Source organism: Mizuhopecten yessoensis, unplaced genomic scaffold (genome assembly GCF_002113885.1).
Source record: "Mizuhopecten yessoensis strain PY_sf001 unplaced genomic scaffold, ASM211388v2 scaffold4121, whole genome shotgun sequence".
Classification (NCBI taxonomy): domain Eukaryota; kingdom Metazoa; phylum Mollusca; class Bivalvia; order Pectinida; family Pectinidae; genus Mizuhopecten; species Mizuhopecten yessoensis.
Genome location: NW_018405386.1, coordinates 2,345,480 through 2,416,203, shown reverse-complemented (window position 1 = coordinate 2,416,203; position 70,724 = coordinate 2,345,480). Strand labels below are relative to the sequence as shown.

The window sequence follows — 70,724 nt, the reverse complement described above, 5'->3', positions numbered from 1 at the left end:
GCCCGCCCGCCCACCCGCCCGCCCGCCCGCTCACGTGATAACATAATACGTCCCCGTCTTCGACGGGCGTATAAAAACAATGAATATGTTTCATTTCAGCTTATCTTTCTGTACTTACCTTGACATGAATCTGGTTTTTCAAAATCGCAGACCTCAATATAAGAGCCTAAAAAAATATGAAAATGCCACTTTTAAACAATTTATTCAAAGGAAGCTTATAATAGGTACTGATATTCTTTAATAGCAGAAGGTCAATAGTCATTATCATCATCTCCCATTAAGTGACAGATCTCCTTGATGGAGTGCAATTGTCAATACTAGTTGAAATACAAATTTCACAATTTGAAAACAATTTTATTGAACAGAGTAACAGATAGCAGTTAAATCTTTAAATCTGAATCCTTTATTTAAAAAGAACCTTTCTTTAGGTTAAAAACTGCAATATTACCCTTGTTCGCCTTTGGTATTCTTTACCCATGGTGAGCGACTTCTCAAATGTTGTACTTCTTTGATCTGTATCTTTTGCATATAAAATCTGAAAATAATAAAACTATGATAAAATATTTTTTCTGTTATTTCTCTTATCAGATTTCATTTACTTTTTAATAAATGTCTCGGATGTCAGATTCGTGTTTTTTTTTACTTAAAAATGTATACTACAGTATTAGGTAGTTGTAACAGGATTCTAAACATATACTTTACATCAGAACCTGTGAGATTACTGGTTGGTGTCCAATTCTTCAAACAGCACATTATACAATACCCTATGGACTTTTGTGCTGGTAAATATGATGTGATATGAACCTGAAAAAGCGATGTCAATATCATTTTTTCAGGTTCATATCACATCATATTTTCCAGCACAAAAGCCCATAAGAGATAATAGTTAACCTTTACTGGAACAAGCTTTTGTGTAAAATTTAGCCATGGTTGAATCCAACAGTCCAGCATCATAGCTTTCAAAAACATTGTTAAGGTTATTTTCCTTAAGATAAGCATGAAGGACACAATTTGCGTGTTCGTTGGGCTTTTTGTGTTAACAGCATCTTTATCTTTGAGTAGATTTTCAGATTTTCAGAGGTAACGGAGGCGAAGCGTTCGCCAGCAGCCATCATCTGTTCCATCTGCGCATGTGCTATAACAGTTTCCGGGGAATTTCCATACAGGCTATATTTAGAAATCGATATTCACCGGATAACCAGTCTACATGAGTTTTTGAGGACTGGTCAAGTGTATATGATCCGACCAATGTGACTGCGATAAATTTTCAACCATATAATAAATATCTATCTAAAACAGTATACAATTGTTTCATGGCTATTTGGGGAACAGTCAAAACTATCATCCCTCGGTAGGGGGAAGCCCTGGGGAACTGTTTGCCCGAGGCCGCTATTCCCAAAATAACCATGAAACAATTGTTTTATTACCAAATAAATATTAGTATCAATGCTGCATGCAATGTTGCCATTGCTTCAACACTGAGTCGCAGTCACCGAAACGCTTGAATGGGGCTCTCGAGCGGGGATTTCTGCGCATCGAAATCGCGCCGGGTAACAGTTCACTTTGAAAACAGTTTTGACTGTCACCCCTACAGCCGAAATTGGACAAAAGGGCAGAAACAGTCAAAAATGACTAATTATAATTTATATAGAATATTGGGTAATAAAAACACTTATTGGTAAATAATTGTGGTCACAGAGACAAACACAGCTGCCGCAGTTTGTCAATTTTCCGTGATTGTTCCTGTGATACACATGCCTTGTGGGCAATGTTCACCACCAGTAGGTTGTATACACTTGTTAACAAACCATAAGATTCAGGGAAGTTATAAGAATAGTTAAAACATGTATCTACCAGTACTTTGTTGTGAGATTCAGAGAAGTTGTAAGAATAGTCCATATTTACTTTGTTGTCAGAAGCTGTGATAATAGTATATCTACTATGTCGCGAAAAGCTGTATGAATAGTCAATGTTTATTTTGTTGTGGGAAGCTGTGAGAAAAGTCTACATTTACTTTGATGTCGGAAACTGTGAGAAGAGCCTGCATTTACTTCATGGTGAAAAGCTGTGGGAGTTCAGTGGTTGGTTATATCTACTTTGTTGTCAGAGAATGGTATGCCCTATTTTTAGTGGGTAGCTGTGAGAATAGTGATGTCAGAAGCCAGGATAAATCTACACTTCATTTGTAACGGGAAGCCACCTACTTTGTTGTGTGAGTCTATCCTGGCGTTGATTTGACCCTCAAGAATAAGCTGCATGAGCTCATCCTCTAGACCGCCAACTGATGTATTGAAGGCCTCCGCCATTTTTCTCATGTCTGCTGACAGATAGGGGCTGAAGTACTGTAGAAACACAAACAAGGAATAACTGTGATCAAAGCTATAATAACGGAAATATCTACAGTCAATTTTGATATAAACGCAACTCAGAGTATCAGATGACTATCTCTTAACAAATTCTAAGTTGAGAATTTTTGTACTCCATTTTAAGGCCCTTTATTGCCATATAAATTTGAGATACCAGTATTCTGATTCAACACATAATCAAAAGTAAAAGCTGTAAGAATAATTTTACAGCAACCGAAAATTAACAGAATATTTTTCAATGACCAAATTCTGATTTACTGTATGCTGCTGTAGATGATATATATATAGGTATAGTAATCACATTTTCTCCCGTCAGTGTACCAGTCGACTTACCTGACACAGGGCTCTGTTCCGAATTTGTGAGTACAATACATTAACATGGGGAGCTAAATACATATCCAGTAAAAGGTTGTCCTGCAAATACAAAATCAGTTTTAGTAAAGCACATGATGCAGTCCAGATTTAAATAGGAGTCAGACTTTCAGATATAATATTTAGCTGCACATACTGTAGCTCTAAGGCAGTGAGACAAAGTTATAAAATGTAAACTTAATTGATCTTACAACAATTATGAAACAATTTATTACAACTTATATCAATAACTCTTATTGGTCCAAATGCTAGCAATTGAGGGGTCTTAAGTAGGAGGAAACCGGAATACACGGAGAAAACCCACAACCTCGGCCACCTTGGTGAAATGCAGGTGCGTTACCACTGCGCCACCTGACCACTCTTATAATGAAAACGAGAGAGTGAAGCATAATATGTAACTGTAACTGACCTCTAAAAGTGAATACAGTTTGGAATTCAAGGCAAGTTACACATACTGAGAATACAGAACGAATCTATTTAATCAGACCAAACATATCTTGCCTGCAAGATTTGTTGGACTGTTATTGGAAGTGACCGTGTTTTACACCATTCTATACAATTCCAAAACTCCACTTACCTTGATTTCTCCTAGAAGCTTTAAACATGATGCATATTTTGACTCATAAAATTTGTGAAGAATGTCTCGTAACTGTGGTTCCAATTCCAAGAACAATTTAAAAGAACTGAAATGTAAAAAAAGGATGCCTTTAGAATTATCAACCAATTTAAAATGTTCGATTACTCTAAAGACTACCTTGGATAGGTTAAACAATGTGTAGTAACGTATTCAAATTTTTGTTTATACTTAAAACTTCCTTTAAATATGTTTCTCTCTTTATATTGCACAACCTAAATATTCAGTTGTTATTTCTGGATGTACTCTTGCAGGATTGCCGTAAAAAAATATATTTGGACCATATTTCCGACATCTATGCGGCAGAAATGCAACACATGTGAGCTGCTTTGAATTACTGACTCTCTGTATGCTGAGCAACAAGAGAAGAAATAGAGAAGTCTTAATCAAATGCACCCGGATGTTATGTCACACTAACATGGAAATTAAGCTGCTAAATAAAGCTGCATTTGACAGTGCATTTTGCAAGATCTGAGCAGCAAGGCTAGCTTCATAAGACCATAATGATAGTTCGTAACAATACAAACATAGGATCGTATCAAGAATATTTTAATACAAGCATCAATTTTATGATACTTGGGAAATTGAAAGCAAAACTGAATGCCATGTGGTCATGTAACTCGATCGTATCGGGTATCGGAGAAGTCAGTTAGATAGACGGGAAAAATCTCATTGGTTTAAAATTATTTCTAATAAAGGAAGATCATTAAATATGCTTTTTTTGGCACAACGTTTCAATGGCCATCTTTTATGTTACCCCACGTTTACACACAAAAGGCCACATATCTTTTTGGTATAAGGCCAAAATGTCCCCATAATCAGCAAGGCAAGAATAATCACTGGAGATGATGCCAGTCTGCTGCAGATAAATGATGACAATATAGTTTTACTTGACACATACCTGCTAGATATAACATTTTTCTGTAGTTCCTGTCTGTCGAATGAAGCCAAAGCACAAAACACACCGTAGGTGGCCACATTACTGGCTGACAGCAACTGAAATATTGAAAATAGTGGTCAACTTAAAAAAAGAAAAACCTAATAATGCAAAGGCTGACAAATGTTATATATACAAGTGATAAGCCCAGGGAGCCTGTGCATGAAAATATGTCAAAAGTAGGGGGTGGGCTTATTACTGGGCACCCAGCCTTTGCATGGAAATTACGAAAAAGTGGGGCCGAGATTGGCTGATTATTTCTAGGCATGGGCTTATCACCCGTAAAATATGTTATCAACAGCTATAATAATACAGTGTAATAATAAAGTGCATTTGTTTACACAATGGAAACATACCAGGTATGCACACATGCACACATATATATATATGTACGATCATTATGTATGTAGTATTATAAAGGTAAAGTATATTTCATACCTGAAAATGTATGGCCGACTTATTTTTGTCGTTAACAAGAAACAAACTTCATAAATCTATGTTTGCAGAAAAACGACAGCAAAATTTACCTCTGGAAAGTCACAGAAGTCAAAATTGGCTAGCAAGAAGTATTTGGCAGCAGATTTGTATTTCTTTGTGGCAAGATCTGCTAAGCCTGCTGCACATTTCAATTTGGTTAAAACTGCTTGTCCCCCGTCTTTTCCATGCTGAAAGTAAAATCACACAAGGGTTTGGTAAATGAATAGCAATATTTTTTTGATGAAGACAATCTTTTTTTTTTACTATTAAGAAAAAAGGATGATGCATTTCTACACAAATGTCAATTATACCCCAAAAAAGTCTGTTTAGGGTTGCATGGGCAAAAATAATAGGGTAGCCTAGGTACATTGTGATCATTTAGAAAAACCTTTTCGGGTACCATGTGGTCATGTGATTATGAACCCACTATTGTACGTAAAGAATTACATAATGAAGGTGTTTAATCATGACCAATTTTACAGGTTCACCACAATCCTGTGTCCAGTGTTCATCTTTCCAGTTATAAGTCATGCCATTGCCACTACCTGATTGATCAACCTTGATCAACACCAGGCAAAAACAATGTCCCTCACTACTAGTTCATTCAATCATTCAATAAGTAAATCATTTCATTTATCCCTATTTTATACTTTAGCTGGAATATCTTTTTATTTTCATCAGTCTTCAAGCCTGAAAAATGGTGTGAATTGATAGAAAGACTGCTATACTCTACCAGAAAAATTTAGTGAAAAAAAAATTCACAACCTTTGTTTGTTTCATTATTGCTCTAGTGTATCCTACTAAACTTTATTTATGTCAGTTGATTATTTATTCATCATTTGATGGTGAAATGGAGCAAACACATGCAAAAACATGTAAAAGACACCAGTCTACTGTCCTGACAAATGTGCACCTGCTCGAGCACCAAAACTGTGTGTCCTTGGCATCAGGCAAGTAGATTTTCACGACCCTGATAAAAAGGTTTTTGTTGGGGGGTAAAAGGTAAGGTCGGTCAGGAACCCTAAACAGACATATGATTTTTTTAAGCCTTACTTTTGAACCTCGTTATTTTGAAGTCAACAGGATGGAGGAAAAACTTAAAGAGTTATCCAATGTTTTTGTATTAAGTTTGTTATGATGGTCAAATACGACTATGAGACTATCCAAGTAGTTGATTTTACCGACAGTCAATGTCTATAAACTGTCAATTGAAGAAAAAAAACAAATATTAATATCAAATGAAAAATAATTAATTAATTATTATATTCTTTATGTAATGTTACATTAAACACATAATATTATGCAAACAGAAAGTTTGTTACTAATTTCAAACTTACATGCTGTCTCCGACTTTGTGCTTCTAATACGGAAATTAAAGTGTGCAAGTCATTACACAAATCACTCTGTTGGAGCGTACATGTAGTTGATGTCATAAACTAAATCAACACACGAAATCAATTCAGTACACGTCGTGCAAAAATACATCAAGAATTCAACACCAATTTCATAATTGACATCTCCTACATAGGACATACTCAACAATAATTATCATATTGTCCTTATTTCTCAATTGGTTATCAAAGCCATACAAGCTCCTGTAAAAATATGAACCAGCAAACAAGGCCTAGGTTGTGACATTAAATGTGGAGCTCATTTACACATGACAGTGCATTGTGACCCGTTTTTTGGTTTGACAGTGTCGGCAGCCTGGTATAAATAATGTACAATTCAAATTGGTTAACAGGCTTGCAGTGAGTACTGATAACTGTTTATCAACATTGATGAAGTTTGCTTCTTAATAATAATGTGATTTAAGTCATAAATTTAATCGAATATAAATATGACCTGCTTAATAAAAACGATGTTCAGAATTGTGACTTATTGTAGCGTTAAATCTAATATGTAATAAAGATAAATAGATTGACAGGTGAGAATTTCAAAAAATTCCAAATAAGTAACCCTTCGATGAATAATTTATGCTGTTGGAATCAATATTTCACTTCGGGATATTTTTTTTCCTCCTTTTTTTATTTTAGAGTTTGAATTATCAGGTGTTTTTTTTAATTCGAAGATATAGAAGAGCTTTGGCCGGGACTGCACGAAATACTTCAAGTTAAATGGGGTGTTCCGTTTATAATAGATCAAGATAACGAAGTTCGACTGTATTATCTTAAGTTCTTTTTTACACAACCAATAACATTTTCTATGTGACGTTTCGATGACTAGCTGAATCGAGTCATTTCGGTACATATATAACAACTATTGTACAACGCTTACAACGTAGCCGAAATAGACATCAATTTTGTGGACAACTCGTACACATTTTACACCTTTGTGTGCATACGCTTCACTGGTCATTTGTTGGATGAAGGTGACAGTGTACATATCGTACTAGTCGTGGAAATGTCACATAGCAAATTTTATTGGTTGTGTAAAAAAGAACTTTTCATAATCCATACTTACCAACCTGAAGAAAATGTTTAGAAATGTATTATCTAAGGCCTATTCCAGAAATGAAGATATGAATATATTTGGGGAATGTGTTATTTGTTTACATTTATAAAGAGGACTCAAGGGAAAACAAATTTTGGGTCACTAAATAGTAAGCGAATAATAATAAATATATTTTCTAGAATAATACACTGCACTTTACTGTGCATTAGCAAAATACTTAAATCCTAGCCTCCATAAATACTCATAAAAAGAAAGTCTATTTGTCTAACACAAATAAGAAATCTGCTCTATTTACTTAAATAGAATGTCTATCCTTCATCCACACCTACGAAGGAATCAGCTATTCTAACATAGATCTTTGTTTGGTCACACCACTACTCACCTCAGCCATCTCTGGAGTGCTCTCGGCTTTATTTACGTAACTTTGTACATGGGACCAGTTTTGTAGATACACACTAACCTGTAGTGTAACAGAACATGCAACTTTTAATACAGCAACTTTGACTGACTCACACTAGTGTGCAGAAGTATTTTGTATTATTTTGGACATTATCTTTTTATTTTTATTTCACTGTAGGTATTAATCTTCTGTTCAGAACTTTTTTGATACTTAAAATAATAACTATAATACTTTACTTCAATCTCAAAGTAACATTTTGCTGAAAACAGAGGAAAACCCAAAAAGTCATCTTGAAAATGTTGTTCAAAGCCTGGTTACTTTAACAGGTTTTCAATAATTATTTTGAAACTCTAGATTTTAACTTTAATTTTTTCAAAGATATGTCATATAAACGATTTGTGTGGTAGGTCTTATCAGATTCACACAGCTTACCTTGATAACATTTAAACACATATTGACTACATGTTTAGAGATTGTGCAGTAATCTCTAGCCCTGGAATAACACTTAAGTGCGTTGCTTAAATCTCCACAGTCCAAATGGTGATCGCCAAGATCATCGTGACCTCGTCTAAAAAAAGTCAAGGACATGAAAGACATGTTACCTCTGTTTCATCATGACAAATATATGTTATCAAAAATGTTAACAGAAATTTCTATAGTCGTTCTGTTTTCAAAATATATATTGAAAATTTTCACTTGCCCTGACATGAAATTAATTCACTCACCCCTGAAGACACATTTGAACTCTTCCACTTCGAAGGTTGGAATAATTAATTTTGAAATTTTAGGGGTGAATGAGTTAACCAGTCCCAGGCTAGTGGAATTCTCCACCCCCGAGTCAGTGGTTTTTCAAATAGACAGAATATTTTTAAGCGTTTCCTGTCTGAATCTTGTTTTGTTTTTAGGAGAGAGATATAACAAAATATTTTGATAACTAGCTGTGGATATTAAAAACAACATTCCAGCTCTCTACTCACCTTATACTTTCCTTGATCGAATTACTTTTATAGTTTTTCAGATCTGTATCTAGCTTCTCCAACTTGAGCGCCGCTTTCTTTGCCGTTGTTTCTATCCATTGCGTATCTAGTGCAGGCATGTTATGAACTACGCCAGCCACAGCATCAGGTAAACTTGAGGAACTGTCATCAAAATTAACAGTAGATATTACAACTGACTGAATAAAAATCCCTCAGTCCTATAGATGTTCTTTACAATGATTAGAGCTCAATTTACATTTCTGTTCTTGCTGCCTTGAAAGTACAAACCACAGTTCTGAGATACATGTATCATGTTGCGATTCCAACCAAAAATGCATTAACACAGTCATGTTTAATGGTTGAATGCTATCAACAGATATCAAGTTACAAATGTCTTGTTACACTGTACTACTGACTACAAGTGGTATTTCAAAAATATTCCAATAAACTTATTAACCAAAAAATCTATTTTTTCAATCTGAATATCATGAAATAATTGATATACCAGGTAATAACCTTCTTAATATAAAGAGGATATCTATTGTATTGTTTGTGACATCACTATGACGCAGCTATTGATGAGGTCGTGTAACTAACGGTGACTAATAAACATCAGTCCACACGAGGAGGCCAAGAAGGCAGAAAGGTCTTGCGCTCAGTCTTGCATATTTGTTGTTTTATTATATATATATAAATGATACTTCAGTATCAAATCAGAAAATATTGATACTCCAAAGTTTTTTCCAATAAAAGAATAAACATGAAGATTTAAAACTGACAAATAAACTTATCACTGATAAATGGAGAAACTACTTACGAAGCCACAGCTTCCTGAAGTTTTCTGTGGATTTCTTGATACAAGTTTGTGTTGTATGTGGTCATTACATAGGACAGAGCCATTCGTAGTGCCTCCACTCGGAGACTGGGACAATGCTCGGCGATAAACAGCTGTCTCTTTAATCGGGCCAGGCCTGTGTACTGACTTGCATACTGCTCCAAATCCTATAAGTAATGAAATCACTTTAGAGACAGAAAACTTGTTCATATATCATAGTCCCCTCAACTAGGAAATGCTCAAATGTGACTAATTTCCTATAAAGATGGTTCAATATCATAATCTATAAATCCTTATACAACCATCCTCAATATCCAGGGGTTACACTCACTTTTGCTCTCTACATCCCTGAATAGCAAAATTGAAGGCACGAAGACAGCTGTTTGATTGGTCTCAGGTAAAAAAAACTGACCAATCGCTAGGATGATACCTGTTCTTTGAAGATTACAAAGGAGAAACGCCAAACTTCAACGCCTGTCAATTTTTACCGTTACGTGACCGCAAGATTCTTTTGATGTACATCAAAGGATCGAACTAGTCTTCTTGTAACATAAACAAGGTGGCGCTCACTGGGCCTTCAATTTTGCTATTACATAATTAACAGTAGTGCTGCCACCAGTGTTACATTTGTAAATTATCACTACTGCTGGACACTAGTTTTTAGTAATCCACTGACAGTCACCAGTGTTACATTCTCTTTTGTATTACTGATGCTTTCTGTTCTCAATTTCTACTGCCACCAGTTCAAATTAATTGAACAACAAAATGAGTACATTTATATTTACTCTATGTTTACAACACAAGTTCTTTTAATCCGTCATAAAATATACTAGTCTTCGCCATTTAGAACTCAATCTCTCCACTCTAAATTAATCTCCAACTATAAACTGTAAAACTACATAGATCTACAAACTACAGCTAAAACTTCCTAATTCTCACTTTAACTCTAACTTTCTAACTCTCCTCTATATCTCTAGCGTCTCAACACGGTCTACCTAACTCAACCTCTTTCCTCAGACTCCTAAATTCAACTCTTTCCTTTATCGCCCAAGCTAAACTACCTTACTATCTGTCCCTTAGCAAAATCCTGCTACATTAAAAATGTTGAATCATTAAAATTGTTGATGCTGCTATAATCCTGCAAAAATTTGACCCCTAAACAACTAGGTAGGTTAAACTGGCCATGAATCCTGCTAAATTTGACTCCAGCAGTCATCAGCATCAGCTGGAAGCACAAACACTGACATCACAAACTGCCCCCCCCCCCCCCCCCCCNCAACTAGATAACAAATAACAATCAAGAAATTTAGATTTGACAAACCATGGTTTTGTTGTACATTCATGAGGCACTGAGCCAGAGGGGGAAATTCCTTTACTATTAATTTATTACACTTAAAAAACTTTAAATGATTTTCCTTTGATGTACAAGTAATTTTCAATTGTCAGTGAATTTCTGGTCTGTGGCAGTGTTGTACTTACTAAAGATGTGTTTTCTACTTGGTACTGACTATCTTCCACATTGTCATTTTCCTCTGGCTGAGCATCCACCTGCATGGGCTCGACAGCACCCTGTTGATAACAATTCAAATGAAAACATATTTTATCATTTAGATCATAAGGGTTTTACATCTAGTGAAGATATAAAACTGAATTGTGGTAAATATTCATGACTAGGCATCTACACAATTATTGCTTTGCACAATTTATAATGGATATTTCAAAAGTGAGAGAAGAATACCATATCTCTGTTACGAGTGAGGCAAATTACCAATATTTTATTACAATTTTTACTAGTGAGGCATATTATCATTATTTTTACATGTGCAAAGCATGAGTGAAAAATGTAATTGTGCGGGCACAAGTAAAATATATAGAAACCAATACTCTATATATATTGATCTCTCAAAAAAGCCTTTCTTTGACTGTGTGCCATGTGATTGTCTGGTGGGATGTTCATATAATTATATTTTAAGTGTAACAAGCCAATGATCATGGCAACATTGTATAAGTTTTGCTTGACAATGATAGGTACCATACTTTGTTGTTCAAAGAAGTGGACAGTGGACATTTGTTTAATTATATGTTAATCATATTACTTTCTTAAATTACTTCTAATAATTGCCTTCAACAGATGCTGATGAAATATAAAGTATAATTATTTCAAAAGACTCCAGTTTCAACTAAATTGGATCAGACGTCACTTTGACATCTTGCATTGCTTAAGTGAAAAAAGAACAATTTCATCACAATAATATTTCTATATCTGATTCAGATACTGAAAATGTAATATTAAAAGATACATAAACCATTATTGAGTATATGTACCCTGTAAGTAAAATCTTAGCAAAAATTTTGGCTGAGTTTCATTCTTAAAAATGGATTTTTAATTCCATATTTAAATGCAACGTAATCACATATGATTTAATTTTTTTTTACAAAAAGTCACATTTCAGGTCAAACAAAAGAATCATGTTTGTTTTCTGCTAAATGTCTTAAGAGTCTAAAAGCAGGTTGTGAAACTGAAAACAAACATTTCTTATCTGGCCTCAGAAATGTTAATAAAAAATAAAACCCAGAGTATTACAATAGTCCAGCTGCCAAACATTTGAGGGAAAATAAAATGACAAAAAACTAGCTAATAAATTTGCCCAAACATTAAGAAAAACTGCAGAGTGTAATGAGAAAAGCATTATTGATGGTTCGATTCACAGTTATTGAAGAAGTGTAGTTCAGGAGTATGCTGTTTCAGATATACAAGTTTCCAAGTGCACAAAGTGTTAACTCATTCACCCCTGGAGACACATTTGAGAATTCAGGGGTGAATGAGTTGAATTGGTAAATTTGGACTGAAGCTAGTTAGATATCAATGTGCACTGGGGAACTGCACACCAGTGTTTTGGTATGTTGTGCTAACAGCTGTCCTATCATTTCAAATCCAAAGTGAATGTGTCGCCTGCGCAGGAAGCTGGAAGATTGTGCTTAGCACTGCATGAAGTTTGAGTTTGATCGGCCCAAGGAAACTCAAGTTATCGCACGAAAACAGATTTTCTATTTATAGTAAGTGACCTTGACCTTTGACTTTTGGCCCTGAAAAGCAATCCTAAGCAAGCACTTTTGGTAAGGAAGCAATGCATGAAGTTTGAGTTTGATCGGCCCAAGGAAACTTAAGTTATCGCACGAAAACCTCTGTGCGGATGCCGCCGACGCCACTGACATAGCAATACCTGTGTCACCAGCTTTTTGCAGGCGACACAAAAAGTATCTCAAAAATTATGTTTTCTGTTCATTCTAAATCAACAAACCAAATGTAAACCAAAGCTTGCTGTAACAAGACATAGTGACAGGTATCCAGGTAATGATGTACTTGCATTGGACATAGTGTCAAAATTAGCTTTAGCTAAACAGAATTTCCCTTAAACTCAGCGGAGTTAGAGAGTTCACCTAAAAGATCTGGATTGAGGATATATTCCCAAGCAAATGCACATCTTTGCACCACTTTCCTATTACATACTGTAGCCACAGACCCTACCTGTTCAAGGTAGTGGAGAACCCTTTGCAGGGAGCAAAACATTCTTGGTTGTGGTTGTTTTTCGAGAGTGGGGACTTTGAAAAGGGAGAGAAAAGCAAAGGAGGTGCAGTTGACATCTTTCTAAAGTTGACTACACAGCTTTTGCTAGAGGGAATTTCCCTTTAGCTCAGCGGTAGATAGTCCGACTAGACTGTTTGTGATTGCTGGTTTGCTGGGCAACAGTTCTTCATTACATGTGATGCGACTAAGTAAACAAGAGGCCCAAGGGCCTTAGCTGTCACCTGAGTTATATTATAGATACTGGTAGCTCAATTTCATTGCTGAGATGTGATGTGAAAATCAATATGTAAACTAAGTGAAATACAATACTTGTCATGTCATCAAAGGATAAGAATTTTAAAAATGGGGATGGGGTAGGAATCCCAATTTTACTATGCAATACATATACCCTCATCCTCCAAAGATGATTCTGACAAAGTTTGAATAATTTTCTGCTGAAAATGGATAAAATATACCCAACGAAATGTGTCATTTCCTTTTATAAACTATAGTAAACTTTACCCCCTCCCCAAGGGAGAATGGATAGGCCGGAGGTCCTGAAATATACATTTGATTTCCCTTTGGGGCCCCGCCCTGGCCCCTGGAGTTGGGGTAGGAATCCAAATTTTACAATTCAAAAACCATCTTCCTCCATGGATGATTCTCACTAAAGTAAGAATAATTTTCTAAAGAAAATTGTCAAAATATACCCAAAAGTGTTATTTCCCTATATAAACTAAAGTAAACTTTACACCCTCCACAGGGATAGTGATATTTACAATTTAAATAAAGCCCCTGATGATCTTTCCTTCCATGAACAGAAATTGACTGTATTAGATCTTAATCTGGAAAAGAAGATTTTTGAAATATTTGTTAATGTTCCCTTTGGGGCCCCGCCCTGGCCCCTGTGGTTGGGGTAGGAATCCAAATTTTACAATTTGCAATCATCTTCCTCCAAGGACAATTCTCAACAAGTAAGAATAATTTCATAAAGAAAATAGTCAAAATATACCCAAAAGTGTTATTTCCCTATATAAATTATGGTAAACTTTACCCCCTTCCCAAGGGAGTTTACAATTTAAATAAAGCGCCTGGTGATCTTTCCATCCATGCAGAGAAAATCACTGTAGTACCTCGGAGTCTGGAGAAGAAGATTTTTGAAATATTGGATAATGTTCCCTTTGGGGCCCACCCTGGCCCCAGGGGTTTGGTTAGGAATCCCAATTTTACAATTTTGTAGCATCATCTACCAAGGATGATTTTGACCAAGCTTGAAAAAATTCCATCTACTGGTTCTGGAGAAGAAGTTGAAAATGTAAAAAGTTTACGCACGACACACAACGCAAGTCGCACAACGACGGAAGGAAAGCTATCAGAATAGGTCACTTGAGCAAAGCTCAGATGACCTAATAAAACCTTAAAAATGGACAAGATCCAAATAAATTATCATTCAGGTAAGAACTTGTATTATTGATATATCTAATGAACAGCCAGTAAACGTTGCTGAATAGTTTAAGAGGTTTTCAAAGACCTTATTGTGTTTTTAGTTTTAAATAACACGTGCAGAATTTTTCAGAAAATTCAAAAGAAGAGTCCTTTGTCAAAAAATTCACATTAATCTGGCATCATTCTTTTAACATTAGAAAATGTGTCGTCCAACTGGCAAATGACATCGGCTATTTTAGCATATTGTCATCTGTTTTAGAGTACCTGTATGTTAAATACAAAACGAAAAGCAACTCACAGAGTGACCCCACATCTACAATTATTTAATCTCTCATAATTTGACTTAGGTGAATTGTCAGTAAGCTATGTAATCAGTTAACATGCATGCAATATAACCTATCCTTGGAAATGTGACAGTTATGCCACAGCCGTATCTCCGCCATGTTTGTTACTCATGGGTATGAAGCAGCATGTTTGACGCTTCAACAAAGACCAGTGGATAGTGCAAGCTTATTGACCGTCAGGAACCGGAGTCTATAGAGTATCTCGTTACTTGTAAAAGTAATGAAAGGGACAAAATACCTGAAATAAACCTTGGTGAATTGGAAGCGGCATCTTTCCGGAAGCTTCTCTCACATCTTCCGGATATGAAATTGCGCAGGTGCGACGATCTCGGTCGCACAAATGTTTCGTTCAAAATTAATATTTTAAGCGCCAAATATTCAAACATGATTTCGATTTTATTTTTATCAAACCTGAATTTGTTACAAAAATATCATTAAGAAGCTTATAGATCCTCATAACTGTCATGTTATTCTGCTCGATTTTAATTTCACAATACTTGTTTTGAATGCATTTTTAAAGGGGGAGGTGATAGGTCTATCATGATGATCGCAGTTGCCTCCTAGCCGCTTTGCATTAGAAATGTCCCCTTTAGGCCTAGCTCAATCAGTACAGCGGCGGACTGGGGTGTCTATTCTCCCACCCTTCACAGGCGTGTCTCCCGTTTCGACAAGGAAAGATTAATAAAATCTATTACCTGTAACTGAGCGAGATCGGGTTATCTCAGTCGATGGTTAAGATTCTGTAACAAAATCAAATCCGAGGCGTAAGCCGATCTTGCTCAGTTACTGGTATTGATTTTTTTCTCGCACCTTTTAGTACGAAAAAAACAACAACTCAAATTTGCTAAAAACTACAGTTTTCCCGTCTTGGGCTTCAAATGATAATGACCTCTTCACTACTTTAACTACATTTGAATGCTTCCGCGTAAAAATGAAGTCCGTCCTTACATAGATTACAACGTCTTTCACAGTGTAGATTATTTATTTTATCTAAAAACATCAAAACTATACATATAACGACAAAACAGAACATTTATGATGCAAATTGTCAATTTCAAGCACGGATGAATACAGCGCAGTGTAAAAATTCCGCGAAATGTCACGTAAAGGTACAAGACAGATCGGACGAGATAGAGAAATCTAGCATGTGATATGACGTTGGATATCTTTGTCTGAGGTGCAGCTTTCCTTGCATACTTAACCGAGATATCCGCATTTTCGGCGGTGCTGGAAAATTCTATCTGAACCACGGGTCTAGATCGCTTACACGCGCAGACTGGCGGGGGGTATTCTAGTGACCTTTCGGGGTCACGCGTCACGCTATTGTTCATGACGTCATTTTATGACATTTTGGGGTCAGTCAGGGTCATTGACGTCATAAACAAATGAGAAATGCGCGGACAGTTTACAACTTTATTAGAAGAGCAGCTGTTTTTATGGGTTTTAGGTAATAAGCAAGAAATATAATCCATCCCTGGTGTGAGGTAAGGATAAGATAATTCAAACCCTCGGGATAAAATATTGAGCAAAAGATCCTCGGCAAAGCTCAATAAAAAACAGCTGCTGCTCTTCTAGTACAGTTATAAATTATCCGCGCATATGCAGCACGGAAAACAATTGTTAATGACGTCAATGACCCTGACTGTCGAAAATGAGCAGAATATACCCTCAGCAAAGCCTCGGGTCTCCTGCTCAATATTTTATCCCTTGGGTTTGAATAACCTTATCTAATCATCCCCTCAGGGATGGATTCTATTAGTCAATCCCTATAGGGGGAGATAGCCTCGTGCCGATTAGCACTTGTTCAACTATGACGTCATTAAAATGCGTCACTGATAATTGTGACGTCATCAAAAGTGAATGACGATATACACTACTGTCGGTTGAGTTGTGACTGAAATAATAAGATGGGAGAAAAAATTGTTTAGACCTGTTTCTTCGTTTTATCACGGAATTAAATTAGATATTTTTTTACTAAACAAGGAAATATACATTTTTTTATGACAAACATTAAATTTAAGTGCAAAAAATAAACCGAGATGAACAAGTCTATGAGCAATGTATTATTGTGGTGATGACAATAATTAGCATCTTACACTACAGTCACTAGCACTTTCCCAATACAAAAAAACACCTTATAGAAATTTGTAGAAAATAACTAGAAATGTATTGTTACCTGATATGAGGTGGCAAATTGACATGTTACGTTTTATTTTACAAATAGCTAACTGCGATATGATGTAATCTCAGGTTTTAAGACGAATCGTTATTAATTTATTCATGCAGTTATTTTGAGTGAAGGCCTAAAACTTCATAATGGACAAGGGGAGGTAAATCCTCCATGCAACCCTCTGGTACACGATATCACGTGACGTTTTATACAAAATAAAGCGTCATCAAACTTTGGGCACGCACAAGGTAGCGGTTTCAGCGCATCTGTGGACGAATTTGCTACACTCTACGGTAATTTGCATAGTTTTCGCTAAAGTTGATTACTTTATGGATTGCATATATTAATTCAATTGGTATTGCTTCTTTGCACATGTTTTTAAAATAATGTCTGGTGTTGTAAACAGATCTATCCACCGCGCACCGTTTACTGCTATTTTGTAGGGCTCCTTGGGGGTATTAAATTTTTGTTGTCTTTGCAATATATGCTCATAAATTATTGAGCTTTAATTAGAAATGTATATGTGCATTTTAATAATCGTTCCATATTTATTTACGATTTCAGTTGTGGATATAAAAGATGATTTATGTATTTTATATTTCAAAGAAATCAATATGGGAGCCCCTAAACATGATCGAGAGCCCCTAACCTAATTTTCGTCCGTTGAATGTTTGTGATCTGTGCATTTATGATTTTCGAGCACTCAAAGTGCATACTAAGATGGATGATCTTTTCACATTGGCATTTGAATCTCAAATAAATTATACTCAATAAAAAGTGCAATTATTTGCAGGAGTCTGTGTACTTTGAGGCAATATTAGAAATGAGCCGGTTTAATCTGCATCCATTCCCATGTTTACTAAACTTTTACAGTAGTGTTGTATCTACATATCCATCCGTACATATTATGCATATGGCTGTTTTTCAGCAATTACCTCCCAATGCGATGTATCCTGATAGTAATACTCCTAAATTATAAATCAAATGTGGGAAGTTAGGTTGTTAAATACTTCTCACATATGTATTACTTTGTTAAATGTAATTGTTGTTTATGATTTACAGACAGGGATCTGTTACTTTCCGTGTTATTGATCACAACAATATTTAGGGTACTGTAGGGCTTTTCATTCAGTATAGGATTCCTGGCGATCAGCTGCTACGATACCAGTGTTGAAATCTGTGTGTTTACACTTTTGAGATGACCGGAAGTGGATGATAGTAAGACCGGGACTTTATCATGGACTTATAGGTTTCTGCTTCTTACTCACAATGCTTTTAGATGGTGAGACTGGGTTCAAGATTAACAGTTGGTCACTCATCGGCTATTTGGTAGGGGGATCAGTGTCTTGACAGGGTTGATGAGCAGACTCACTTCTCCAGGTGAGGAGAACCTTACTGCCTCATGCACGGTTAACAGTGCAAAACTTGGGCCAAGGTGCTGCTAACAGTACCAATACCATCTATAAGACTATGTGAGGTACATGTATATAGGCATAGTCATGGGACTTTGGGCTTAGGCATCGATACATGGTGGTTTGCTGTAGATCTATATGGAGCTAGGAGCACATGGTCGTAGTCTAATGGTAGTTCTGTTAGGTAGGATAGGCCATTACTCTACATACTTAGGGATTGAGTTTCTTAACATTAGCTGTCATTGTTCGGCACTAATGCTATGCTTTGTATATTCATTCCGTCTTGTAAATAATTAGTTATCTTTTGAAACACCTTGTTGAGTTATTGAATCAATTGCTTGTATTACCACTACAACGGGTGTCCGAACCTGTAGTGAAAACTGGTCTGTAAGACCTGATGAAAGAGGCGAGGTCTAGAGAGAGAACTGCAGGGGAAGTTGTCGACTCGTTACCATTACCAAAAACTATACGATCCCGATATGGATTTAACGGAGTGACAACGGATGCAAACCCTCTCTGGACCTCCCCCTATTAAACAAATAAGTCTTGCATCCAAAACTTCCTTTATTTAAAGAAAGAAATGTGAATACTCTGTATTGCTCATATCTTATAAATTGACCTGGTTCATTTGTGAGACACGAAACCATAGCCTAGTGTAGGACCCTCATTATCTGATTACAGACATCAGGAAGAGTATACAGAGAAGGGCTGTCTTAAAATAGCTATAATACAGTCAGTAGGACAGATTGAGGAATCACGACAATAATCGAATGATCATGCTGTACTACAGTACTAGGTTGGATCGTACCTACACACCAAAAGTGTAGTACTAGGTTGGATCGTACCGACACACCAAAAGTGTAGTACTAGGTTGGATCGTACCTACACACCAAAAGTGTAGTACTAGGTTGGATTGTGCCTACACACCAGAAGTGTTGAGGTGCTTACCATGATTCTACCTCTTTTCATGACGATGTAAGAAATTTCCACTAAAAACTCTTTTGCAGTACGTACTCTACTTACCGGTACATGTATAATTATGAATACAATTCAGTTGAATGCTTTAATAATGGCTCCATGTTGAACAAACCTAACACATTCTAATTTTAATTACAGCATAATAACCTTTCACAATGCCAGCTATCAAGCTAAAGAAGGCGACCCAAGAATATTTGGCAGAAAAAGAGAGGGAGAAAGAGGCTAAGGCTGCGGCCAGTTTAGCTGCTGCAGCACCACCACCACCACCACCAGTTGAGGAGCCACCAGCACCCAAAGCTGTTAAACCAAAGGCCAAGTTCCTTGAGGCAGAGGTCTTGTTTGAGAAGCGCAAACGTACTATCCCACCTGCAGAGCTTAGGGCAGGGACATGGTGGGTTAATAGGCAGTTTCTAGCTTTTCTACAATTTCAACAAAATGACTGGTTCTGTATATATACGTATTTCATTAGGATATTTATATGGTTTAAATAAGCATACATAAAATTTCTTGGTCTATCTTTGGTTAATTTACAAAAACGATGATAAGATTAAGAGAGAGAAAAATTATTATGTATTAAGGACAATATCATCAGTCTTTATGAGATGTAATCAATTTTAAAGTGGAAGACACTTCAAACGAGTTGACCCTATCCCAGAGATTTATGTTATTATTTAAGGACAACAACTGTATAATCATCCATTGTATGTTCTACCAGGCTAGACGACAACCTGGAGGTGAAGGAGGGCATTAATGTTTCACTGGTGGCTCTGTATGACTACTACACAGAAACATGTGTACTGGAGGAGGGCAAGGTGGTGGACGTCCCAGTGTTTAACCGGGTACGTACAGTTTAACAGGGCTAGACAATAAGGGTAGCCTGATAGTCCGAGAATAGTGGAATCTCCAGCTGGACTATTACTTCTAAAAACCGCTAGATGGACTTAGTCAAAATTTCATATTGCCAATCTTGTTGAATGATGTTGGGTTAGTGGAATGTGCACATGGACCTGTAAAAATTGGAAACTATTACACCGATTGGTATTCAAATTAATTTCTAGCCCTGTGTAGTACAAAGCAAACTAGATAGATTGCATCCTCGATACTCCAGGAGTTATGCTCACTTGCACTTTCTTTTGATGTACATCTAAAGATCATACTGATCTTTTTGTCTCATTCACAAGGTGGTGCATACTGAGCCTTCAGTTTTGCTTTGACATATTCCAGGGTTGCAGAGCGTGTACTTGAGCGTAATCCCAGAGGTATAGAGGATGGGTAGATTGATAAAGTGTTACACTGGGCAAAGTGGTTGATATACTAGTGTTGAACTGTAAATAAGTACTGTACTGGGTAAAACTTGTTTGGGACAGCATTTTTTGAGGGGAATGGGAGATACATTTCTCAACTTGGAACTATTTGTCTGGTACTGTCTTTTCACAAACACCAAGACCTGGACTTACAACCAGTAAAAAACCTGACAGTATGGTGTAAAGGACAATCTAATTAAAATACAGCTCCTCATTATTCTATCGTTCTTCTAAACAATAGTATAATGAAGAGCTGTATTTTAATCAGATTGTTGTAAACAAGTTGCTTTAATTTCTTGCTTAAGGTTTAGAAATGTGAAAAAAATTAGATACATTTTCTGTACTGATATCATAGTTTGCATTCTAATGTTAACAATTTTTAATAAATCTGTATGTTTTCAATTTTCAGTTGGTAAAAGATAAATTTGGTAAGGACTATGGCATAAAGGAAGATTCTGCATTAAAAGGACTGGTGAAAGATCGAAAACACTCTGATAAAAAACCAAAGGTGCAAGCTGAATCTCTCAACCTCAAGATGAAGGACATTTTGGAGGAGATAATCAATGAAGCTAAGAACCCAGTATCCTTGTATATTAAACACCATTGTGGAAAAACAATGATTTCTTTTAAAGTAGAAATTTGAGTCCTGTCAGAAGTAACATAACGAGATACACCACTGTGGACCTGGGGTAGTATTTGGTTGATAAAGTCATGCTGAATTGGACAGAGAGCAGTGTACTACAACAGTATAATGGTCTTATTCGAATAGTATGCGTTTATATTATATATTACACTAGTGTAATATCAGGAATTATCCATTTAATAAAAACCTTTATCTTCACCCCTGCAGTGATGATATACAAAAGGTTAAATCTTCACATGTGAAGATATTGTGTTTAGTACTGTCCAATCTTTGTTTGCACTGCATAGGTTTTCAGTTTTAAGTCCAGATGAAGCAACGGCACAATAATTGGCTGTTTTGGTACATATTTGCAACAAACAGTATGGCATTTACATCAAATACACGATTGATATCATTTTTGTTAAGAAATCTTACCAGATAATAGCAGCAATTAAACGGCATAATTGCATTTAGTAACCAATTCAAAAAGGCGCTCTGCCTTGTTGTCAAGTGTGACGTCACTAGAACTTGGCATCAAATATTAAGCTACTTATTCCTGCACTTTTAATTTTATTCAGTGTTGTATGTTGAATGTTAAGGATATAATAGAAGAAATTGCTTTGTATGAAGCCTCTATGATATCAGGGTTTTTGCAAGCTATTTTGAGAAAAGGCCCCTGAGCAGGAATTGGGGAAAATATCATCGACACTTGGAAAAAAATTGGAAATACATCAGTGTTCCCACATGTACAGGTTTGGGAAAATATCATAAGTTTTGAAAAACCTGCAATGTGATTAGCAGTTTTCCTATAGCTGTTTCTTATAATAAATGTAAAGCAATTAATGAACACATTAATTTTCAGTGATTTAGTTTATTCAATTTCAATTTTTCATTATTTATGTATTTTGAAGGCTCCTTTATGGATGGTAATACTTTGAATGTTGCCCATATAACGCCTGGAAACTGATATCAACATGCTTTTTAATCATCGACTTTACATGTGAATCAAATCTATATCGGTTGTATACCAGGTATGTCAGTGTCTTCAGTGATTGTGTCAATGTGTTGCTTCACAATATACATTGATTGTATAACCCTTAAGTCTGTTTTGGAAAACTTTTGATACTTATAAATTTTATTCCAAATGATACTTTTTCTTTAACCTATCAAAGAACAGGGGTTTACGGTTTCAAACATTAAAGAAGAACATCAGTGCAAAGTATCCAGCCCTCCAACTAGACATGAAACCACAGAAATTGTTATCTGCTCTCAACAGGGGCCTTTCGTATGGGCACCTTGAACTGGTAAGTTCCACCTTTCGAATATCATTCATTATCTAAAAATCAAGACAACAGCACTTTCAATGGATGATTTTATGGCTCATTCAAAAGATGTATTTACGCTTTCAATAGACGATGGGTTGAGACACTTCAAATATGTCTTGTCTAAAAGTTTTTTTATGACTTGCACATAGTCAACGTATTATATTCTATGTACAAAAACCAATTTGACTGATAATTGATATTGCAGTAGCTGTCTTGAATTTTGTAGAACATAAAAAGTTAATGATACTTTCTATTTAATAATATTAATATAAATGAATGAAGTGTTATTGCGTACAATAATTAATATAGAAATTATTGAAGGCAGTTGAACTTACTTTTCAGTTTAATAAGAATTATTAAATTAAAACCAGTAAGGGATGATTACTTACCTCTTTTCTGTGTTTTTTAAAGATTTTAAGAAAGAGTTCATATATCATTTTTGTTTTCCCAGGTAAGGGGTACAGGTAAATGTGGATTCTATAGGCTACCAGGTGAAAGCACAGCAGAGGAAGACATGAAGAAAGAAACAAAAGAAAAGGAAAAAAAGCAAAAGAAAGACAAAACGGACAAAGAAAATGATGGCACAGCAGTAAGTGTTGATTTATTACGGGTAGTTTAGCAGTGGTGACCTCCTGTCAGTAATCACATACTTTTTTGTGTACTTTCTTCAGCACCAGCTTACAGTATCGGTTTCCCTGCACCACAACTGATATTAGGAATAACATAGAGCATGAAAATGTAAACATGATGTTTGAATTGGGGGTGCAACAAAAGGCAACCACTTGTAGGCAAATAGTTTGGATATGTATGTAAACCAAATGTGTGATAAATATTTAAATGGCTTTGTCTATATTATCAATCAGTTCTGAAATTATAATCTCTAACTTCTAAGTAACTGAGGAATTTGGAAATAATGAAATTCTGTAAACTCACAGACATGAACCCTTTGGTTCTTGTGATGACAAAATAAAGTCATATTTGCTGGGTTTTTTTTTCTAGGCTGAAGGTGAGGAAGACAAAGGAGATGATGTACCAGAAAAGGAACCAGAGAAGGAACATAAGTCTAAGAAAGGCAGGAAGAGGAAGAGGAAATCTGAGGAGTCCGAGGCAAAAGAGGATGGAGAGAAAAAAGAAGAAGAGGCAAAAGAAGAAGAGGCAAAAGAAGCAAAAGAGGCAAAAGAGGGAGAGGCAAAAGAGGGAGAGGATGGAGAGGCACCCAAGAAAAAAACAAGGAAATCGAAGAAAAATAAAGATAAAAAAAAGAAAAACTCTAAAAGTAAGTTGTCACATGAATAAGAAGTAATACCAGATTGACATTGAGTTTCATTCACAAATGCTTTTATTAGCGTTTGCAAAAATTAAGAGGAAACAGGTAATGGGAGAATATTTTTAGATCTGTGTTGATTCTGTCTGTACTGAACATGTACACAGTTCCCTGACTAAATGGTACTTCAGAATCATAGTTTGATAATGAAGAACTGAGGTATTATGGATAATACAAATGTTAGGTTGCCTCTGTATAAAGGTAGATAGAATATGCTGGTTTTCCTTCAAATTATTTTTCCAACTTACCAGCATTTGAAATGCTTATTTTCTGTCTTACTTCACATCTTTTCCTTTTTCTCATACCTTTTTTTAGAAAGTGCATGGCGAGGAACTGCATCTATGCACAGTGATCCCCAGTCAGTGTCAGATACATTCTCCTTGGCCATTACCTACATGAGTGATCCCAAGGACGCCTCTATCACTAAGATCAAGAAGTACATAGCGGATCACTACCCAGATTCCAATATGGATACCAAGTTAGTAGCATCCTGTTTGCATTGGTTGGGATACATATTTCCAAGTTTTCATTTTGAAATCTCACTGTGACAGGAATCCAAAATCCTTCCAACCCACCAACTTAAGCTCTTAAACTGCATGATCAAGCGAGACTCTACTAAATTTAAGTTAAGATACTGTTAAATCTCATAGGTTGTTGGGGCCATAAAAATACTTTCAAAATAAACAACGTATTCAAGACACCCGAGTTGAAATTTTACCTTCTGAGAAAAATGATACAGAACCAAAATATGACTTCATGATAAACAATGTTTTCAAGAGAATTAAAAACAACAACTTTGTAATGACAAACTTTCTGATGCAAGTTCATCCTCTATACTCCAGAGGTATGCTCAATTTCGCTCTCTGCACCCCTGGAATATGTCATAGCAAAATTGAAGGCTTGGTGTGCGCCACCTTGTTGATGAGACAAGAAGACTAGTTTGATCCTTTGATGTACGTCAAAAGAAACTTGCGATCACGTAACGATAAACATTGTTTGACTTTAAAGTTGGGTGTTGCTCCTTTTTAATTTTTAAAGGACAGGTATCATCCTAGTGATTGGTAAGGTTTTTTTACCAGCGGCCATTCAAACAGCTGTCTTTCTGCCTTTTAAATTTGCAATGACATATTCCAGGGGTGCAGAGTGCGAAAGTGAGCGTAACCCCTGGAGTATCGCGAATGATGCAAGTTAGGCCTTACATGTACTTGATTGCCTGTGTTTGTGATCACAATGTTATGTCAAAGTGACACCTGATTTGTTGGTAAATTTATTCATATATATGTATAATTATCATCCCTAAGCTGTGAAAATGTCTAGTTCATTAGTTATGAGTTTAACACTCCAGACATTTATGCGATGATTAAAGATTGTGTCATATTTACCATACTTTTACGGATTCTTGCCTAAACTCAACGTAAGGTCATAGGTCAAATACAGTTTAAGGAAAATAATATTCACACACAAGTTGATTTTCACAAAAGGTTACAACATATTGTGTTAATTGTCCTACAACTATTTTTTTTGTTTAAGAAATGTGTAAAAGTTGAATGTAAACCATTCATTATTAAAGAAGGAATTCTTATGTATAGTACACAACTCTATTGATTGATGTTACAATATAATGCTACTTTATTCGGGTATTCCGTTCAATAAAGTTATAAGCTGGTGTCTGATGCAATTGATCATAAGTCAGTTGACTTCTTCAAATCACAAACCAATTCTCGATTATGATTTAAAACTAATTGCCCATAACTCATTGTTACATCTGTAGTAATCCATGACCACAATATGAAAAACATAACAAAAATATGCAGCTAATATTTCGAGAAGCAGAGTACAAGTGCATGCATACCTTCATGTCAGTAATGATATAAACTTTATTTAATTTACAACAATTATGAAGCAAGTTATTTCAACTTATATTAACCACTCTTGTTGGCAAGGATGTTAGCGTGTGGGGTCTTCATGTGGGAGGAAACCAGAGTACCCGGAGAAAACCCAACATGGTTGGGCAGGTGACCCTATACCTTTTCACGTCCGTCCACCTTGGTGAAAGACAAGTGTGCTATCCACTGTGCCACCCGACCACCCAATTGTGTCAGTAGCTCTCATTTACATCTCTTTTATTATAGATTAAAGAAGGCATTGGAAAAGGGAGCGGAGAAAGGAATATGGGAACAGGTGTCTGGGAGTGGTGGTACAGGAAAGTTCAGGCTGCTGGCCGAGGACTTCAATCCCAGCGAAGGTAAATTGGTTCAACATTAACAAAATACTTGGAGGTTATCTCCCTTGTTGTGTTCACACAATTTAACTTTCATATATACATACATCAATAACAAATCAGGCAATGTATATTTGAATTAAGAAGAACCATTTTATACACAATTGTGATAAACTGAAAATATACAACGTATTAAACAGGATACCGGTTGCTATTACTGGAGTCTTTTCATATTTATACTGGTGTATCATTTTTCGAGGAACTAATTTCAAATGACAAAGAATTTAGTCACATATTATTTAGAATGTATCAATGTTTGTTACAGCCAAATCTATGGAAGACATGGTATGTCAAGCAATTGTAGCATGTCACGAACCCAAGCAAGCGTCTGCTGGCCTCATCAAGAAATACATCATAGAGTACCACCCGGAATTTGGCATTGATAACAAACCACACTTGTACAAAGGCGCACTGAAGAGGGCATGTTTAAACAAAAAGATAAAGTGAGTTCAAAAGCTTTTTGAACAAATGTTTAAATCATTAGTTTTCAGGTTTTGGTAAAGCATTAAATCCTAGCCAGGTGTTACTTTGGTCATGTGTAGCAGTTTATAACAAACTATGACAATTTTAATGGAACATTCGTGATACAAAAAAACCTTATATGACACCTCTCATTACATTTGCCACCTCACTTACTGCAAACATGTTTTAATTTAGAAGTGTCCTTTTTCTGTTCTTTAATGATCCTTTTGTATATGTCTCTTCATACATTGCACAAAGTTTTTTATAAAGCCAAACATTTGTCCAGGCAAATGATTACAGCATATTGAGGTTTAGTGTCAGTGTTACTGTGGTCTGTACTGTAACATCATATAAACATACATATTCTCTACTGTGATGAATATGCAATGCCTTCAAGTTTAATTATCTTGAAATATAGCAATGTTGATAACACATAGCTATCGAGATACAACGGTTTCACAGGTATGTCTATAGCTATATTTTATTTCCTTAGCCTTAACTAATAACTTTTTCTCATAACTAGATCCTCATACTCCTGTTGTATCAAATTGTAGTGATGTATATAAAAGGAAAATAAATAATAGCTTTGTAGATACTATATTTCAATAGTGATACCACATAGCTATGAAGATATACCTAAAAGCTGTAGAAAAACTACATAGCTATAAAAATACCACATAACTATGGAGATACCTTATAGCTGTAGATACCACATAGCTATAAAAATACCACATAGCTATAGAGATACCACATAGCTGTAAAAATACCACACAGCTATGGAGATACCTTATAGCTATAGAGATACCACATAGTTATAAAAATACCACACAGCTATAGAGATACCACATAGCTGTAAAAATACCACACAGCTATGGAGATACCACACAGCTATATAAATATCACATAGCTATAAAAAATACCACATAGCTATAAAGATACCACACAGCTATATAAATACCACATAGCTATAAAAATACCACATAGCTTTGGAGATACTTTATAGCTACCACATAGCTATAAAAATACCACATATCTATAAAAATACGACAAAGCTATGGAGATACCTTATAGCTGTAGATACCACATAGCTATAAAAATACCACACAGCTATATAAATACCACATAGCTATAAAAATACCACATAGCTTTGGAGATATTTTATAGCTACCACATAGCTATAAAAATACCACAAAGCTATTGAGATACCTTATAGCTGTAGAGATACCACATAGCTATAAAAATACCACAAAGCTATGGAGATACCTTATAGCTGTAGAGATACCACATAGCTATAAAAATCCCACATAGCTATGGAGATACCTTATAGCTGTAGATACCACATAGCTATAAAAATACCACACAGCTATGGAGATACCTTATAGCTGTAGATACCACATAGCTATAAAAATACCACACAGCTATGGAGATACCTTATAGCTGTAGATACCACATAGCTATAAAAATACCAAACAGCTATGGAGATACTTTATAGCTATAGAGGTACCACATAGCTATAAAAATACCACATAGCTATGGAGATACCTTATAGCTATGGAGATATACCTAAAAGCTGTAGAAAAACTACATAGCTATAAAAATACCACATAGCTTTGGAGATACTTTATCTATTTAGAGATACCACAAAGCTATACAAATACCACAGCTATACAAATACCACATAGCTTTGGAGATACTTTATAGCTTTAGAGATACCACATACGGTAGCTATAAAAATATCACATAATTATGGAGATACCTTATAGCTGTAGATACCACATAGCTATAAAAAATACCACATAGCTATAAAAATACCACATAGCTAACCACATAGTTATAAAAATACCACATAGCTATGGAGATACCTTATAGCTATAGAGATACCACATAGCTTTAAAAATACCACATAGCTATAAAAATACCACATAGCTTTGGAGATACTTTATAGCTTTAGAGATACCACATACGGTAGCTATAAAAATATCACATAATTATGGAGATACCTTATAGCTGTAGATACCACATAGCTATAAAAATACCACATAGCTATGGAGATACCACATAGCTATAAAAATACCACATAGCTATAAAAATACCACATAGCTACGGAAATATCTGGCTATTGGAATACCATACAGCTATGGAGATACCTGTGAAACAATGGCTCGTTACGTATACCAGGTGTGTGTATTCTTAAATATGCCTTGATCGGATCTCCACTTTGATAACAACTTATAAATCTTAACTTATAATTCTCATAACTAGTTCCCCATGTGTCTGTAGAAGTAAATTTCACTGATAATTTAAAAGTTGTCATTCACTGTGCATATTTAAAATGGAATGAAATTTGTAATTTCAGACAATTGTCAGGAATTGGAGCATCAGGATCGTTTCAGCTGGTGAGTTCGTTTTACCCCTCACCAGCCATTTTAGCTGGCGATGCTGACGCAGAGGCGGAGGAAGCAGCAGTGGAAAGAGAAGATGATAATGAGGAAGTTTACCAAGAAATGTACGTCGTCCGTAAAACCAAGTCTGGGCGCGGAGGGATCCCAGTTACTGTTCTTGCGAAAAAGCAAAGAAGGCGCTGACATCATCACTCATCAGAATGGAATTTCCATCGACTCATTGTTGTCATTCTTTCCCAATTTTGAAGTCATCTTAATATTGTATAAAACTCATAAGAGATGTTTGACAATTACTTCATATACATATGGCAAGCAATGAAAGCATTATTTTGTCAACCTAATTGTTATATTCGTATATTATATGTTAAGTATATTATCAGGTTTTCATTTTTACTGTTTTTGTTTTGCATACCATGCTATACAATTGTATTTGAAAATGCCAAACTTTTAATTATTTTGTTGTAAGAAATGGAAAAAAAATCTGCTTTTATAATGAAGTTTTATAGTTTGGATATGTTTTACAAATATTCTAAAATAGGCAAACTTTTTCTTAATTGTATATCAACATGGTTGATTTGATCTATTTTCCTCTTAATTGTTTTAGCCAAGAAAGGCATACCATAATTATTTCTTGTTCACAGCCTTTGCCATATCCTTGTAGGTTATTTTAACTTCGTTTTAATGATCAATATGGGAATTAATTTTACAGTATTACCTTCTAAGAAATTGAGTTATTAGTTCATATTTTTAATGTTTTGTAAATAGATTGTCTTTTTAAGTTTTACGAGGCCAGGACACATGTTTTCTTAAGAATATTAAAATCTGTTCCATTTCCTTGGTAAGAATGAACTGAAGGACTTTTGATCATGTATATTTCAGTAGAAATTTGTATGCTGATAATGACAATGATGTGATTCTGATCGTGAAAGATTAATTTTTTAAAGTTTAAGCACAGTATGATAAATTTTACGAATATTTATTGTACTAAACAAAAGATACTTTGAATTCTCTATCAACTTGTTGTTCCTTTTATGATGTTAAAGTTATAAGATTAAATGCTAGCCATATTTTCCGTAGTAGATATACTTTCCAAATCTATGTTGCATTTAGTAATTGAAATATAATTTGATAAAGTTTTGGTATTCTCTGATATGTACTTCAAGTATATTGTGAGCTGTTTTATTTCCATTCGTGGTGCTAAGAAAATGCTGGCAGATGTTCCAAAGATCACAATTGGATTTTGGTTGGTTAAATTGATCCTAAATGTTAACCAAACATGTTTCAGGGTACTGTATAGCGATATATATCTTGGAAGTGTTTACGTCTTACAGCATTTTGATCAGAATTAGTGAACTAATGGGCCATTTAAATAGTCTACCAATGATCTGTCACATTGTTAAGGGCTATTCCATTATTAATTTATGGGGTAGATCAGGTGGGAGGCTCCAGTTTTACATGAAATATATTATGGGTGGTGGGGTTAAAACCAGATCTGTCTACCATTCATTAGATTAAAATGCATTTAAGATTTTATGGGTGGTGAAAAAGTGCCTCCCAACCCTCCCCTATGGTTAATTCTGAAATAGCCCTAACTTTATCCTGACAAAAAAATATTTGCGATTTGCAAATTAATGTTATTAAATATTAATTAAGTGATCTTGTTATAAAGCCAGAAGGTGTAGTTTGGGGCTTAAGTAGGCCCAAGAATAAAAAAAATGTAGGTAACAGGGGTCACAAAAAGCGGTTTTCTTGGTTGTTATACATAAATATAGCACCAAATCATGATGCCTGCATTAAACTTGAAAATCATATCTGTAGCAGGGAGATTAGAATGTGTTTATACATTAAGTACCAGTATGTGTATATTTGACTTTAATACCATCAAGCAAAGAATTATCTGAAAGATGTACATGTGAAGTGAGAATATATTAGCAGAGCATCACCAGTGTTGTAAACACCTACGGAAGGGCATTAGGGAATGTGTATGATTGCCGTATTGAGACCTGAAGTAATAATCATTAAGTTTCATTTTCTATAGATTTTTGCTATTAACCATCTACTACTACAAATTAAACCAACTCCAAAAACCTTTTTGTCAACATTTTTAAGTCATGATATTGTTAACTTTATGTTTATTTTTATTTCAAAATATGCCAAAATTGTATCATGAATTGTGTCAAAATTGTACCATTATGAAGGGGAAAGACAAAACGTTAAAATAGGTGGGCAATATTTTTTTCAACTTTTGAAGAACAAATTATTTCAATGACTCCTGAATGAAAACATGGTATCCTCATTGTTGCTTGGCCATCCTACAAATAGCTGTTTTGTTGTAGTGATATGGAGACATTCTTGATATATATATAATTTTGATGTTTAATGAGTATTCAATTTGATGCAGGTCATTTATTTTTATTCATCTATCTTTATACACATTTAGCTGTTCGACTGCCAGTTTTTAGTGTTTTGACTATGTGTACGAGGTAGGGTTCATATGTTTTCCATGTAGTTTTAACATTTTTATTTGTACCAGAATCATTGTTCAACCTATCATCAGAAACAAGGACAAGGGAAATCATGTGATGTTTTGTTTAAATTGGAAAGAAGACGGTTGATAATAATTATTAGTTTTTTGTTCCATCAAGGTAACCTGTTAACCAGTGTATGCTTTTATTTCATGATTTTCATGATTTCAGTGTAGTTCACACCATGCTCATTTTCCATCCATGCATTTAAAGCACAGGGGCTAGGCAAAGCGGTATGATGGTTGCAAGAATTATTTGATACCAAGAAACTTTTGCCCTTCACTGGTAAAATCCATATTTTCCAAGTTTTAATTTCGCTCTCACATTTGATTACTATGTATATGATGTTGATTTCTAAAATTTGCTTTTATGATGATTTCGCTCTCATTAAGAAAGACACAAGTTAAATTACAGCGAATATTCCCTGGTATATATTATACAAATGTATAAATTATTCTTGCAACCGTCACATCAAGTTGTCTGGCCCCTGTGATCCTAAGACAGTATAGAGGGAGCTATACGATTAAAACGGAAAGGCAGCAGCAGAGATATATAAGAATTGTGTTCATTATACATTATACCTATTCACTAATTGTATTGTCAGTAAATGGTGTTGTATTATGTGGTAGAATCTTCCATTATTTGCTAAATTCTCAAGATCTTTTTTTTGTTTTTGATGAAGAGACACAAGTAATATTATTACATGTACATGTATTTTGAATGTATATATGAGAATGGAGATATCTTTTGGAGGGATTTTAGTTGTTTTGTTTATAAACAATGAAGATTCATCTTCTCAAATTGATGTAGAAATATTTGAAACTTTCTGTCAGATTCAGTATTCCTATTTTCATTGAAATGTTTTAATATGTGTTTCATCTTTCAGATTCAAAACAATTTACACTTACCATCATTGTGCACTGAATAATGTCATTCACAGCGAATTGACTATTGACAGATTTAAAAAAAAATGTTTTTGGACAAAATGTCTGTGTGGGTGAATAAAAGTATTGCTGTCAGCAAAATCTGAAATTGGCAAGTATCTAAATTGTATCTTGGGTAATATTTTTTGCAGTTCCTATCTGCTATACCGTGGGGAAATACAAAGTAGTGTTGGTTGGTCTTTGGTGAATGTAAAACTTGTCACTGCTTCATACTATATTGAAAAAGATATCAATAACACCAATAACATTTTTTTTTCCGGGGTGGTTTGAAGGATTGAAGAACTGGAAGTAGGCCCCAGACATTTTGATTGACTTGTGACTGTTACCTGGTCACATTATAGGGAATATGTGTACAAATCATGCATGCTGATGATTTCTGTGTGAGCTTTTTGTGTTTTGTTGCAGTATTACCTACATTTAATGTTAGTGGACTGATTAGCGGTATAAACATTTGTACACGGCCAATCTAGCTGTATAGACCTGGCCGTCTAGTATAAACATGTCATAGTTAACGGCAATAAAATAACGTGACATTCACCTCGTCTTCTTTTCATTTGTAATATACTTGTTTAGAGAAATTAACAGGTTATACTGTAAAAGTGGACATTTTCGCGTGTGGAAATGTTTACGTTCGGACCCTTTAAACTGAATGTGGCGTGGAATTTTTCCATCATTTTAGAGGCTTGGATCGATGCTCAATGAAAATAAATATCCAAACCAACTGTGTTTATATAAGGTTTGGGAAGATCAATTGTAGAATTGTATTTAACATTTTCACTACAAAAAAGATCCTCATTATCATGCTAACATGTTGCATGGATCAGCGAACCAAGAATGGGCAGTTTTACTACTTCAACCTTTCATATTGCTGTGACAAAAGAAAATAAACAACCCATATCCCTTATGTCAATTAACTTCAGTTATTTATATATTTAAATCATGTCATTTTTATCGGTGATGTTAAAGCTAAATTGTGAAGTGCTTTGAATTTTCTAGTTTTGTCAGGTAGTGACCTATGCCATTGAAATGCTAAATTATGCTATGCTTCGGATGCTGCTTCTGACCTACATTTTCCGCTTGACTGACAGGTTAAGAAGATTGGTTGAGGCCGGTTACTAAGTAACTACTTGTTGTACATCAACTATAAACTTGCATGGCTTATGTATCTTAAGTATGCTCATCACATGCCATGCGTCAGATGCTGGTTCGGACCTTCATTTTTACGCTTGACTGTCCAGGTTAATAAGATTGGTTAAGGTCAGGCCCAATCTGTACTTTGGTTAAGAAGATTGGTATAGGTCAGTTACTAAGTAAATAGTTGTTGTACATCAACTAAACTTGCATGGCTTATGTATCTAAGGATGCTTATCACATGCCATGCTTTGGATGCTGGTTCCTACCTACATTTTCCTCTTCAGTGACCAGTTCAAGAAGATTGCTTAAGGTCAATTACTAAGTAACTACTTGTACATACTAAACTTGCATGACTTATGTATCTTCAAGGATGCTTCATCACATGTGATGCTTTACATGAAAATGTACTGTAGCAATCTGACCATATCACCATTGGCGGTTTCTTGTTAGGGGAGATAACTTAATATCAAGGTACCCTGTATCCCTAATGGTAGTTTATTCTTACAAGACATTTCACAAACTAACATTGTTCTAACATAGTGGACCAATTCAGTACCTGAATGAATTAGGCGAGTTTATGACCAAGTCAGACATGTTTTAAAACTATGAGAGGATATTATTACTTTGACAGTACATGTATATAGGCCACCATACTGCAGGATAATGCAGTGCAAGGGGAGGTAATTATCACGGAAGGAGAATGTTTACAGCTCTGTCTGATCGTCTATCACAGTGTAAATGAACATGGTGTCCTATTGGCTAAACTGTTCAAGCACAGAAATCAAAACTAAGACACATGAATATATATTTCTTATAAAATAAAGCAAATGTTTATTTTAATGCAGATACAATCTAATTTTAACATCTCATTGTACAATATAAATCCTATTTCATTTTCATTTAATAAATGTACAGCAATGCTGGATGTGAATATAATGACAGCAATAAAACAGCTTTTTTAAATGGTATAAAATGAACAGCAGCATAACATTTTGAAGTTTATGAAGAGGAAACAATTTTTGCTGAAATTTCTAATAAAATCCAAAACATTTCTAGATGTTTTCTCAATGATGTAATTATGAGTCAGAAAAAACAGAAGTTGCCAGTACTGTTTGCCACAAGTACTGAAATAACTTTAACAAAGAAATTACAATGAAATAAAATAGGACTTTTGGCCCATTTCTTTTTCGCCCTTAATTATAAGCAAACAGGCTGACTTAATAGGGATAATCCTTAAATCTGCAAGAAGCAAGCAGCAGAAAGTGAATTAATCTCAAATAGAAATGAATTTAAAATTGCATTCATCAGGAAAGTGAATTCATCACCGGGAGATTACATGTTTCATTAAAGATGCATGAAAAAATCTTCAGATAAAAAAAATAGTTTTAAAGTACCAGTCACTCTTTCACAGCTTCTCTTTACTTCTTTACACTGGGAAAAATACTAATGTATTCGCCGTAATTAATGCCCCTCCCCCTGTAAACGCCCCTCCTGCTTTTACAGGAGGATTGACATCATATAAAACCCCTCCACCTCCCAAACCTGTTCAGGCCAATGCAATCAATGATTTACAGTACTTACACTAGTGATCATGGCTGGTTTTCCCGTGAAGAAAATAAATATTTGATATCCAAACCTCAAGCCAACTCACATTTTACTATCCTAAGAAGTGGCCCCCATTTAAAATATTTTTGAAGCACCGTGGCTGGGTGCTAATTATTGCAAATACAGTATGTAGTTTCAAACATTTACAACTTCTCCATGTGATTTTTTTGTGAATTTTTCTTTCACTAGATCACAGATGTATTGCAAGGGTCCGGATAAATAGATTTTATGTCCATATGGGCTAGTGAAACTATGAAAACAAAGCATGCAGGCTAGTACTCCAAATATGATAATTTTGTATTTATATATATATATTGCGTTGAATTGGACATGGACAAGCAACCTTTTCATTGAAGACTGCAGGTAAAGTAAAGATGCAGTTCTGAAAGACATGATTCTAACATTTGTAGCCTCAGACCACCATAATTAAACCTTTTCTTACCAGCTAACACATAATCATTTTAGACCTACAGACTTAGCAGGACTGATCTCAGAATAGTCAAACAGCCTAAGACTGGAGTCAAAATTTCAAATGTGAATAAAATTACCATTTGTAGTGAAACTAAATCTAAGCTTCGTGAAAAAAACACCAATGTCAATATGTAAAATACTGAATGTACACAGATGTAAAATCATGCAAAATTTTATATATTGTACCAAAAATTATATATTAATCAAACAATATTCTAATTTGGACTTAATTTCTTTGACATCATCCCAGTGTTACGTTTATATATGCAGCTTATCAAAAAAGGTAAATAAATATACAGTTTATAAATACTGGTGTCGAACTGACTTCCTAATACACAAAACCACAAATCAGACAAATGTTTTAAGATGTTGGTAAACAAATCATTTTTTTATGAACAGCAGTATAGTCAGAAAGAACAGCTGTATACTTACAGCATGAGCAATAGTTAGTACAGCATAAACAGCAGTAACATTACAGCATACAATACTGAATCATTTGTTGCAGTTACGGACAAGATTAAGAGTTCTTTGTAGACAATAACTGATTCTTGCCCCCCCCACCAGCACTACCCTTCGGCAATAACAAATGTTTATCAGTTGAAGCAATATAATCTGGATGTCAATGGCTCTACCTTAATTTGTTTCACCAAAAGATTGATTCTACAATGTTATAAATGGTGAGACTGCTATAATTTACATGCATGCAAGTTATCAATTTTTAAAAGAAAGCCACGTTTAACTCATTCACCCCTGAAATTTTGTAATGAACTATTCCAACCTTTGAATTGGAAGATCTCAAATGTGTCTTTAGGGGTGAATGAGTTAATACTTTTATTCATGGGTTTGTTTTAATTACGCACACACAAACAGTACAGTCTATCAATAATTCATACAACTTCAATAAAATGTATACCCTGTAATCCCATACATCATTTGTACAGTGTAAATTGCATACATCTTTTACCCATATAACACCTAAACAAGATTTACCCAGTGGACACCAAGACATGATTTACCCAGGGTAGATGTTTTATGAGGGGAACATCTGCAGGTGATTTTCTTCGACCTTTCAGGCTGGTATCATATCAAAGAAGGGCAGAAATATTTCCACAAAATAGCTCCATCAGTCGCACGTATCACTAGATAATTGAAATCGGAATAAGAAATTGACATGTGATGGACAGATGAACAATAGATTACACATCAAAAATGTAATTGAAGCTTGCTAAAAAAAAATCACACAAGTAAGTTTCCCCGAATTTATACAGTGATTGCACAATTAATAACAGATATTACTATTTAACAGTAGAGGAAATTTCTTTTCGTGAGCTAAATTAATGGAATTACCTGGTAAATACAGAAAAAACTCTTTAAACTGCCACCAATTGTCCTGGGAAATTTGGACATTAAAATGGGGTTTTGCGATACATTGAGTGAGATGCACACAGTAATTCTTAAGGAAATAAGGATCTGAATGGGTCCATAATGGTCTACAGTGGTGAAAGGTATGGCATACAAGATCAAATACAATCCCATATATTTGAAAACGGGAAAGGCAAGTATAGCATTATAAGCTGTTTTATTATAAGAGTAGAATATTTTGATTTCAGAGAGACAGTTCTGTAATACTGAATTTAAAAGGATGGCTTAATTCAGAACTGTATAATTGCTTTGCAAGAATTACATTAATAAATATAATAATTTTGCATACCTTCCTTTGATAACTCGCTCATCAATCATATTTAGACACTCATCTTTCAAAGCAAATAATCTTCTAAGCAATGTCATACCAACCATGAATGGTAAAATAGCAATTCAAGCACAAATTTAAAAAAAAAATCCAGTTTGACCTGCACTTTCTTTTGTCACATTCATCAATATGATCCATGTCTCCATTATTGTATATAGTTATAGATATACAACACAGGGCTGTAATATAAGATCCTCACTTACAAACTGTATAGTACAGACATATCACAGGGGACTGTCACAATTTATCCTTGATATATTTGTACTTTATAAAGATATACCACAGGGGAATGTCAATATGATCCTTGATACCAAAGGGAATTTTGATATATAGCCCTCAACTCGCTATTGTACAGATATGCCACAGGTAACTGTCAGTCACATTTTATCCTTGATTTCTTTGTAGTATAAAGGTATGCCACAGGTAAATGTCCATATGATCCTCGATACCAAACGGAATTTTAATATATGAGCCCAAACTCACTAAAATAGTGATATACTATGGGGACTGTCACGTTTGTTCCTTGATTCCATTGTAGTATACAGGTTTGACACAGGGGACTGTCACATGATCCTCCACTCCCTATCGCACACAAATAGCCGAGGGGCCTGTAACATATCATCCTCAACTCCCCTATGGTACCACATAAATACAAATTTACATGCAAAAATAAACAATTTGGTCATGAAAGGAGGGAGTCTCCTCTAAATCCACCACTAATGTGAAATTGGTGTGGTCACTCTAATCATTGGCACTAGTCTTTTATTGTTCTGACTCTTTGGAATGTTAAGTCAACTCTAACAACGGGGCGTTGTTCTGCTAATGCTAATGTCTTGGCGCCGCAATTTCTGTCGTTGTTGTCGTCATTTTAGACTACAAGTCATTGTTGCGAATGAACCGGTTCCCTTCAGAATGTCTCCCATAATACACATATTTACTCTTGCCATAAGAACCTGAAAAAACCCATTATGTTAAGCTATTAGTTTGAACTCGGAAACAAATTCTCCTCCAAATAAAACATTTGGATAATACAGTTCAACGCCTATACTTCAAAATGTCATTTATGAGAGCTATTCCACTTTACAAATGCATTTTAAAAACTGTATTGGCTCTTATAATCTATATTTAAATACTGGTATATTAACTGATTACCTCCCCTTAGTGGTGTACGGCTAGAACCTGAACACCAGTCCCAGTGGTGTTGGGTTTGTAAAGGTTTACACTAAACAGTGATCCCAGCAGTGTTCAGTGTGTAAAGGTTTACACTAAACATGGGTCCCAGTGGTGTTCAGTGTGTAAAGGTTTACACTAAACACAGCTACCAGTGGTGTTCAGTTTGTAAAGGTTTACACTGAACACAGCTACCAGTGGTGTTTCGTTTGTTAATATTTACACTAAACACAGCTCCCAGTGGTGTTCAGTGTGTAAAGGTTTACACTAAACACAGCTACCATTGGTTTTCAGTTTGTAAAGGTTTACACTGAACACAGCTACCCGTGGTGTTCAGTGTGTAAAGGTTTATACTGAACACAGCTACCAGTGGTGTTCAGTTTGTAAACGTTTACACTGAACACAGCTATCAGTGGTGTTCAGTTTGTAATGGTTTACACTAAACATGGGTCCCAGGGGTGTTCAGTTTATAAAGGTTTACACTAATCACTGCTCCCAGTGGTGTTCAGTTTTTAAACGTTTACACTGAACACAGCTATCAGTGGTGTTCAGTTTGTAATGGTTTACACTAAACATGGGTCCCAGGGGTGTTCAGTTTATAAAGGTTTACACTAATCACTGCTCGCAGTGGTGTTCAGTTTGTAAACGTTTACACTGAACACAGCTATCAGTGGTGTTCAGTTTGTAATGGTTTACACTAAACATGGGTCCCAGTGGTGTTCAGTTTATAAAGGTTTACACTAATCATTGCTCCCAGTGGTGTTCAGTTTGTAAACGTTTACACTGAACACAGCTATCAGTGGTGTTCAGTTTGTAATGGTTTACACTAAACATGGGTCCCAGTGGTGTTCAGTTTATAAAGGTTTACACTAATCACTGCTCCCAGTGGTGTTCAGTTTGTAAACGTTTACACTGAACACAGCTATCAGTGGTGTTCAGTTTGTAATGGTTTACTCTTATATCTGGCCCTGTATAACACTTACCTTTGTGGTCGTCGACTTTTCTGTGAGAGTCAGGAAGGGGAGTGTACCCATCAGGATCCTCCTCATCTTTTCCACCTTCTACCATTGTCTCGTCTGTCCCCTTGATAATCTCCATAAACGGGCCAACTCGCTTCGCTTCAGCCAACTCATCAGCTTTTACAGGTGTTGAATCCAGGAATTTCAAATTGTTTAAACGATACAGGACATAAAATCTGTAGATAAATTTTGAAATTTTAAATAAAGAAAAATGAATAAACAATCATTAGGGAAAATAGAATATGGTTTGTATAAATGACATCTTTTTGTATTAACAAGTCACCCCTGAAATTTCATAATGAACCATTCCAACCTTTGAATTGGAAGAGTTCAAATGTGTCTTCAGGGGTGAATTAGTTAAACTACATATGATTATTGGTCAAAAACCAATGGTAATTGCCCAATTGCGTTTTTTAGTAACCAAACTCTAAACAACCTTTATAAAGGTAAAGGATAAATTGGGCAATATCAAGATCAATATTTCTCATAAGGTTTGGGGTACATTTTCAACATACTGTTCCATAACTTGAAGAATATAGACTACTGTATCTAATGGGTCTGTAAGCCTTGGAGTAAGTGCATTTCAGCATATTTTTTAAGTTTACACACTAGCTTACCTAAGCCCGAGTCTCCTCTGGCCCTGACACCAGACTTAGACATTTAGACAGATAGATGTCCCACACCAGACATCTATCTGTCAAAATGTCTAAGTCTGGTGTCAGGGCCAGAGGAAACTCGGGCTAAGCTTATCTGAGCCTCAAAGAAGCACTTCATCTGAGAGAAATCAGTTTGCTGATAGCTTCAGAGTTTTTCTTACCTGTATCTTCTATAGTCTTCTTCATCCTTCTCATGGTCAGATAACTGGTTTGGACATGCAATGTTTCCAAGGAGACTGAGGTATCTCAGAGCAGGAAGGTTGGAGGCAAGATTTTCAAGTAAACTATTTAAATTACTAATCTGATGAAAGTATTAAGGAAACAGTTTCTTTGATAAATAGTTATTACTAGTATAAATGTTTATCTCATATCACTTACACTAGCACTTGTACATCAAATACACTTTTACCTGAGGTGTTTTTAACAGGTGTCTTTTAGGTTCAGGTTCTTGCAATTTAAATGAAGACAATTTTCATCCATCAATCCTTTTTCTGTTTGAGAAAATGTAAAATATATGTCATGCATCATGTCTCATTTCCAATCCGTTTGTTATACTAGATAAAAGTTCTGCATGAAAAACTTATTTTAGAAGAACAAATTTTCTGAAAAAAATATTGGTTGCAAAACATCCACATGTCATACGTGTCATGATTACAAGCCTGGGTCAACATGATTTGACCCAGGCTGTCCTGGTACAACAGCCCATCAATTCATACAGTGCACATGGAGTGGATACAAACACTCACAGTACCCTCCGCTTACAAACATTTGGCAGAATCTGACAATTGACACTTTTTCTATTTCTATTTTGAAAGGATACTTTATTTTTATTTATTGTGACAGTATGTAAGCTCTCCATCCTTGGAAATTGTAAGTGTTCATCAAAACAATTATTGTCAAGTATTAATTCTTCCAGATTGACAAATTCTTCAACTCCACCCAGAGACCTACAAAAAAACAAACATAAACATTTTTTTCTTTTTTTTTTAAATTTTCTATAATATCAAAGACTTGAACAGTTTAGAACAAAACTTTCAAAATATCTTCTCTGAAAATCTAAACAGTCATGTTACATACGTTTTCTGTACATTCAACTGCTACAGTGGTATTCATTACTTTGAGTCAATATATTTAAACTTTCAAAAAGAAACAAGATCACAGGATTACAAGAACTTTGAGAGATTATAAAGAACAGATGATTTCTAAAGGGGGGAAAAATATAAATAATTGAATAAATGTCACTCTAAATTACAATATTTCGGCCTCTTGGCCTTCTTCAAGGGCGGAAGTCAACAATTGATTAAAGTTAATCCATCTTGCTTCTTCGGAAGGAGAGGCACAGACTTAGATAGCATACCGTAATCTAATTCTGTGATAGAGGTAAACAGTTTGAGAGATTACTTTGTTTATGATCAAATTGTATATGAGTGAAGATCATCAATATTATTAGAATCTGCTTCTGATGGTTAACTTATATATCTTATTGAAAGAAATTTAATATATATATATTTGTAACAGGAAAGAGAATAGTGTTCTCCCAATGAGGATAAAACCCACGATTCCTAGGTGCCTAGTCGAACGCTCTACCCTGAGCTAAAGGGAAATTCCCTCTAGCTCGAAGCTAGAAGTCGACCTTAATCCTATGTACAATTAAATTCAGCCAAATATTTGATGTGTTATTAAAAACACCCCAGTATGCTAATACAATCATAACTGATTTTTAGTTCACAAGAATAAAACAACGATCTTACCGTAGTTGGTTGAAACTCAGATCTAATCTGCGTGTGATGCCAGCGTAATCAGCGATTAGCTTCTGGGGAATTTCCTCTGCATCATGTCCTATGAATGCCAGCTGAAACATTTGATTTTGAAATACACCTGATGCATATGAATTAATTCAGATCTCATGATAAGGAATTAGAACTGTTACAATAGATTATTTGGGGTCTTCTAGGAAAGTCCTATAGCTATTTTAGAGGGAGATTCCTGGGTGGTTTTAAGCTCATTTTTTATTTTGAATTATCAGCAGATTTCTTATTTATTCAGCTAGCTTTTTCCTCAAATTAAATAAAATTATTGCATATTCATTTTAATGCCATGTAATTAATAGCTGTCACTTATATTTTGCCAAATAGAGGTATATTCTAATTGACTGTTTTAACCTTTTTAGATTAATTCAAACACAATTCCTCTCCATCAGGAAGAATTGGAAAGGACGGCAAGTATGTTAAGTGTCATAAAAGGTCAATGACATCTATATGTAATATATAATATCATACCTAACAGTAAATTTACACTAATAATATGAGGAATTTCAAATAAAACCCAATAAATATTGTATATATAGGTCTCCAGAACAATTTTCTTCACTTTAAATGATCAGTTAGTTTTTAAATTTTAGGTAATGAGTGAATTATGTTCATGGTCATTATTGTATTGTATCACCTGACCTGTAAACAGGAAGTTTTTCATTGTATACAAACACATCTGTAGCCTAACGCTAGCATTTAGAATACAGGCTAATATTGTATCTATGTCTCGCATATATATTTCATCGAATTTTTCATAACGGACCATCAGCTTTTTATAAAACGTGTTTAAATCTTTAATGATGACATTAGACTAATACACTCCAGCTAGAGCACAGAATTCTGTGATAAGCGTCTGTATCGAAACTGGGAACAATGGTCTATGTGTACTGCATTACATGCAAACAGAAAGTTGACAAATCTAGTTACTGATACGGTCGAGGTAACGGATATTTGACAAGGCCCATTCGAAACGCAAAAACCCTTTGTTTCACAAAGAGAAGAAGAACACATTGTCTGAAACATTTACCTGACCATCCACGAAGGTCATTTCATCTTCCTCTGCGCCATTTTCCTCTGTTTCTTCAGACCCGTTGGGTTGTTTATCATCCGCTTCGTCCGCCATGTTGTGAATCACGTGATGAAAATGTCTAGTAATATCACGTGGTTATGTCAAAAGTTCTACTTACCATGCTGGTACGACATGCTTCATACAAAACTGAAATGCGTTATATGTGAAGGACATCTACCTCCCTACATCAAATTGATTTTTTTTTTAGAATATTCAAATATGTTCTAAAAAATTAAAAGATTGTCATAAAGATATGGTTAAAAAACCTTCAGAGAACAATCAGAGTATAGGTGCTAATTAGTATTTTAGTAGCCTCTATAGTTTGTATAACATTCTATATGCTATTAAATTAAAACAGTTGGGTGGTACCTAAGGTGAGTTTTCAAAAAGCTGTTCAGGTTAATCACCGTTTTAACGACATTATAAACTTCTAGGATCCTTTTGATATAGAAGATAAAAAATACTTGTACTTTTGCCTGTAACTCGTTTTGGTATTAAATTCATAATCGTAGAAGCTGATATCGATTGTTTTGTTTTCCCGTGAGAACCATTGGATCGTATTGTTTAAGTCAGTATTTATCTGTACCTAATTGTAATTCATACTGATTGACAGGTGGAGAAATCTTGCTTAAAGATAACCAAGTGAAAAGATCGTTTTTAGACAAATATTTTTAGAAGGGTTATTTAGGAGAGTGATCATGACTTTAACAGTGCTTCCTTGAAAATTACAATAAAAAGTTTTGGGTAAAAAAGGCACAAAAAAGGGTAACAAGAAACAAATAATATTTTTAACTCACCATCATGAGATTGTGGCCTATTCAAATCACCCTTCGTCCGTGGTCCGTCCGTGGTCCGTCCGTCCTTGAACATTTCTTGTTAACCGACAGACACTCATCTTGAATTGGAGTTAAGTTTTTCCTCAGCCAGTACTCGAGGGATCTTTCTCAAATTTCAGATGAAGGTACCACATGGTCCTCATCTATGCATATCGAGTTTTGGGACTAATCACAACACCAAGATGGCCGACAGGCAGCCATCTTGAATTTTAGTGGTAGCGTTTGTTAGTGCTGATTTTCAGAAAATACTGGAGGGATCTTTCTCAAATTACATAGGAGGGTTCCCTATTAGGTCCATTGTTATGCAAATCAATTTTGATACTGAATGGATAGCCAAGATGGCAGTCATCTTGAATTTGAATGTTAAATTGTGTAAGCGCTATTTCTCTGGACGGACTGAATGGATCTTTCTTAAATTTCACATGAAAGAGTCATGGTCACTCTTTACAACGCGAGGGTCGCATTCTACAACAGGAGATAAATATTAGGTGTAATTTAGATCACAATCCTAAGCCGGAGGTATACATAATGTATCGGGTAAATATCAGGTATAGGGCTCTATAATAGGAGGGGAGGGTCATTCTACAACGGAGATATACATTAGGAAAAGAATCCCACCTAATCACGTGAGGGACCCCTTCTACAACAGAGAGTATATAGGAAATGTAACACTCTACAACGGGAGACATATCTTTTGCAAATTTGCTCTCCTCTTTTTTTGCACATGCATGAAGATCGAGCTCGTTGTATATGCATGTGACCAAGTGCATTTTCATTGGACGAGAGGTTAGCACGAACTCAGTTTGGTAACGAGGGGTCATTTAGGGTGTGTAGGTATTGGCAGGTACCTCTGCCGATGAAAATTTTATGAAAGATTACTTAGTGAAGAAACATTGAAATGGGTGTCTTTTATACAAGAAATATCAACCGTTTTAGTATCCCTCCTTTTTTCTCCTACATGCAACGTTACAGACTTTTTGTTCCTATACGAACCCCAGCAAAGTTTAGATGCAAAATTTATCTCTTTGTTGCACTCATTACAAAAACCAATCTTTTCTCATTTTTAACTCATTATTTGCTAGACACCATCAGACAGTGTAAATATATTGCATTTAAACCACGGACTTTGATAGCAATTTCTAATATAATTCCGTAATTTAAACAGATATAACCAGGGGTACAAAAAGTTACTAAAATGTGTCTAAATTTATGTTTTTTTTTAGTAAACACTGCATATATTGGAAACCAAAGAAAAATAAATGGTAAAAGTTTAAAAATAATGTCTATAGTAAGGAAAATCGACCGTTTGTCCGCTTCAAAAGGGGGAAATAGGCATAACGGTACATGTACATATACGTGACATTTTCATCTGTGGCCGTTTCACTTGTGATCCGATGGTACGGTAGAACACGTGGCTCCATATACATATTCATATTTAGCATGTTTAACCAATGGACGAAAATCCAGTATACAACGTCCAGCGTAGTAACTGTTTGACATCTAAAATCTGGTTTCATGCATCATGCGAAATTCCTCATGCACTATCAAATAACGTGAACCATTTTGCACAACAAATATGAAATTGTTGAAAAACCTTTGTAACTTTCTGAAATGTTTTATGCAAAAATTTCAGCCTCCGTGCTAACTTACCTATTCCATTGCTGTCTACTGTTTATTATGTTTGTTGCTCGAGTAACGTTTGTATAGATCTGAGTGTTCAATAAAGTTCCGTTCTGTTCTGTTCGTTGTGTGTCACGTGCAAAGCGTCATACCTCATGCGTCATGCTTCATGCGAAAAGCTTCTTGCGTCATGCTTCATGCGAAATGCCTTTTGCTGTATGCACGTGTTTGAGTAACCGCCTTNATTGTAGATATAGAGAGGTAGTATAGTTTACAGACAGGTTGTAGATATAGACATGTGGTAGTTACAGACAGGTGGTAGTTATAGACCGGTGGTAGTTACAGACAGGTGGTAGTTATAGACCGGTGGTAGTTACAGACAGGTGGGAGATATAGACCGGTGGTAGCTAAAGACAGGTGGTAGATATAGACAGGTGGTAGTTATAGACCGGTGGTAGTTACAGACAGGTGGTAGATATAGACCGGTGGTAGCTAAAGACAGGTGGTAGATATAGACCGGTGGTAGATATAGACAGCTGGTAGTTACAGACAGGTGGTAGTAACAGACAGGTGGTAGTTATAGACAGGTGGTAGTTATAGACAGGTGGTAGATATAGACAGCTGGTAGTTACAGACAGGTGGTAGATATAGACATGTGGTAGTTACAGACAGGTGGTAGATATAGACCGGTGGTAGTTAAAGACAGGGGGTAGATATAGACAGGTGGTAGTTATAGACAGGTGGTAGATATAGACAGGTGGTAGTTATAGACCGGTGGTAGTAACAGACAGGTGGTAGTTATAGACAGGTGGTAGATATATACAGCTAGTAGTTACAGACAGGTGGTAGATATAGACAGCTGGTAGATATAGACAGGTGGTAGTTATAGTCCGGTGGTAGTTACAGACAGGTTATAGATATAGAGAGGTGGTATAGTTTACAGATAGGTTGTAGATATAGACATGTGGTAGTTACAGACAGGTGGGAGATATAGACCGGTGGTAGTTAAAGACAGGTGGTAGGTATAGACAGGTGGTAGTTATAGACCGGGGGGAGTTACAGACAGGGGGTAGATATAGACAGCTGGTAGTTATATACCGGTGGTAGTTACAGACAGGTGGTAGATATATACCGGTGGTAGTTATAGACAGGTGGTAGTTATAGACAGGTGGTAGATATAGTCCGGTGGTAGTTACAGACAGGTTATAGATATAGAGAGGTGGTATAGTTTACAGACAGGTTGTAGATATAGACATGTGGTAGTTACAGACAGGTGGTAGTTAATGACCGATGGTAGTTACAGACAGGTGGTAGATATAGACCGGTGGTAGTTAAAGACAGGTGGTAGATATAGACCGGTGGTAGTTAAAGACAGGTGGTAGATATAGACAGGTGGTAGTTATAGACCGGTGGTAGTTACAGACAGGTGGTAGATATAGACAGCTGGTATATATAGACAGCTGGTAGTTACAGACAGGTGGTAGTTATAGACCGGTGGTAGTTACAGACAGGTGGTAGATATAGACAGCTGGTAGTTATAGAACGGTGGTAGTTAAAGACAGGTGGTAGATATAGACAGGTGGTAGTTATAGACCGGTGGTAGTTACAGACAGGTGGTAGATATAGACAGGTGGTAGATATAGACAGCTGGTAGTTACAGACAGGTGGTAGTAACAGACAGGTGGTAGATATATAACGGTGGTAGTTACAGACAGTGTTAGGTTTTAGACAGATATTTAGATAAAAACAACGAAACGCATGAGGGATACTGAGTCGCCATACTTTTAAAAACAGAAAGACGTACATGTACATTTTACGTGATCGGATCACAAATAAAAGTTAAGTGTTTGGTGTCTGTTGTGTCCTGTATCTTGAACAAGAACAATGTATATAGTAATAAAACAAACATTCAGACACGAGAACCGAACCATTGTTTGTTTGATGCTCTTTACATGAATTCCGAGCAGCCGAGTATTTTTACCAAACATGCTTCACATACTGTGTAACTTTTTTAAGGGTAAAGTCTATCTTTTTTATATTTAGTCATTTCATGAAAAAAATCTTAATGCAGGTAACGCTTTACAATAAAACCCACTTATAAGAAACGCATACGATTGTTTTTAGCCAAATTAAAACACTTTGGTTACCACAGGGGACGAACACGTGATGCGTGGAGATAGTATATTTTAATACTACCCATAGACTTACACAAGCTCAATATCTCACGTATCTTCCACTGAGTGTCTACAACAGCGGTAAGCCCGTAAACTATAATGCACTTTGTTGACCCCGGTGTGATTTTAAAGCATGAGAAATAAAAGAAATCCTGCATTCTGAACTTATATACTGAAAAAGAGAGGTGGCGGAGAAGTATTTTTTTCTAGTTCCGCCCATGCGCTTACTGCAAGATAAGTCTGCTGCACTGACACGGCCGGGCTAAGATACTCTGGAATGACAAACAATGCATTTGATGACATCACAATCACAGATGACGTCATAATTTATCACACGTGATTATGCATCGCAACCACGCACATTAAGAAGCGCGCTTGTGATTTTAACGACATTTTCGTGGGAAAATGTCGTTAACGTCTTTCCCTACGCCTGGGAAAGGCAGTTTTGCTAAACGAGATAGAATACCAAACTTAGGACAGCAACATTCACTAGACAGCTCTAGGAAATCAGGAGGTTTGAGTCAGTTGTCCACAAATTCAGACGGGACTCTCACACGCAGAAAAGCATTGGCATCTCTCAACATTGCAGAGAACGTCACAGTCCCAAACCGAGATCCTTTTAGCAAGGCCGGTAAGATTCCGGGAATATCTGGAAGCAATCTCTCTAAAACCAAGAGACATAACCACGAGGTACCAAAGAGTGCCTTACACACTGAACTCCCAAGAAAGGATCCATTCACAAAAACCGCTAAAATCCCGGAAATATTGGGAAGCGACCACGGAAAGACCAAAAGGCATGACCATGATGAACCAAAAACTGTCGTAGAAAAAGGACTTCCAACAAAAGATCCTTTCACAAAAGTCGCAAAGATTCCAGGAATTTTAGGGAGCGAAAGCAGCAAAACCAAGAGGCATGATCATGATGAACCGAAGAGTGTTTTGGAAAGTGGACTTCTCTCAACAAAAGATCCTTTCACAAAAGCCGCAAAGATTCCTGGAATATTGGGAAGCGAGTATGGAACGACCAAACGGCATGACCATGATGAACCAAAGAGTGTCTTGGACAGTGGTCTACTCTCAACAAAGGACCCTTTCACAAAAGCCGCAAAGATTCCCGGAATATTGGGAAGTGAGCATGGAACGACCAAACGGCATGACCATGATGAACCAAAGAGTGTCTTGGACAGTGGTCTACTCTCAACAATGGATCCGTTCACAAAAGCCGCTAAGATTCCTGGAATATTGGGAAGCGAACACGGAAAGACCAAGCGACACGACCAAGTCGTTCCAAGCAGTGGCTTTGATCAAGGACAGCAATTTCCATCCGATGCAGGTCAAGCATCCCTTCAGCCAGCTGAAAGCCTGGGTAAAATATCAACGGGATCAGACGGTACTCTCTTGCGTCGTAAATCCCTGGCACCCATTGGCAGTGGACATGATACAGAAGTTATATCAGGAGACTTGTCCCCGAAAGCTGTCAAAACTCTAGGTACAGTTGGAAGCGCAGCAGGTCATAAGAAACACAAGACTCAAGAGATGGACATCCGCAAAGAGCTTGGCACTCGAGTCACCGGGGACTCTGTTGGGGTAATGGGTGAAGAGGCATTCTCGTACCAAAGTACAGACGAGGAGGAGTTCTACCTGAAGCACATACTTGCACAGGAGAAGCTCAGGAATAAAGGTCTCCAACAACACGAGGTCACAGAATTACAGCAGGGTCAGGATGTAAGCACCGGAGTAGACAAGGGCACTGTCGGACAAACCAGCAAGAAAACAAAGAAAAAAGACAAGAAAAAAGGCAAGACGGATAAAGGGAAGAAGAAAGTCACATCATCAGTATGGCCAAATGTGACAAGAGGACGCAAGTTTGAAGACATGCCCTACTTCCGCCAAATTAGAATGAGGTACCCCAATGATCCTTACCATGGATTACCCCCCTGGGCCAAGTTCTTCCCCACACCACCGGGACACGAGAAAATGCCAATTCCCGAAATGTACCAGGGCGGAGCCACAGCATTCGACATGGCTGCTGAGTACGACAGAATGTATGGAGCCGGCGGGTCATCGTACGGAGGAGGCTACGAGGGAATGCAGTATGGTCAGGATGTTGGTGACGTGTACCAGGGGACGTACGGGGGAATGTAAGCAAGGGGAATCGGGACTAAAGGTGAGTTACGTTCTAGTATCATCAGTTAATGAAACAGACTTATTCGAAGATTTGCTAAGACTTTACCACAGACAAATCTATATATATTCTAAAACAAACAATTTAATTCATGTAGGAAGTTAACGTATATTTTGATAGTAATTTTTGCGATATTTATTTTAAAAGAATATCCGGAAAATATAATTATCTTACATTGATAAAATTTATTAAAACTGTGCTCATGTGTCTAAAAGCTTTTAAATAATTCTCTGACGTATCTCATTTAACGATCGTTATATGTATTTATATTTTTTGTGTGTTTCTATTAACTTCTATTGCAAAGGTATCAGAGAAAACAATAAAGAAACCGGAAAAAACAATAAGGATATTTCAGTAACAAGCAAGGATATTTCAGAAAAAAACATCGATATCAGAAAAAAGCAGCATGGATATTACAGAAAACAACAAGGATATCAGGAAAAAAACAATATGGAGATTTTAGAAAAAACAAAACACATCGATATCAGAAAAAACAGCAAGGATATTTCAGAAAAAAAGAAAGATATTTCAGAAAAAACGTGGAAATCAGAGAAAACAACAAGAATATCAGAGAAAGGCTGCAGTCCCCACAGATCGGCATGGTTCCCAAGGAAATAAAGTATACCCACTTGTTGGCCCAGAAACAAAGGTACCAGGTGCTCATCACGCGCGGGATCTCCGCGTCGTGCCGAGTGTCCATTCAACAGTATGATAGTTTAACACAATGTAAATTTTGAAGAAAACTTTTAAGCATACAAATATGAAACATGATAAATAGGATACAGAAGAAAGATAATCGGTTGATGTTAACTGAATGGTAAAAAAGGGGAAAGAAAATGAAAAAAAAAGGAGAAGATAGCGGTTTTTCGTTTGGAATTTGGAGGTGAGCTCTGTCAAGCATGGTGTTGACAAAATCTGGCTAAATTATGATGTAAACCTTACTAGATAATCGTATTAATTTGCACTCCATCAAGATAGAATCTATATCAGAGCTTGGTAGAGAATTCTTGAAGTGAGCTCTGAGAAGGTAGAGAATGTAAAAAGAGTAGCAGAAAATTTTGTCAATAATTTAGCACTGGTAATGTACAAAATGTCAATCTTGGCAGAAAAACCCTTGTTAAATATTTGCATATGATCGTACTTTGTCAATGTTGAAATATAAAGCTTCATGAATAATTATATTACGGAGATCTTTCAATTAAGAATATTTGTAAAAATGTAGAATATATATATATACATATATGTACACTTTGTCAATGTAAACAAATGTAAACCACAGTGGGAAATGAATTAACTCATTCACCCCTGAAATTTCATAATGAATTATTCCAACCTTCCAATCTTCAGGGGCTAATGAGTTATAGAGCTCTTGACAAGGTTGATAATGTAAATGAAGTTTAAATAATTGTACATCTTAAAGTTGAGCTCTGGCAATGTAGAAAATGTAAATATTGGTTGAAATGATTGTATTTGTACCATGGAGCTCTGGTAATGTAGAACATGTAAGTTTCGGTACAGCATTTTAATAATGAGCTCTGCTAAGGCAGTTGATGGTGTTGAAAAGAATTGTATTAATGTTTCTGTATGAGAATGAAAACCATGGCAGAGAATTTCCTGAGTGAACTGTTTCACAGTAGAGAGTATTCATCTGGATATATAATTACAAAAGCAAGTTCTTTCTTGATGCATATACTATATTGCATACAAACTCTTTAAATTTAGGGGTAAGATAATTGTTGGTGAAGGTGTTTACCGAGTAAGATAAATTGTATTGGTAAGTAAGTAGAAGTAAAGGTTTTACATTGTAAGATAAAGTGTAATAGTAAGATCATTAACGGGGAGGTGTTTACATAGTAAGATAATTCAAAGTGGTAATATCAGTGGTGGTGAAGGTGTTTACATAGTAAGATAACTTGCAGTGGTAAGATCATTGGTGGTAAAGCTGCTTACATTATCAGATAAATTGCAGTGGTAAGATAAGTAGAAGTAAAGGTTTACCTCGTTAGATAGATAAATTATAAGTTTAAGATCATTGGTGGTGAAGAAGTTAAGATTATGAGATAAATTGAATGGATAAGATCATTGGCAGTGAAGGAGTTAACATTAATAGATAAATTGAAGGGGTAAGATCATTGGTGGTGAAGGAGTTAACATTAATAGATAAATTGAATGGATAAGATCATTGGCGGTGAAGGAGTTAACATTAATAGATAAATTGAAGGGGTAAGATCATTGGTGGTGAAGGAGTTACCATTAATAGATCAATTGAAGGGGTAAGATCATTGGTGGTGAAGTTATTTACATAGTAAGATAAATTGAAGCGGTAAGATTTTTAGTGGTGCAGGAGTTAACATTATTAGAATATCGTGGTGGTAAGATTATTGGTGGTGAAAGGTGTTTTCATTGTAAGATCAATTGTAGTGGTAAGTTAATTGGCAGTGAAGGTGTTTATCTTGTAAGATAATTTGTAGGGGTAAGATAATTGGCAGTGAAGGTGTTTATCTTGTAAGATAATTTGGAGTGGTAAGATAATTGGGAGTGAAGGTATTTATCTTGTAAAATAATTTGTAGTGGTAAGATAATTGGCAGTGAAGGTGTTTATCTTGTAAAATAATTTGCAGGGGTAAGATAATTGGTAGTGAAGGTATTTATCTTGTAAAATAATTTGTAGTGGTAAGATAATTGGCAGTGAAGGTGTTTATCTTGTAAAATAATTTGTAGTGGTAAGATAATTGGTAGTGAAGGTGTTTATCTTGTAAGATAATTTGTAGTGGTAAGATAATTGGCAGTGAAGGTATTTATCTTGTAAAATAATTTGTAGTGGTAAGATAATTGGCAGTGAAGGTGTTTATCTTGTAAAATAATTTGTAGTGGTAAGATAATTGGTAGTGAAGGTATTTATCTTGTAAAATAATTTGTAGTGGTAAGATAATTGGCAGTGAAGGTGTTTATCTTGTAAAATAATTTGTAGTGGTAAGATAATTGGCAGTGAAGGTGTTTATCTTGTAAGATAATTTGTAGTGGTAAGATAATTCGCAGTGAAGGTATTTATCTTGTAAAATAATTTGTAGTGGTAAGATAATTGGTAGTGAAGGTATTTATCTTGTAAAATAATTTGTAGGGGTAAGATAATTGGCAGTGAAGGTGTTTATCTTGTGAAATAATTTGTAGTGGTAAGATAATTGGCAGTGAAGATGTTTATCATGTGAAATAATTTGTAGGGGTAAGATAATTGGCAGTGAAGGTGTTTATCTTGTAAGATAATTTGTAGTGGTAAGATAATTGGCAGTGAAGGTGTTTATCTTGTAAGATAATTTGTAGTGGTAAGATAATTGGCAGTGAAGGTGTTTATCTTGTAAGATAATTTGTAGTGGTAAGATAATTGGCAGTGAAGGTGTTTATCTTGTAAGATAATTTGTAGTGGTAAGATAATTGGCAGTGAAGGTGTTTATCTTGTAAGATAATTTGTAGTGGTAAGATAATTGGTAGTGAAGGTGTTTATCTTGTGAAATCATTTGTAGTGGTAAGATAATTGGCAGTGAAGGTGTTTATCTTGTAAGATAATTTGTAGTGGTAAGATAATTGGCAGTGAAGGTGTTTATCTTGTAAGATAATTTGTAGTGGTAAGATAATTGGCAGTGAAGGTGTTTATCTTGTAAGATAATTTGTAGTGGTAAGATAATTGGCAGTGAAGGTGTTTATCTTGTAAGATAATTTGTAGTGGTAAGATAATTGGCAGTGAAGGTGTTTATCTTGTAAGATAATTTGTAGTGGTAAGATAATTGGCAGTGAAGGTGTTTATCTTGTAAGATAATTTGTAGGGGTAAGATAATTGGTAGTGAAGGTGTTTATCTTGTGAAATCATTTGTAGTGGTAAGATAATTGGCAGTGAAGGTGTTTATCTTGTAAGATAATTTGTAGTGGTAAGATAATTGGCAGTGAAGGTGTTTATCTTGTAAGATAATTTGTAGTGGTAAGATAATTGGCAGTGAAGGTGTTTATCTTGTAAGATAATTTGTAGGGGTAAGATAATTGGTAGTGAAGGTGTTTATCTTGTGAAATCATTTGTAGTGGTAAGATAATTGGCAGTGAAGGTGTTTATCTTGTAAGATAATTTGTAGTGGTAAGATAATTGGCAGTGAAGGTGTTTATCTTGTAAGATAATTTGTAGTGGTAAGATAATTGGCAGTGAAGGTATTTATCTTGTAAGATAATTTGTAGTGGTAAGATAATTGGTAGTGAAGGTATTTATCTTGTAAAATAATTTGTAGTGGTAAGATAATTGGCAGTGAAGGTGTTTATCTTGTAAAATAATTTGTAGTGGTAAGATAATTGGCAGTGAAGGTGTTTATCTTGTAAGATAATTTGTAGTGGTAAGATAATTCGCAGTGAAGGTATTTATCTTGTAAAATAATTTGTAGTGGTAAGATAATTGGCAGTGAAGGTGTTTATCTTGTAAAATAATTTGTAGTGGTAAGATAATTGGCAGTGAAGGTGTTTATCTTGTAAGAAAATTTGTAGTGGTAAGATAATTCGCAGTGAAGGTATTTATCTTGTAAAATAATTTGTAGTGGTAAGATAATTGGTAGTGAAGGTATTTATCTTGTAAAATAATTTGTAGGGGTAAGATAATTGGCAGTGAAGGTGTTTATCTTGTAAAATAATTTGTAGTGGTAAGATAATTGGCAGTGAAGGTGTTTATCTTGTAAAATAATTTGTAGTGGTAAGATAATTGGCAGTGAAGGTGTTTATCTTGTAAGATAATTTGTAGTGGTAAGATAATTGGCAGTGAAGGTGTTTATCTTGTAAGATAATTTGTAGTGGTAAGATAATTGGTAGTGAAGGTGTTTATCTTGTGAAATCATTTGTAGTGGTAAGATAATTGGCAGTGAAGGTGTTTATCTTGTAAGATAATTTGTAGTGGTAAGATAATTGGCAGTGAAGGTGTTTATCTTGTAAGATAATTTGTAGTGGTAAGATAATTGGCAGTGAAGGTGTTTATCTTGTAAGATAATTTGTAGTGGTAAGATAATTGGCAGTGAAGGTGTTTATCTTGTAAGATAATTTGTAGTGGTAAGATAATTGGCAGTGAAGGTGTTTATCTTGTAAAATAATTTGTAGTGGTAAGATAATTGGCAGTGAAGGTGTTTATCTTGTAAGATAATTTGTAGTGGTAAGATAATTCGCAGTGAAGGTGTTTATCTTGTAAGATAATTTGTAGTGGTAAGATAATTGGTAGTGAAGGTATTTATCTTGTAAAATAATTTGTAGTGGTAAGATAATTGGCAGTGAAGGTGTTTATCTTGTAAAATAATTTGTAGTGGTAAGATAATTGGCAGTGAAGGTGTTTATCTTGTAAGATAATTTGTAGTGGTAAGATAATTGGCAGTGAAGGTGTTTATCTTGTAAGATAATTTGTAGTGGTAAGATAATTGGCAGTGAAGGTGTTTATCTTGTAAGATAATTTGTAGTGGTAAGATAATTGGCAGTGAAGGTGTTTATCTTGTAAGATAATTTGTAGTGGTAAGATAATTGGCAGTGAAGGTGTTTATCTTGTAAGATAATTTGTAGTGGTAAGATAATTGGCAGTGAAGGTGTTTATCTTGTAAGATAATTTGTAGGGGTAAGATAATTGGTAGTGAAGGTGTTTATCTTGTGAAATCATTTGTAGTGGTAAGATAATTGGCAGTGAAGGTGTTTATCTTGTAAGATAATTTGTAGTGGTAAGATAATTGGCAGTGAAGGTATTTATCTTGTAAGATAATTTGTAGTGGTAAGATAATTGGCAGTGAAGGTGTTTATCTTGTAAGATAATTTGTAGTGGTAAGATAATTGGCAGTGAAGGTGTTTATCTTGTAAGATAATTTGTAGGGGTAAGATAATTGGCAGTGAAGGTGTTTATCTTGTGAAATCATTTGTAGTGGTAAGATAATTGGCAGTGAAGGTGTTTATCTTGTAAGATAATTTGTAGTGGTAAGATAATTGGCAGTGAAGGTGTTTATCTTGTAAGATAATTTGTAGGGGTAAGATAATTGGCAGTGAAGGTGTTTATCTTGTGAAATAATTTGTAGTGGTAAGATAATTGGCAGTGAAGGTGTTTATCTTGTAAGATAATTTGTAGTGGTAAGATAATTGGCAGTGAAGGTGTTTATCTTGTAAGATAATTTGTAGTGGTAAGATAATTGGCAGTGAAGGTATTTATCTTGTAAGATAATTTGTAGTGGTAAGATAATTGGTAGTGAAGGTATTTATCTTGTAAAATAATTTGTAGTGGTAAGATAATTGGCAGTGAAGGTGTTTATCTTGTAAAATAATTTGTAGTGGTAAGATAATTGGCAGTGAAGGTGTTTATCTTGTAAGATAATTTGTAGTGGTAAGATAATTCGCAGTGAAGGTATTTATCTTGTAAAATAATTTGTAGTGGTAAGATAATTGGCAGTGAAGGTGTTTATCTTGTAAAATAATTTGTAGTGGTAAGATAATTGGCAGTGAAGGTGTTTATCTTGTAAGAAAATTTGTAGTGGTAAGATAATTCGCAGTGAAGGTATTTATCTTGTAAAATAATTTGTAGTGGTAAGATAATTGGTAGTGAAGGTATTTATCTTGTAAAATAATTTGTAGGGGTAAGATAATTGGCAGTGAAGGTGTTTATCTTGTGAAATAATTTGTAGTGGTAAGATAATTGGCAGTGAAGATGTTTATCATGTGAAATAATTTGTAGTGGTAAGATAATTGGCAGTGAAGGTGTTTATCTTGTAAGATAATTTGTAGTGGTAAGATAATTGGCAGTGAAGGTGTTTATCTTGTAAGATAATTTGTAGGGGTAAGATAATTGGTAGTGAAGGTGTTTATCTTGTGAAATCATTTGTAGTGGTAAGATAATTGGCAGTGAAGGTGTTTATCTTGTAAGATAATTTGTAGTGGTAAGATAATTGGCAGTGAAGGTGTTTATCTTGTAAGATAATTTGTAGTGGTAAGATAATTGGCAGTGAAGGTGTTTATCTTGTAAGATAATTTGTAGTGGTAAGATAATTGGCAGTGAAGGTGTTTATCTTGTAAGATAATTTGTAGTGGTAAGATAATTGGCAGTGAAGGTGTTTATCTTGTAAGATAATTTGTAGTGGTAAGATAATTGGCAGTGAAGGTATTTATCTTGTAAGATAATTTGTAGTGGTAGATAATTGTAGAGGTGTAGCTTCTAAGGTTGAGAATGATTATCATGGTAGATAATTGTAGAGGTGTAGCTCCGAAGGTTGAGAATGATTATCATGGTAGATAATTGTAGAGGGGGGAGCTCCTAAGGTTCAGAATGATTATCATGGTTGATAGTTGTAGAGGTGGAGCTCCTAAGGTTGAGAATGATTATCATGGTAGATGATTGTAAAGGGGGGGAGCTCATAGGGTTAAGAATGATTATCTTGGTTGATAGTTGTAGGGGTGGAGCTCCTAAGGTTGAGAATGATTATCTTGGTAGATAATTGTAGAGGTGGAGCTCCTGAGGTTAAGAATGATTATTATGGTAGATAGTTGTAGAGGTGGAGTTCCTAAGGATGAGAATGATTATCATGGTAAATAATTGTAGAGGTGGAGCTCCTAAGGTAGTGAATGATTATCTTGGTTGATAGTTGTAGGGGTGGAGCTCCTAAGGTTGAGAATGATTATCATGGTTGATAGTTGTAGACGTGGAGCTCCTGAGCATGAGAATGATTATCATGGTAAATAATTGTAGAGGTGGAGCTCCTGAGGTTAAGAATGATTATTATGGTAGATAGTTGTAGAGGTGGAGCTCCTGAGGTTAAGAATGATTATTATGGTAGATAGTTGTAGAGGTGGAGTTCCTAAGGTTGAGAATAATTATCATGGTATAATCGTAGAGGTGGAGCTCCTAAGGCTGAGAATGATTACCATGGTAGATAATTGTAGAGGGGGGAGCTCCTAAGGTTCAGAATGATTATCATGGTTGATAATTGTAGAGGGGGGAGCTCCTAAGGTTGAGAATGATTATGTTGGTAGATAATTGTAGAGATGGAGCTCCTAAGGTTGAGAATGATTATCTTGGTAGATAATTGTAGAGATGGAGCTCCTAAGGTTGAGAATAATTATCATGGTAGATAATTATAGAGGTGGAGCTCCTAAGGATGAGAATGATTATCATGGCAGATAATTGTAGAGGTGGAGCTCCTAAGATTGAGAATGATTATCATGGTAGATAATTGTAGAGGTGGAACTCCTAAGATTGAGAATGATTATCATGATGGATAATTGTAGAGGTGGGGCTCCTAATGTTGAGAATGATTATCATGGTAGATAATTGAAGAGGTGGAACTCCTAAGATTGAGAATGATTATCATGATGGATAATTGTAGAGGAGGGGCTCCTAATGTTGAGAATGATTATCATGGTAGATAATTGGAGAGGTGGAACTCCTAAGATTGAGAATGATTATCATGATGGATAATTGTAGAGGAGGGGCTCCTAATGTTGAGAATGATTATCATGGTAGATAATTGGAGAGGTGGAACTCCTAAGATTGAGAATGATTATCATGGTAGATAATTGTAAAGGTGGAGCTCCTAAGGTTGGGAATGATTATCATGGTAGATAATTGTAGAGATGGGGCTCCTAAGGAAGAGAATGATTATCATGGAAGATAATTGTAGAGGGGGGAGCTCCTAAGGTTAAGAGTATGATTATCATGGTAGATAATTGTAGAGGTGTAGCTCCTAAGGTTGAGAATGATTATCATGGGAGATAATTGTAGAGTTGGAGCTCCTAAGGTTGGGAATGATTATCATGGTAGATAATTGTAGAGGTGGAGCTCCTAAGGTTGATAATGATTATCATGGTAGATAATTGTAGAGATGGGGCTCCTAAGGAAGAGAATGATTATCATGGTAGATAATTGTAGAGGGGGGAGCTCCTAAGGTTAAGAATGATTATCTTGGTTGATAGTTGTAGAGGTGGAGCTCCTAAGGTTGAGAATGATTATGTTGGTTGATAGTTGTAGAGGTGGAGCTCCAAAGATTGAGAATGATTATCATGGTAGATAATTGTAGAGGTGGAGCTCCTAAGGTTGAGAATGATTATCATGGTAGATAATTGTAGAAGTGGAGCTCGTAAGGTTGAGAATGATTATCATGGTAGATAATTGTAGAGGTGGAGCTCCTAAGGTTGAGAATGATTATCATGGTAGATAATTGTAGAAGTGGAGCTCGTAAGGTTGAGAATGATTATCATGGTAAATAATTGTAGAGGTGGAGCTCCTCAGGTTGAAAATGATAATCTTGGTTGATATTTGTAAAGGTGGAGCTCCTCAGGTTGGGAATGATTATCATGGTAGATAGTTGTAGAGGTGGATCTCCTTAGGAAGAGAATGATTATCTTGGGTGATAGTTGTAGAGGTGGAGCTCCTAAGGTTGAGAATGATTATGTTGGTTGATAGTTGTAGAGGTGGAGCTCCTAAGGTTGAGAATGATTATGTTGGTTGATAGTTGTAGAGGTGGAGCTCCTAAGGTTGAGAATGATTATGTTGGTTGATAGTTGTAGAGGTGGAGCTCCTAAGGTTGAGAATGATTATGTTGGTTGATAGTTGTAGAGGTGGAGCTCCTAAGGTTGAGAATGATTATGTTGGTTGATAGTTGTAGAGGTGGAGCTCCTAAGGTTGAGAATGATTATCATGGTAGATAATTGCAGAGGTGGAGCTCCTAAGGTTGAGAATGATTATCATGATGGATAATTGTAGAGGGGGAGCTCTTTGGAGCGTGATAATATTTGTCCTGTCCTGGATTGATCATTAAAGAGGGGAATTATCTGGAGATGGAGTACATTTATGTCCCTGGCTGATAGTTGTAGAGGGGATCTCTTTTGAGATAGAAGATAACCTTTAAGGAGAATTCTTTGAAGCTTAGCATGTTTACTTTGTCTTAGGAGAGAAGTATGTTTATTATGTTCTTGGTTTTATATATTTTGTTAAGGCAAACTCTATGAAGGTAGGGTATGCCGACTTCATTTTTAGATGATTACAGTTGAGGAAAATCACTGGAGGTTGAGCATGTGTGCTAAGTTCTTGGTTGATAATTGCAGAGGAGCTCTTAGAAATTCGAGCATTTAAGAGGTTGAAGAATTTTTTTTATCCTATGATAGACAATGGCAGTGACAATTTTTTTCTGGATTGAGCGTGTTTAAGGTGGTATAGTATATTGTAGAGATGAACTCTTTTTTGTTGGAGTATAATATCAGGTAGAGAATTGTTGATAGGAATCTCTGCCATGGTGAAAAAATATGGTGTGAATTTGTAAGCATGCAATCTGTAAAGACATGACTGTATTTAAATGTTAAAATTAACAAAATTCATTTTATGTAAAAAAAAAATAGAATGTTAATAATAAACATTGTTGTGATGAACATTGAACCTTGTGCTTTGTGTATTTGTTAAAGCGATATCGATCAATCCTTCACTTTCATAATCAAACTAGAGACAACAGAAATATTTTCACAAAATTACTTCAAATGTCAAAATTTCATCTTTTGGTCTTGCTATGTGATAAGTTTGATTTCACATTCAAATATATAGTAGGCAGATTTAAGAGTAATATAAATTTTCTTTCTTTCACAACAACACTTTCCAACTTGTATTAATCACTCGTTTGCCCGGATGGTGCGTGCAGAGGTTGGAGCTGGAAGAAACCCATGTAGTTGGACAGGTGACTGAATCTGTTCTGGAAGTGGTTCCCCATCTTGGTGAAGGGTCGAGTGCACCGTCCACTGCGCTACCAAACTGATCCATTAATAATAATGATAATAATAACTCGAGGTTATTATATACCGCTTCATCACAACCAGGTAGTTCGTAGGTCGTCTCAAAGCAGTTATTATCCGTGGTTATAGGGCCTTTGCTACCAGTCAATATCTTTCGCAACTCCCTGGGGAGCAAAGTATCTTGCTAAAGGATGCAACACAGTGCCGTGCCACGACTCGAACCTGCAACCCTTCAGTCACGAGCCTGGCATCCTACCACTAGACTACCGTGCCTCCTAGACTACCGTGCATTGTTGGAACAATAAAAAAAAACCCACCATTGTAACTTTCTGACTGTAGGCTTTTATTACAAATTGGTGGTAAAGATTTGATCTAGATTTACAAAAACATATTCAAACAAACCTATCAAACAGCCTTTATTCAGATCAACTGCTATACAGTTACTTTTTACCCTAGCTCTGATGATTTTTTTTCAAAATACATTCTGAAATCAATGCATAGTCTAATTGATAGTTTCCAATCTGATGACTTAAGCAATTTCATTAAATTATAAAGGAGAGATAAAATAAAGCATAAAATCAATGATATATAAATGCAGTTTATAACAAAAAATGTCTGAGATATACTTAGGATAAAATTACATTAAACACACCACTATAACGTACTTGCTTATTAAATAAAAACAAGACTGGCAATTTTCTGTCTCTAAATATCTTATAGTAAATCACAGAAAATGATAAAGTTGGAATGTTTTTTCAAAGCAGATATTCTTAAAGTATTAGGGCCGTCACAATATATCAGGTATATCAAGAAAACGGGTATATCACCATGCACAGGCACCGCAATGCAGAAAGAAAATATCGCTGTATTGCAATACTTTTACAAGCTTAATTTTATGTATTTGTCAAGTATTCAATCTTTGCTAATTACTACACATTCTAACAGATAGGCCAATGACCATAAACAGGCTATAACTAGTGGTGGAAATCAGTTGCAAGGTCATGATCAATGGTTGGTTTAACAAAAATCTTTTAAATTCTGTGTGTTCCATATAATGTAGGATTCAGCTTGATAACATACTGACAATTGTTTTTGAAGTTGAGCACCTTTTTCCTACAACATATATTGAGAAAGGTATCGCATGATTCATTCCCTCTGTATTGTAATATATCGTGATACACTCTAAATATTGCAATATATCGTGATACACTCTAAATATTGCAATATATCGTGATACACTTTAAATATTGCAATATATCGTGATACACTCTAAATATTGCAATATATCGTGATACACTCTAAATATTGAAATATATCATGATACACTCTAAATATTGCAATATATCGTGATACACTCCAGGTATATTGTGACACCCTTATATATACATATTAATACATGCATATATATAATTTGACTGTCATCTATGACTAATTAGTGATGATATTGACATGTGTAAGTCATATGTACATACTGTAGGGTTTATCAAATGTACAATGCAGATACGAAATCAAAGACTCCTAGCTATCAAATCACAGGATTTTGTTTTATAAACAAACAACGTGAATTATCTCCCTTGATCCATCCTTGTTACCGTGCTAACCTTGATCGATTGTTAAACAATAAACATACATGTATATAAACCTATATCGGATGTAATCCATATCATTGTACAATAAAAAAACATTTTAATGGAAGACTGTCTTTTTTATCCAACTTATAATCTCTTAAAAATATGATATCACACAATTTGACGACAGATTTTTTTCTTCTGAATATCAAGCATACATGACACGCATAAAATCTTGATGTTTTCACAGCAAACACCCCACTCAGTTAAAAATTTGCATGATATCTAAAATAAAAAAGCACAATATTTTCTAAAACACTTCTTACACATTTTGTAGAAGATCAAAAGTTCTTCGATAAAATTAAATTTTTCGGTGGGGTTGTGCAAGAGAAACATATTGTTGTTCCCATCTATAGCTCTCGTACTGGTCGTCCAGCAGAATCAAATCTCTCTGCAACACAAGAAAAACACGAAAATTAGTGTACCTACAGCATTGTTTCAAATTCATATTTTTTTTATATTGTAAAGCATTTGACTTGTTACCAACATTGAAGCTAGCTTAGATTAAGTTCCAGAAAGACTTCATTAATAGTCTTGTACAACTGGATGATATAAATAGAGATTAACATTTGGGAGAATTCGTACTGTAGATTTGGTTCTGTTGAAAGCTCGGTAGACCCTAAGCTTTTAGACCAGGTAATATGGGTTAGGTAACTTTCATCCAGTATATATGATATCCTGAAATATTTGCATGAATTTTCATTTATAGTTCAAATCAATTTTTTAAAATTATTTCCATGGTGCATGTACATATGTTTGCTATAAGCTATAAGGTTCAGCAAAATATGGATTTTCCAGTATATACCAGCAAAAGTCACGAATATTGATTATACCACAAAGCATACATTTACCTTAACCCTTTCACCACTGTAGACCAAAATGGACTCATCCAGATCAATGCATGGTAGAGTCTTCTAAAGTTACATAGGGGTGAAAGGGTTAAAACAGCTAAATGTGCCTATGATGAACCTGATCAGGAGACCTTAATTTGTTTGGTGCAATCACAACTGGTTTGATATACATGAGAAAATTCTTTACAATTCAAAATAATTATAACTTCTTGTTGTAAGCAAGAATTTTTCATAAATATATATGCCCATTGTTGAACTGCTGCTATGATTCAGAACACAAAAACATATTTCAAAGCCAGCTTTTCATTTTTCTTCGCTGACCTTCTATTAAGCAGAATTTGGATCTCACACACTCATGTACTGGCCTCTAAATGTCTCTCTCAATAAATATCATCAAACTCCCCAATAAATGTTGATATTTTGGTAAACAAATACAGGAAGTAAATCAACATTATCAGTTAAAATCTCACAAGCTCACACCCCCTCCCCCACAGATACTGTTATTGCCCCTTGATCAAAGAAATGAGGATTGTCACAGAATTTCCTGGACCCTCGGTAGTGGTCAGGACTTACCACAGTGGGGGTTGCCCAGGATCTTTGTGTTGGCGATGTGGTTGCCGTCAAGGTCCGAGCACCAGCAGACCTTCCCAGTAGGATCACACTGTGTCTTCTCGTAGAATCCCTCGGTGGTACACCTGGGCTTGTAACCTTTAGACGGAAACAAAGAACATGTCAACTTGGGTACTTACACACAAAGCTTGAAGCTTGTACATACAACAGGACACATGTCAACTCAGATATTCACCCACAGGATCAGTGTTACAGTTAGGCTTGTAGCTTTTACACAGAAACAGAAAACAAGTCCATTCTTCAAGTACTGATACATAGGCGACTTGTTAACTCGCTAACCACCAACATATTTTTACAACCCTTTTGCTCATTTTCTGGAGAATTCTTTTATACTTTTCCCTCAATTTATTGCCAGATCTCTTTATAACGTCAACATTTCTCTAGACCAATGGTGACAGTATAATGAGACTTTACTGTCCGATATACCAGGCATGTTACTGCTGTATGCATTAATTTATATACCAAAACAGTGGAACATTTAAACAGGCATGACTTTACTTTAACAACATATAATTCAGACCCTTATATAACCAAACTTTATTATCCTCAAATAAGTCTATATGTAGAAGAATTAATTTGATACAACAGTGCTTGTGAAATGTATCTACACTTTTACGTATCATTCTTACCTTGATCATTTGTTCCGATCTTGTCTTTTTCTAAATGTTTGAAGCAGGGAGCCTCTGCAAAATGAAATTAAAAGCCTCAAAATGTTTATCTTATACCATGATGTGAAAATGTGTACAAGAGGCAATTTCTGGTTTTGTTCATTGTCGACTATTCAAACTTTCAACCTTTTTTGCAATGTGAAAATCAAATTAGTTAAAAAAGAAATTAATGAAAATTTCTACTTTTATACAGAAATTAGTGTCAAGTGTAAATTATGATTTTGAACAGAGTACCAAAATGGCCTCTTATACGAAAATTGTCTGGTTCATCAAACTGATTTCACCAAAAGGTCTCTCTTGAAGTAAAATATTTTCATCTGCTCTTCAAGATGGTCCCAAAAGACTTTCGAACAAGGACTGACTTTTTTGACAGATTGAGGTTACAGGTTTAACTGTACGTACCAGTGTCAGTAAAACAACAGCACCATTCCTTCTTGGACAGCATTTTATCTTTGTCTGTGTCACATGACTCCAGCAGCGGTGTGATACACTTCTCCTCGTGGATGTCCTCGAGGATAGCCAGCTCGGCATTGGTGAGGTAAGTATCTCCGTCTTTGTCCAGACTACGTCGCTCCCACATCACTGATGCTCCGCAGTTACACTGGCCAACTGTAACATAAAAGACACCTCTTTCAGCGTGGTATAACACTCAAGACACTTCAGATTTGGTGTCATACATAAGACACTTCAGATTTGGTGCCATACATAAGACACTTCAGATTTGGTGTCATACATAAGACACCTCAGATTTGGTGTCATACATAAGACACTTCAGATTTGGTGCCATACATAAGACACTTCAGATTTGGTGTCATACATAAGACACTTCAGATTTGGTGTCATACATAAGTCACTTCAGATTTGGTGTCATACATAAGACACTTCAATCAGAGTCAATGTAATACACAAGTCACTTTAATCAGAGTCAATGTAATACACAAGACACTTCAACCAGAGTCAATGTAATACACAAGACACTTCAATCAGAGTCACTGTAATACACAAGACACTTCAATATCAGAGTCAATGTTATACACAAGACACTTCAATATCAGAGTCAATGTTATACACAAGACACTTCAATATCAGAGTCAATGTTATACACAAGACACTTCAATATCAGAGTCAATGCAATACACAAGACACTTCAATCAGAGTCAATGTAATCCACAAGACACTTCAATATCAGAGTCAATGTAATCCACAAGACACTTCAATATCAGAGTCAATGTAATCCACAAGACACTTCAATATCAGAGTCAATGTAATAGGTAAGACACTTTAATCAGAGTCAATTTAATACACAAGACACTTCTATATCAGAGTCAATGTAATACACAAGACACTTCAATCAGAGACAATGTAATACACAAGACACTTCAATATCAGAGTCAATGTAATACATAAGACACTTCAATATCAGAGTCAATGTAATACAAAAGACACTTTAATCAGAGTCAATGTAATACACAAGACACTTCTATATCAGAGTCAATGTAATACACAAGACACTTCAACCAGAGTCAATGTAATACACAAGACACTTCAATATCAGAGACAATGAAATACACAAGACACTTCAATCAGAGTCAATGTAATCCACAAGACACTTCAATATCAGAGTCAATGTAATCCACAAGACACTTCAATATCAGAGTCAATGTAATAGGTAAGACACTTTAATCAGAGTCAATTTAATACACAAGACACTTCTATATCAGAGTCAATGTAATACACAAGACACTTCAACCAGAGTCAATGTAATACACAAGACACTTCAATATCAGAGACAATGAAATACACAAGACACTTCAATCAGAGTCAATGTAATGCACAAGACACTTCAATCAGAGTCAATGTAATACACAAGCCACTTCAATATCAGAGTCAATGTTATACACAAGACACTTCAATATCAGAGTCAATGTCATACACAAGACACTTCAATCAGAGTCAATGTAATCCACAAGACACTTCAATATCAGAGTCAATGTAATCCACAAGACACTTCAATATCAGAGTCAATGTAATCCACAAGACACTTCAATATCAGAGTCAATGTAATAGGTAAGACACTTTAATCAGAGTCAATGTAATACACAAGACACTTCAATATCAGAGACAATGAAATACACAAGACACTTCAATCAGAGTCAATGTAATGCACAAGACACTTCAATCAGAGTCAATGTAATACACAAGCCACTTCAATATCAGAGTCAATGTTATACACAAGACACTTCAATATCAGAGTCAATGTAATACATAAGACACTTCAATATCAGAGTCAATGTAATACAAAAGACACTTTAATCAGAGTCAATGTAATACACAAGACACTTCAATCAGAGTCAACGTAATACACAATACACTTCAATATCAGAGTCAATGTAATAGGTAAGACACTTTAATCAGAGTCAATTTAATACACAAGACACTTCTATATCAGAGTCAATGTAATACACAAGACACTTCAATATCAGAGTCAATGTAATAGGTAAGACACTTTAATCAGAGTCAATGTAATACACAAGACACTTCTATATCAGAGTCAATGTCATACACAAGACACTTTAATCAGAGTCAATTTAATACACAAGACACTTCCATATCAGAGTCAATGTAACACACAAGACACTTCAACCAGAGTCAATGTAATGCACAAGACACTTCAACCAGAGTCAATGTAATACACAAGACACTTCAATATCAGAGTCAATGTAATAGGTAAGACATTTCAATCAAATTCAATCTCATAGTCAATGCAGCAGGTAAAACACTTGGATCGGAGATTTGATGCAATAATCGAATCACTTCAGAGTCTTTGTATTACTCAAGAAAAATTCAAAAATAGTACTCTACCTGAGCCTGAGAGAACACTTAATTCAAAGAATTTTCTCACCTACTCTTTGATGTTTTATGGCTTATGTGAAAAAGCCCAGAATCTGTCATCCAAGTCAGACTATACAGCAGTGCAAAATTGATTTATAAAACCAATCACTCTACCTACCTTCCATATTTTGTTTTGATGGAAACACTGAAACACACTGAAACACTTCTTTTTGACAAATTTATAAGGTTTGAACACTCAATAACATCAGACATGTCTACTTACATGTTCTGAAATCCCCAAAATGCTTGGGTTTCCTAATCTGGGAATGGTTCATTCTGTACTTTTTGCTCCTGTGTTCCTTCTTCTGTGTGTGCAGACTCACAAACCAGCCATTCAATCGTCGCTTGATTTCCTCAATCTTGTTGACACATTCTGAAAAAATGGCAGATTATTTCTTACGATTGTTGAAATATTTGATTAGATAAATGATTTATCACATCAATCATGCGATTCTCAAAAACATTTATAGATCATATACCAACACATGAGACTGAAAGTCTGTAAAAACTTTTATTACCTGATATGCATAAATTAAAAACAAAAACACACATTCAGACTCTGGAAACATAGCTTTAATTATACACTGTCCCAATTTAACAATGCAACCTGTCTAATCCCAACATTCTGTTTACTACAACAAAATGCTGGTTATAATCTGACCAACATGTTGTGTCCCACAGGATGTCAGATTAGACAGGTTATTCTGACCAATATAATGTGTACTGCAGGTCAGATTCGACAGGTTAACCAATATGTTGTGTCCCACAGGATATTGGATTAGACAGGTTCTGCCCCATAACTGTGTCCCACATGGTGTCAGAATACACAGGTTTCATCGTTTATCATTTTGCAGGTAAATGAAATTGACGAGAGGTAACACATGTTTATAATCCAGTTAAAGCTTTATATGATGGCTTCTCACTTTATCTGTCGCCTCATTTTCTGCCAAATTATTCCAAGATTTAAATTATTTCACGCTACAGCTTTCCCATTATATTGGGACATTAATATTTTGCTGGACAAAGGTGTCAGTGTGATGTGGTTTCAACGTAACATAATCAGAGGAAAGTCATGAAAAAATATAATTCTTAACTCACGAGGATATTTCCTGCTGATTTCTGTCTGACTTCCTTCACCCATATGCATCAGTTCCTAAAATGAGGAATTAATTATTGTATAATATTATTTCCTTAAAGCATAAAAAGGTGAATTTGAAAAAAAATATATGTAGCTACACAGATCGTTGGTCTGAATCAAACTTATGCACACAATGTTATTATTTAAAATTGTTTGATGAAAAATGAATAAATATATGTATATAATTACAAGGAATAGGTAATCTAAAGGTATTTTTAATTTACCAGATAATTACCAAATACATTATCTCTACTTCAATTTGTCTTATAAAACATTTAACAAATACATATACATGTATACCCATAGCATTATAATAAATAGATAATCTAATGGTAATTTGTATTTTTATCATGAAAAGGATAAAATATATTCGTACAATTTTTGCATTAATCTGTAACACAACCCTAAACATGTATAAAAGTAGTCTAGTCATCACTGCAACTCACATCAACGGCGTCCATGTTCTCAATCAGTTGGTGCTGCGATAAAAAATCCCTGTTGTGTTTCTGTTAAATATTAAAGCAACCTATGTCATTTTATGAATATCTACACAAAATCCACTGTATGTGTCTGTGTTATTTCAGCCTACATGTAGAACAACTGTTCAAAGCTATAACATTTAATAATAATATGTCTAAATAAACTTCATAAAACATACTCCATTGTGTCATGTTACTTCCTTCACCCCTGAAGTTTCATAATGAACTATTCCAACCTTTGAAATTGAACATCATGAGAGCCTATGTCAATTTATAACCATTGTTTTGCCCTGATTTAGGGAATTCTACTGATTTCAAAAGTTCAAATTGGGATTTAAAAAATCTAAAGACTCCCTCAAAATTAGGACGTGTACAGTTGACAATTATGTATGATAAACAAGAACCAGCTACACTAATTATGATAACCTGCATTAATTAATGGGCACTTATGGCACCTGTCAGGATTTTTTTCATAAATACCGAAATGCACTTACAAAATCACATGCATATACGTATACATGCATAGTCGGTGATCTTAAAAGTTTACTTAAATTAGTACTGATACTCAACACTCTCACCCCTTAAGTATCATGATGCTCCAGGTTTATTTGTTACCCCCTCGCCTCCTCCATGGCCAGACCAAAAACGCATGGCCGTTATCCATGAAGCTAAAGTAATTTCTAACAGAAAAAAACCCCATCTTGTACCTTGGTCTTCTTCATTGCTTTAAGTTGCTTGTTCCTGATGGTATTAGGGCGCTCGTCCAGCTCCTTGACCCTGCTTTCCAGATGGTTATACTTTCCGTGAAAACCACGCTGCTCCTTCATCAGGTGATTGTGACGTTTGCCTCCCTTCCTGTGACGTTTATTAAACCTGGATAACTGGCGACTGCAATATATAAATGTCAGTGTTAATTCAAGCAAATGCTGACTGAAAATAATTTATGTAATGGAAAATTCTGATGACATGAAATGCTTCATATTCATATATTGCCAAACTGTACATGAAACATGGAAACTCAAATTTCTATATACAGTTAACTCGACATGCGAGTCCAATACCCTATTCTTGACTCAAATACTTTGGTCTAATAAGCCTACAAACATATTACCCTGTCCTGTTATTTTGAACAGGTTCCTCAACCAAACAGGTTCTAATTCAACATTGTTGACTGCATACTAAAAATAAAATATTTGTGTACAGACTTATCAAAGCCGTTTCTTAGCTACATATAGCTGCCTATTAGCAGAAATAGGCGAATCCACCAAATTTTTAAAAATGCAGAAACAAATTTTAACAAGAGGCCCATGGGCCTTAACGGTCACCTGATATATTTATACAGAGAGTTGATTTTGTTTTTAACATGAACAGAAATATTATTCAAAGTGACAAAAAACAATAAAACCACCTTACTCAATATCTAGCATACAGATTTCAGACTGAAAAGGATTTGAAACTAGCACCTCTGATTCTTAACAAGGAAAATGAAGAAATTTTAGCACACTGACTCCTTTGAGCCCCACCCTACAGCCCTTGGGGGTAGGGCTGGCTCAAAATTTTCAAAGTATCAAACTGTCAATTCAAGGTTATAATTCCAATCAAGTTATTAACATGTAATATT

The 70,724-nt window shown here is 35.3% G+C and overlaps 5 protein-coding genes across 6 annotated transcripts in view; 2 read left to right on the top strand and 3 right to left on the bottom strand.

Moving 5' to 3' along the window:
- Positions 1–15,112, bottom strand: part of LOC110448611 (COP9 signalosome complex subunit 1-like) — a 20,111-nt gene extending 4,999 nt beyond the window's left edge. The window contains exons 1-14 of one of the 2 annotated variants that reach the window (XM_021494954.1): positions 15,049–15,112; positions 10,932–11,021; positions 9,435–9,619; positions 8,618–8,779; positions 8,073–8,208; positions 7,623–7,700; positions 6,124–6,222; positions 4,837–4,974; positions 4,274–4,368; positions 3,316–3,421; positions 2,700–2,780; positions 2,205–2,342; positions 449–535; positions 119–166 (exon numbers count right to left, since the gene is read on the bottom strand). In XM_021494954.1, coding sequence (XP_021350629.1) covers positions 119–166; positions 449–535; positions 2,205–2,342; positions 2,700–2,780; positions 3,316–3,421; positions 4,274–4,368; positions 4,837–4,974; positions 6,124–6,222; positions 7,623–7,700; positions 8,073–8,208; positions 8,618–8,779; positions 9,435–9,619; positions 10,932–11,021; positions 15,049–15,081 — 1,476 coding nt within the window. In that variant the 5' untranslated portion in view covers positions 15,082–15,112. The remainder of the gene's footprint in view (positions 1–118; positions 167–448; positions 536–2,204; positions 2,343–2,699; positions 2,781–3,315; positions 3,422–4,273; positions 4,369–4,836; positions 4,975–6,123; positions 6,223–7,622; positions 7,701–8,072; positions 8,209–8,617; positions 8,780–9,434; positions 9,620–10,931; positions 11,022–15,048) is intronic. The other variant, XM_021494955.1, reaches the window with a different exon arrangement.
- Positions 15,113–17,186: 2,074 nt separating this feature from the next.
- Positions 17,187–33,096, top strand: LOC110448610 (heterochromatin protein 1-binding protein 3-like). Its single transcript, XM_021494953.1, has 11 exons — positions 17,187–17,273; positions 19,509–19,761; positions 20,086–20,209; positions 21,084–21,254; positions 22,469–22,600; positions 23,073–23,210; positions 23,621–23,897; positions 24,261–24,423; positions 26,078–26,190; positions 26,492–26,669; positions 29,045–33,096. Exons 2-11 carry the CDS (start codon positions 19,526–19,528, stop codon positions 29,271–29,273), a joined length of 1,761 nt encoding a protein of 586 aa, XP_021350628.1. The 5' UTR covers positions 17,187–17,273; positions 19,509–19,525; the 3' UTR covers positions 29,274–33,096.
- A 3,467-nt stretch (positions 33,097–36,563) lies between these two features.
- On the bottom strand, positions 36,564–43,337 carry LOC110448609 (leucine-rich repeat-containing protein C10orf11 homolog). The gene is made up of 6 exons (XM_021494951.1): positions 43,203–43,337; positions 42,116–42,216; positions 41,185–41,311; positions 40,526–40,665; positions 39,673–39,884; positions 36,564–38,472 (listed from the first exon to the last, which is right to left on the bottom strand). The coding sequence occupies exons 1-6, from the start codon at positions 43,296–43,298 to the stop codon at positions 38,393–38,395; spliced, it is 756 nt and encodes a 251-aa protein (XP_021350626.1). The 5' UTR covers positions 43,299–43,337; the 3' UTR covers positions 36,564–38,392.
- Positions 43,338–48,279: 4,942 nt separating this feature from the next.
- LOC110448628 lies at positions 48,280–52,778 on the top strand. Its single transcript, XM_021494986.1, has 2 exons — positions 48,280–50,041; positions 50,364–52,778. The coding sequence occupies exon 1, from the start codon at positions 48,280–48,282 to the stop codon at positions 50,017–50,019; it is 1,740 nt and encodes a 579-aa protein (XP_021350661.1). The 3' UTR covers positions 50,020–50,041; positions 50,364–52,778.
- An 8,358-nt stretch (positions 52,779–61,136) lies between these two features.
- Positions 61,137–70,724, bottom strand: part of LOC110448608 (testican-2-like) — a 20,984-nt gene continuing 11,396 nt past the window's right edge. Inside the window, exons 4-11 of the mRNA XM_021494950.1 lie at positions 69,811–69,991; positions 69,071–69,130; positions 68,585–68,639; positions 67,710–67,859; positions 64,997–65,203; positions 64,556–64,609; positions 63,870–64,004; positions 61,137–62,836 (exon numbers count right to left, since the gene is read on the bottom strand). Coding sequence (XP_021350625.1) covers positions 62,796–62,836; positions 63,870–64,004; positions 64,556–64,609; positions 64,997–65,203; positions 67,710–67,859; positions 68,585–68,639; positions 69,071–69,130; positions 69,811–69,991 — 883 coding nt within the window. The 3' untranslated portion in view covers positions 61,137–62,795. The remainder of the gene's footprint in view (positions 62,837–63,869; positions 64,005–64,555; positions 64,610–64,996; positions 65,204–67,709; positions 67,860–68,584; positions 68,640–69,070; positions 69,131–69,810; positions 69,992–70,724) is intronic.

Excerpts from the sequence above, each read along its gene's own strand:
- LOC110448610 (XM_021494953.1), top strand. The coding sequence starts at position 19,526 with ATGCCAGCTATCAAGCTAAAGAAGGCGACCCAAGAATATTTGGCAGAA. Across the intron at positions 23,898-24,260 it reads AAAAAAGAAAAACTCTAAAA|AAAGTGCATGGCGAGGAACT; the intron begins GTAAGTTGTCAC and ends ACCTTTTTTTAG. Across the intron at positions 26,191-26,491 it reads GGACTTCAATCCCAGCGAAG|CCAAATCTATGGAAGACATG; the intron begins GTAAATTGGTTC and ends TGTTTGTTACAG.
- LOC110448609 (XM_021494951.1), bottom strand. The coding sequence starts at position 43,298 with ATGGCGGACGAAGCGGATGATAAACAACCCAACGGGTCTGAAGAAACA. Across the intron at positions 40,666-41,184 it reads TCACAATAAATAAAAATAAA|ATTAGTAATTTAAATAGTTT; the intron begins GTATCCTTTCAA and ends TACTTTCATCAG. Across the intron at positions 39,885-40,525 it reads GAAGACTATAGAAGATACAG|ATTTTATGTCCTGTATCGTT; the intron begins GTAAGAAAAACT and ends ATTTATCTACAG.
- LOC110448628 (XM_021494986.1), top strand. The coding sequence starts at position 48,280 with ATGTCGTTAACGTCTTTCCCTACGCCTGGGAAAGGCAGTTTTGCTAAA.